General features: G+C 42.9%; 2 protein-coding genes across 2 annotated transcripts; both read left to right on the top strand.

The window, feature by feature from the left end:
- Nucleotides 1-1866: 1866 nt before the first annotated feature.
- Nucleotides 1867-4377, top strand: LOC117345821 (myeloid-associated differentiation marker homolog). The gene has a single exon (XM_033914999.1). It carries the CDS (start codon nt 2205-2207, stop codon nt 3063-3065), a length of 861 nt encoding a protein of 286 aa, XP_033770890.1. The 5' UTR covers nt 1867-2204; the 3' UTR covers nt 3066-4377.
- Nucleotides 4378-18233: 13856 nt separating this feature from the next.
- Nucleotides 18234-20382, top strand: LOC117345834 (myeloid-associated differentiation marker homolog). The gene has a single exon (XM_033915050.1). The coding sequence runs from the start codon at nt 18787-18789 to the stop codon at nt 19669-19671; it is 885 nt and encodes a 294-aa protein (XP_033770941.1). The 5' UTR covers nt 18234-18786; the 3' UTR covers nt 19672-20382.
- The last annotated feature ends 30144 nt before the right edge of the window (nt 20383-50526 follow it).

Below are 50526 nucleotides of genomic sequence, written 5' to 3' on the forward strand. Positions count from 1 at the left end.
TAATATTTATATCAATGATCTGGAGGAAGGAACATCCAGTGAGATCATCAAGTTTGCAGACGATACAAAACTATGCCGGGCGATCAGATCGCATGAGGATAGAGAGAAACTCCAGAGCGACTTGTGTCGGTTAGAAACATGGGCGGAGAAATGGCAGATGAAGTTCAATGTGGAGAAATGCAAGGTAATGCATTTAGGAAATAAGAATAAGGAATACGAGTATACAATGTCAGGTGCAACTCTGGGGAAGAGTGAACAAGAAAAGGACCTGGGTGTACTGATAGATAGGACCCTGAAGCCGTCGGCACAATGCGCGGCAGCGGCAAAGAAGGCAAATAGAATGTTGGGCATGATAAAGAAAGGAATCTCGAGTAGATCGGAGAAAGTTATAATGCCGCTTTATAGGGCAATGGTCAGACCACACTTGGAGTACTGCGTCCAACATTGGTCTCCCTACCTAAAGAAGGATATAAAACTGCTGGAGAGGGTGCAGAGACGAGCAACAAAACTGGTGAAGGGTATGGAAAAACTGGAATACGAGGACAGACTTATAACACTAGGATTATTCTCCCTTGAGAAAAGGAGACTGCGTGGGGATATGATCGAGACCTTCAAAATACTGAAAGGAATCGACAAAATAGAGCAGAGAAGATTATTTACGTTGTCCAATTTGACACGGACTAGAGGACATGTAATGAAGCTAAGGGGGGACAGGTTCAGGACTAATGTCAGGAAGTTCTGCTTCACTCAGAGAGTGGTTGACACCTGGAATGCCCTCCCAGATGAGATTATTGCGGAATCGACCATCCTAGGCTTCAAGAGCAAACTAGATGCATATCTCCTTAAGAGAGGCATGTAAGGATATGGTGGACTATAAATTACGACAGGTGTACACCTGGCAGGGCCTCCGCGTGTGCGGATCGCCGGACTTAATGGACCGAAGGTCTGATCCGGAGATGGCATTTCTTAAGTTCTTATGTTCTTATGTCCTTTGCTGAAGATACCTGCTTAGTTTGTTGCTGGTCCTGTGTATGCAATTTAAGAGTTTCAGGGATTGGGCTTGAGTGGCATTTCTCTGACTAGCAGCTAAGTATCTGATTTTCCTTTGCTCGTGCTTGCGCTAATGCTAGAACTGTGCCTTTTGCAGTATTTTGATCTTGCCCTGCAACTTGAAATTTTTGTATGCTGAGAGTGAAGGACATTGCTGATAGAAGAATGAGTGCTTTGTCAAGATATGATTTGAGAAAGTGGAGATTTTTTTAACCCATGAAGCCCAACTGAGGTTTTTTTCTCCACTTTCATTTTTCTTTTTCATGTCTTGTTTTTGTTCTTCTTTGATGCGTGAATGTGGCATTATGCTTTTCCCATACTCTCTTTGATATATTAGCGTTATGTGCTGAATGCAGGGGGGTTCAATATAATTGTTTAGTTTAGAGTATGAGCCTTGGAGATTAGTGATTTAACATACTCTCTCCTATTATTGTGGACTTGTATACCACCATTTATGACTTTGGCATTTCAAAGCTTACATTAAAAGCGATGGGTCACAAGGAGCAGCACTGGGATTTGTTCTCACAACCTCTGGGAGCAGAGGCAGCAGCTCAACCAGTGAGCTACAGCCCTTGTACATGGCCCACGCACATCCCTTCTTTTGACTGTATCTTATTGCTCTTCCCCACAGGGACTTCTGCCCTTCCCTTTTTACTGCACACTTCAGATTTTTCTCTGGTGGCAAAACAAAGAATGAGGTAGCACTTCCTCACCACGAAGGATTACAGACAGAAGAGAAACTGACCTAACCCGTTCTTACCCAACCCATCTGTCAATGCTAAAACATATGAGGTTTTAGGTTCAGCCCTCAAGCACAGTTTGAATAGCTGCAGAAGGATCAGAAAGCAACAAGGAGATACAGAAAGAGGAGTCTGGAAAGGAGGGAGGACAAAACAGACAGGGATCTGTGAAGAGAGAGAAGGTGAAGGGAGAGACTGCAACACAGAGCCATAAGAGAAGAGAAGAAACGCTTACAGAAACATTGCAACAGTCCCTTCCCTTTTTCACCATACAGTGCTTTTCCACTGTGTTAATCTTGGTGGCAGATACTGAGTCAGTCATCAAGAGACGCTTGTTTCTGGAAATTTGGAATTTGATATTCCTTCTGTATTTGATATTCAATCTACTTATTGGACACAAAACCAGTTACCTAGATGGATTACCGTTCAGTGATCTTCCCACTGGGAATCATCCGCTTTTTTCAGATCTTCCTGTCCTGCACCGCTTTCAGCCTGGTGGCCAGTGTGAATGCATATGATGGCTCCTACGGTGCGTGGTGTATGTTCACCTGGATCTTCTGCTTCATTGTCACCATTTTCATTGTGCTGCTGGAACTAACTGGAGTTTGCCGCAAGATTCCAATATCCTGGGAGGACTTTACTTCTGCATTCTCCATGCTGGCAACACTCATGATCTTCACCACATCCATCATCTATCCTTCTGTCTATCTCAAGGGTGGCTGCAGTGGTCATGTATGTGCATGCATGGGTTCTGCCACAGCTATGTCAATCCTGTGTTTCATTGCCTATGCAGCAGAGGTGGGAATAACCAGGGCCAAACCAGGAGAAATCAGCGGTTTCTTATCTACCATTCCTGGACTCCTGAAGGTTTTTGAGGCTTATGTTGCTTGTTTGATCTTCTCCCTGGTGGATAACGGTAATTTATACAATGCCGATTCTGGTCGCCAATGGTGCATGGCAGTCTACTGCATTTGTTTCATCATCACCATGCTCATCATCTTCCTCACCATTGGTCGGCTTCTGGCCAGTCTGCCTATCCCATTTGAGAAGTTTCTTATTGGTTACAATATGTTGGCTGTCTTGATGTACCTTTCAGCTGCTATTGTTTGGCCAATATTCTCTTTTAGAAATAATGGCACCAGACCCAGTGTCTGTGATTATGTGTCAACTTGCACATGGAACAGCCTTCTTGGGGCAACTTTCCTCACCTACATCAACCTCATTGCATATATCATGGACCTTGTTTATTCTACTAAGATGGTCTTTTTCACATAGCGTGGACAACTCTCAAATATGTTTTGCAGAACTGTTTGGAATGTGTGTTGGAAATGAGGTACATATCATCAACTCCCACTTTAATGCATCAACCTAAATCAGGGATAGGTAGGTCTGGTCTTCAAGTGCACAAACCTGTCAAGGTTTCGAGATATTCACAGTGAATATCAGTGAGATGAATTTGTATGCATATTCAAGGTAGCTGTCCTTAAACCTCAACTGGTTTCTGGTACCTGAGACCAGAGCTGCCTGCCTCTGCCGTAGATGAACTCTTTTGGAGAAGTTAAGAAGCACATTGCCCTTTGTAACTGACATGAGAAGCTACCTTTCCATGATCAGAACACTTGTCCATCATAGCTTTCCCAAACCAGCTTAGCTGCAGCCTTTAGATGACAGCAATTTTCTAAATATGAACTTTTGGATGTACAGAACCATTTAACCCTTAGGACTGTCCAAAACCTAGGCACCATGAGGATGTAGGAACTCAGATTTAGAAAACCTCTCCTTTTCTTTGGATATGTAAGAACACAAAAGCTCACTCCCAGTCCTATCACACAGACACACACCTGCACAAGCACTGCCAGACTTTGGAACTGAAACTCCATTAAGCTGGTACCTGCATGGATTTCTGATCCTGCATCCCTCAAATTTCCTTAACAATTATTTGACTGGGAGTGCCTAAGCAGAGTCAATTTTTTAATGTTTTCTTTTACTTAGCAGTTTACCAGTATTCCACTTCCTTTTGGATTTCCAGCTCAGTTGGAAGCAGTTGGTGCCATGATTTGAGGGCATTTTAATCATTTGGGGGATTTTTAATTTGGAGGTATTATCATTTATATTATATTGGTTATGAGGAGGAAGGAGGTGGATGCAGAGAAGGGTGTTTTCTGTTGTTTGTACTCTGCTTCTATTGTTTTAACTTGTAAGCAGCATATAAAATTTTTACAACATACGATGTGCTTTCATGAACAACCACATGTTTTTCCTATGTAATGTCCTCCAGGGCCAGTTTTAGACATTGTGGGGCCCAGGGCAGAAATTAAGAGGGCCCCAACCCCTTCTCCTTTTTGTCCTCCCCCCCCCCACCAATCCCCTCACCATGCTGCTATTTTTATATCTTCCACCAGACAGGAGGACACAAGTCACTCTTTATCTTTCTGTGGTGTTGCATCGTGTGCAGTATCTGGCTTCTTAAGGGTTCCATTTAATTTTTGTCTACATATGTTATATTTTTATCTATTAACCTTTAGAGTGGAATAACACAGCTATGACACTACTTTATCCTAAATTAAAAATAAAATTCTTTTTTCTACCTGTGTGGTCTTGTCATTTAGGCCCTCTTTTACTAAGCCACAGTAGAAACCTCTATTGTGGCCCGGGGCCCTAAATGCCCCAACGCACATAGGAATTCAACGAGCATTGGAACATTTAGCACTCCAAGCCATGGTAGAAACCTCTACCGCGGCTTAGTAAAAGGGGGTGTTAATTTTCTAATCAAGTTAATTCCAGTCTCTGTTTTCTGCTTTCCTCTGTCTTCTCTTAATTCTGCTTTGCTAGGGTTTATAGTCCATTTACCATTTTTCTCTCTTCTGTCTTCTTCATTTCATCCATTACATCCAGCTCCAGCATTGATCTTTTCCTTTCATTTTTTCTATTTATTTTTCTGTCTCTCTGTCCAGATTTCATTATTACTACCCAGTCTTCAAATCCTTCTTTTTATTACATCTACCTAAAGGTCTTCATCTCTTTCCCTCACCCTGGTCCTCCTATTCCCTTTCCCCTTCCTCATATTTCTCAGACTTTCATTAACTGTGTCCTCTCCTCCTTCTATCTTCTCTCTTTCCTCCTATTCTATCCAGTCTCCTCCCTCTCTCTCTCCCTCGTTCTTTCCCCTTCCATCCACTGTTTCCCTCCCCTCTCTCCACTTCTATCCAGTATTGTCCCTTTCTCCCTTCCATTCAAAATCTCTTCTCTTTTCCACCCTTCTCCACAACAGCCATCAAGGATCTCCTCTGTCTCTCTCCCTTATGGCCCCACAATCCATTGTCTTCTCTATTTCTTGCCCATCTAACATGCCCTTTTGTCTCATCCCCCAGCATTGCCCTGTCTCCCCAGCCATTCAGCATCCCCTGTCTCTCACCCAACACTCCTGTCCCATACTTTTTTCTTTCCTCCATCATACTACATAGTCATATCCCTACTGTTGTCCCATTCTCTCCACCTCTTCCTCTTGGTCACTCATGGAAGCCTCTTCCTGGTCCCTTCCTTCTGGAGTGCCTGTAGGAATTGGGAGCTCACTTTCCTGCCTGTCACCCGTGCTGTGGAGCCCTAACCCTATGTGTGCCGCTACCAACTTCCTACCCTTCCTGCCTGTCACTTATTTGCTCTCCCTCCCTCTGCCCCTGTAGCATGCAAACAAGACTAACCCATGCTGCTGAAGGCCTCCTTCCTCCTCCTCCTCCTCATGATGTAACTTTCCATTTCGTGGAGGGAAGAGGAGGGAAGCTGGCAGCAGCACACACAATAGGGACCCATTGCATGGGTTAGATTTGTTTGTATGCTGCTGCGGTGGTGTCAGGAGAGAGAGAACAGCAATTGAAAGACAGGCAGGGTAGGGTTACCATATATGTCCGGATTTATGCAGACATGTCATCTTTTTAAAGGACTGTATGGGGGGGCAAGGCAATTTTTGAAAACCCAGCAGTTTGTCTGGGTTTAGGAACTTGGAGTTGCATCTGGAGGGCGTCCACACATGTGCACATATTTGTGAAGTCATCACGTCACATCTGTGCATGCTCGGAGGCCCTATAGACGCAGCCCTAAGCTCACTGAATGAGAGTTCATGCAGGGGTGGGGCTGGGCCAGGTCCACATGTCCTCTTTTTTGTGTGAACAAATATGGTAACCCCAAGGCAGAGAAGAGAGAGAGCCTCACCTCACCAGGCAGTCGGGGCCCCTTGTAGCTGTGGGGCCCAGGGCAACTGCCCTGTTTGCCTCCCCCTAACGCCAGCCCTGATGGCCTCTCCCACCTGCATTTTATTCCAGTCATCCTAGGGACAGTCCTAAGCTGGGAGTCATGCATGAGAACATTTTCTGGGATCCAGCACCAGGTGTTGCATTTATGTCCACAGGCTGTGAATGCTACCTGCACAGTGAGCAAAAGACCTAAGCTTGGAACTATAACCAATTCTTCTGCATGGCAATGAACAGCACCGGCAATGATTCGCCAGGCCAGCCTGGTGTTTAAGAATTTTGAAGGCAAGTGTCTCTTTCAAAATGCAATAACAATCAGAAAGATAATGGTGAATAATAACGATGTTTATGTCTTCTGTTTGCCCATATAATTCTCTAGTAAAAATTTATTTATACCACTGCAGTATAAAAACCTTGATAATGTCAAAATTCTGGCTTGGTCTGATTCTTAGGTCTTCTTTAGTTTTTGTCATAATACATTTTTGGATACTTTTATTAAATTGCATTAAGTCTTAACACGTGTTTAGTGTACCAGAAACAGACTATTGCACAGCTAGTTCAAACATTTTGTGGTATTTTGCCTGTTAGTGCATGCTACCTCATGTGTTAGGTATTTTATGTTTATACTTTTTTTCAAAGGGGTGTGCCATGGGAAGAGAATGGACAAGGAAGCATTAACCAGCTAGTGCGTTTGCATTACTGCCCACTAACTGGTTAATATGTGGAGTTAATGCAAAAGCACCTACTGCCTCTTCAATATGAGTCAATAAGTGATGCAGTGCTATCTTTTTCAGGTAATGCACGCTAATGGCAACATTAGCACATGACCTGAACAAAAAAATGATTGAAAATGCCTTAAATACTGCCACAATAGAAATGGGCCTAGCGTGCGGGAAAGTCTCCATTAAAATGTGCTAAACCCAGTTCCTAACACGTCTTACACAGATGCCAAGTTATCTGGTTCCAGGCTGGAGACTTTTTAGTCAATCTTGGTTTTGAACTTATATTTCAAAGTAGTATGGGATTTGTAGTGCCTGATCCTGCCCATTGACGTCAATGCTGCAAGTCCCATAATGCAACAGAATAAGGTGGTTAGAAATGAGTCAGGATCTAGCAAAGCCTGAAGAACAGTCCGGTAATTGGAAACTTCAATTTACTGCTAAAAAATGCAGGGTCATGTACTTGGGCTCCAAAAATCCAAGAGAATGGTATAATATAGAGCAGGACTTGCGGGTGATTATGACTGATGATCTTAAGGTGGCAAAACAGGTAGAAAAGATGATGGTCAAAGCCAGGTGGATGCTTGGGTGCATAAGAAGAGGAATGGCTGGTAGGAAAAAGGAGGTGATAGTATGGTTGTATATGTCTCTGGTGAGCCCCCATTTGGAATACTGTATACAATTCTGGGGACTGCACCTTCAAAAAGATATACCGTATTTTCACGTAGATAACGCGCACCCGTGTAAAACGCGCACACGGGTATAGCGCGCAGGAAACACAAATTTATGTAAAGAAATTTTTATATACCGCACTCACGGGTATACCGCGCATGCCGCCCCGACTCTCCTCTGTCTGCCCCGACTATCCTTTCACCCGCCCCGACTTTCCATTCACTGCCCCGACTCTCCTCTGGCCACCCCAGCTCTACTTTCGGCCACCCCGACTCTCCTCTCCCCCTTGAAGTCCTGTCCCCACACTGAAAGCCTGATGCCCCCCCTCCCGACGTCCGATTCATCATCCGGAAGGACCGCTCGCACCCCCACCGCTCGCACTCCCACCCCGATGGACCGCTCGCACTCCCACCCGAAGAACCGCTCGCACCCCACAGCCTCCCCCCCTCCCCCATGGAGAAGCTGTCTACCTTGTTTCCAGATTCCAGTGAGCCCAGCTGCTTCCTCTGCCGGTGGTCCTGCCCCTTCTCTGAGCCCTGCGCTACACTGTTCCTCTTCCGGCGGTCCCGCCCTTTCTCTGATGTCAGAGAAAGGGTGGGACCGCCGGAAGAGGAAGCAGCGCAGCAGGGCTCAGAGAAGGGGCAGGACCGCCGGCAGAGGAAGCAGCTGGGCTCACTGAAATCCGGAAACAAGGTAGACAGCTTCTCCATGGGGGAGGGGGGGAGGCTGTGGGGGTGCGAGCGGTTCTTCGGGTGGGAGTGCGAGCGGTCCATCGGGGTGGGAGTGCGAGCGGTGGGGGTGCGAGCGGTCCTTCCGGATGATGAATCGGGCGTTGGGCGGGATGGGAACTATGTAAAAAAAATTTTATATACCGCACTCACGCGTATACCACGCAAGGTTATGCACGGTTTGTAAAAACACGTATAACACACGCGTTATATGCGTGAAAATACGGTAAATAGGATGGAGTCTGTCCAGAGGGCTGCTACAAAACTCATTAGTGGTCTTTGTCATAAAGTGTATGGGGACAGACTTAGAGAACTCAATAGGTATACTCTGAAAGAAATGCGGGAGAGAAGGGATATGATAGAGAAGTTTAAATATCTCCGTTGCATTAATGTACAAGAGGCAAGCCTTTTTCAAATGAAGGAAACTTTGGAATTAGAGGATACAGTATGAAGTTAAGAGGTGATAGGCTCAGGAGTAATCTAAGGAAATCCTTTTTTTCAGAAAGGGTAGTAGATGTGTGGAATAGTCTTCCAGTAGAGATGGTAGAGACAAAGACTGTGGGGTCCTTTTATTAAGGTGCGCTAACTGATTTAGCACACGCTAAAGATTAGTGCGTGTTAAATGCTAAGGCGCCCATAGAATATAATGGATGTCTTAGCTAATCTTTAGCGCACAGTAAATCGATTAGTATGCCTTAATAAAAGGACCTCTGTGTTTGAATTCAAGAAAGCATGGGACAGGCACATGGGATCTCTTAAGGAGGGGAGGAAACACTGGATGTTGCAGATGGGCAGACTGGATGGGCCATTTGGCCTTCATCTGCCATCATGTTTCTATGAAATCGAGGTCTGTCACAAAATTTCCAGCCTGGAACTGGGTACCTTGCACCTCTGGTTTTAGTAATGGGGCCCTTATATTCCTTTAGGGGGAAATTTTCAAAATGCATTGGGACAAAATTTGTGAGTACTTTTTTTACATGAACATTATAGCAGTTAGCAATGGGAAGGTATGCAGGTACATTCCTTTTGAAATTTTGCAGGTACAGAAGACATAAACATGGGTATCAGCTTTTTTTGCAGGACCTTTTTTTTTTTCATTGAAAACAACATTTGGAGATTTGAAAATGGTATTTATGGAAGTCAATTTGTTCCTTCATCTTTAACATGGCCCTAGAAACAATCTTGCAGCTAGAAGCATGTATGTAGTAGAATAGTGCATACATTTTTAGCAACTTTCAGAGAAGACATTATTTTTAGAAAGATTACTTATCCCTTACACTCCTGAAAGATTGGTACTGTGACTCCCCCGCCCTTGAACTAAAGAACCGGTATGCTGTCCTGGAAGTAGAGGAGATGAGAGCATCCCAAGGAGAGGAAGGACCAAAGCTTGAGATCCCAAAATTACTGGATCCGTGACCACTAGGAGGTATAAGGTAGTGGTAATTGGTGATTCCCTTCTAAAGGGTACAAAAGCGTCTATCTGCAGACCAGACATGATGTCACGAGAGGTATGCTGTCTACCTGATGCCAAAATCCAAGATGTTACGGAGAGCTTGCCGAGACTCATCAAGCCTGATGACTACTATCAGATGCTGCTTATCCACATTGGCACGAACGCGTCAAAAGTGACTTTGTGGATCTGGGAGAGAAGGTGAAGAAGTCAGGTGCGCAGGTGGTATTCTCATCCATCCTCCCTGTTGAGGGTAAAGGCCAGGGCAGAGAAGATCGCATCCTAGAGATGAATGCGTGGCTATGTGGATGGTGTCGTCAAGAGCATTTTGGCTTCCTGGACCATGGGATGATTTTGCAAGGCCCGCTGAGCAGGGATGGTGTGCATCTATCAAAGAAGGGAAGAAGTATCTTTGCTGGCAGGCTGGCTAATCTACTGAAGAGGGCTTTAAACTAGAAGTGATGGGGCAGGTTGATCAAAGCTCCCGGGTGAGTATAAGCCTTCAGGTAAGTAAATCACTGAATACCTCTACACAGATGGGAAAAGGGGGCAATGTCTGGAAAGCAGTATATACTAAAGCTTGAAGTATGGGAAACAAGATTCTGGATCTAGAAGCTGTGATGGAAGAAGAGGAGTTGGATATAGTGGTGATCACAGAGATGTGGTTCACGGAGAACCATGACTGGGAAGTAGTTATACCTGGCTATAATGTGTTCAGGAAAGATAGGGAAGGAAGAAAAGGAGGGGGAATAGCGTTATATGTTAAAGATCATATTAAAGCCACACAATTGCAGGATCTGCAGGGCAAGGAAGAGGCACTGTGGATCAATTTGGAAAGAGGGAATGGTGAATATATTTACATTGGTGTGATATACAGGCCTCCTTCATAGACGGAAGAAGTAGAGATTTAATAGTAGACATTCAGAATATATCAAAAAAGGGGAAGTCTTGCTAATAGGTGATCTTAACATGCCGGATGTTGATTGGGGTATCCCTATCGCAGGGTCTTCTAGAAGTAGGGAGATCCTGGATTCTCTACAAGAACTGTTCCAGCAGTTGGTAATGGAACCCATGCGGGATAGGGTCTTTGACTTAGTGCTTACAAATGGGGAAAGTGTTTCTGATGTTACAGTGGATGATCATCTGGCATCCAGTGATTACTGCATGGTACAGTTTAATATTAAGATGGGTTTAGAGTAGGCTCATTCAAAAGCAAAGGTTCTAGACTTTAAAAAAACTAACTTTGTTCAGATGGAGGTTTATATCAAAGAATTGTTGTGTGTGTGGGAACGGCTGGAAGGAGTTGAAATGCGGTGGGCAAAACTGAAAGGACGACAAACCTTTTTGTGAGGCAAGTAAGTAAAAGTAAGAAGAAAAGAAGGCCACTTTGGTTCTCAAAAGTAGTATCTGAGAAAGTAAGGAATAAGGTTAGCTTTCAAAAACTACAAAAGATCGCAGAAAGAGGAAGACAGGCAAAAATATCTGGAAAAGTTAAGAGAGGCTGGTCGTGTAGTGAGGAGAGCAAAGATGCAAATGGAAGAAAATATAGCTGACATGGTAAAACGGGGAGACAAGACATTTTTTAGATATATTAGTGAGAGGAAGAAGTGCAAAAGTGGCATTGTGAGAATCAAAAATGAAGGGGAGGAATATGTAGAAGCTGAAAAAAAAAAAAGGCCGAATTGCTTAACAAATATTTCTGTTCTGTGTTCACGGCTGAAGCACTGGGAGCAGGACCACAGAAAACAAACGTGAATAGGGATGGAGGAGTAATAGACCCTGATCGATTTTCAGAGGATTGTGTTCGTGAGGAGCTAACTAAAATAAAGGTAGACAAAGCGATGGGGACGGATGGTGTACATCCGAGGGTGCTAAAGGAATTTAGGGAAGTTCTGGTAGCTCCACTGACTGAAATTTTCAATGAGTCTCTAGAGTCGGGAGTGGTACCGGAGGACTGGAGAAGGGCGGATGTGGTCCCTCTCCACATAAGTGGAAATAAGGAAGAAGTAAGGAATTACAGGCCGGTAAGTCTGACTTCTGTGGTAAGCAAATTAATAGAAACGCTTTTAAAATAGAGAATGGTCAAATTTCTGGAATCCTGTGGATTAAAGGACTAGAGGCAACATAGATTCACTAGAGGTAGGTCTTGTCATACAAATCTGATCAATTTCTTTGACTGGGTGTCCAGAGAATTGGATAGAGGATGTACGCTAGATGTGGTGTATTTAGATTTTAGCAAAGCTTTTGACAGTGTTCCACACAGACGTCCAATGAATAAACTGAGTGCCCTTGGGACGGGTCCCAAAGTGACGGGCTGGTTCAGGAACTGGTTGAGTGGAAAGTGACAGAGGGTAGTGATCAATGGAAATCGTTCTTAGGAAAGGGATGTTACCAGTGGTGTCCCTCAAGGTTCTGTTCTTGGGCCTGTTCTTTTTAACATTTTTATAAATGATATTGCTGAAGGGTTGTTGGGTAAGATTTGCCTCTTTGCGGATGATTCCAAAATCTGCAATAGAGTAGATATGCTGGATGGTGTGAATAACATGGAGAAAGACCTGGCAAAGCTTGAAGAATGGTCTGAAATTTGGCAGCTAAAATTTAATGCTAAGAAATGCAAGGTCATGCATTTGGGTTGCAAAAACCAGAGGGAACAGTACAGTTTAGGGGGTGAAGAACTTGTTTGCACAACGGAAGAGCTTGACTTGGTTGTGATTGTATGTGATGATCTTAAGGTGGCAAACAGGTTGAAAAGGTGACAGCAAAAGCTAGAAGGATGCTAGGTTGCATAGGGAGATGTATGGCCAGTAGGAAAAAGGAGGTATTGATGCCTCTGTATAAGACTCTGGTGAGACCTCATTTAGAATATTGTGTACAATTCTGGAGACAGCACCTTCAAAAAGATATAAAAAGGATGGAGTCAGTCCAGAGGAAGGCTACTAAAATGGTGTGTGGTCTTCATGATAAGGTGTAGGGCAGGGGTGTCCAATACATTGATCGCAATCGACCGGTAGATCGGGACGGCAACGCGAGTCGATCACGAAGCCAATCCTGGGCTCCATGATAGACTCGTGTTGCCATCCCGATCTACCGGGCCGATCAGCCTTCCTCTCACCGACGTCAAAGGCGACGACGCCAGGCATCTAGGCAGCTTTTTCAATTTGACACTTTAGTCTGGTTTTTGTCATTTTGGGCGGAGGTGGTAGCGGCAGCAGCAGTAGCCTGAAAAAGAAATCATCCTGGCCAGGGTCGGTGTCATGCTCCTGAGCTTCTACCTCTTCCAGCAGCCTTCCTATCTGGCCCTCTCCCTTCTACCTGCACCCAGCCACACCCCCTGCTCTGTGGCTCTCTTCGGCAACTCGTCAGCAGCAGCGATCATGACAAGCTTCTGACATCGGGGCCTTCCCTCTGCGAGTCCCGCTTAATTTGTTTCAACTTCTTTTTTCCACAAAGGCAGGACTCGCAGAGGGAAGGCCTCCATGTCGGCAGTTGTCTTGATCATCGCTGCTGACGAGTTGCTGAAGAGGGCCGCAGGGAAGGGGGTGTGGCTGGATGCAGTTGGAAGAGAGAGGGCTAGATGCAGGACTCGGTGGTGAAGTAGGAGAGAGAGAGAGAGAGAAAGAGAGAGGGGAGGGAAACAAAAGGAAATATGTCATACCAGGCTGGGCCGAAGTGGAGGGAGGGTATTTAGATTCTGGCTACAGGGTGCAGTAACAAAGGAAAAGATGGGAAAGCTGAAAATGGAGATAGTGACACAAAGAAGAGAAAGGGTAAGCAGGACCTACTGAATAAGAATAGAGATACAGAGGGGACATGCTGAAAGAAGGGGTGGTGGTGGTTTAACACAGAGGGAGAAATCCTAAAAAGGAGTTACATGGGTTTACAGAGGGAGGCAATGCTGAAAGAGGCTAGATTGGCACACAGAGGGAATAATATTGAAATGGAGGGTTGATGGGGATATAAATGGAGCAATGCTGAAAAGGGGGAGAAGAGTTAGGAACACAGAAAGGGAGCAATGCTGAAGGGAGGTAGTGCTGAAAAAGAGGAGGTGAAATAGAGACACAGAAGTAATGCTGAAAAAGGGAGGGAGATAAAGACATTGAAAGGGCAAATGGTGAACATGGGGTAAAGGCAAGGACAGAGACAAATGAAGATTCTGAAAAAGTGGTGAGATGGGGATGTAGGTGAGATGGACACAAAGAAGGGTGATGCTGGAAAAGAGGTGGAATGGTAATTCTGACAGACACAGAAGGGAAATGCTGGATCAAGGAGAGATGGGGCTCAGGCTGGATGGAATGGGGAGAAATGCCATCTGGCCCGGAACTTCCTCTCCTAAGTCAGAATTGACGTTGGGGAGAGGAATGCTGGTCAGCGCGATGCTTCTGCAGGGAGAGCTTGGGGCGACGGTGGCTTAGGGGTTGTCCCCGATGGCGGTGGAGGCAAACCAAGTAGCTTGGGTGCCTGTTCCTTGATGGCGGTGGCGGCTTGGGGGAGGGCAGGGAAAAAGAAAGAAAGGGAGCATGGAGAGAGAGAGAGAGAAAGAAAGGGAGGCAGGGAGACAGAAAGAAAGAAAGGGGCAGGGAGAAAGAAAGAAAAAGTTGGGGGGAGAGAATGAGGTCTGGAGGAGAGGAAGCTTATAGAAGGCTGAAAGAAGGGAAGAAATATTGGATGCACAGTCAGAAGAAGAAAGTGCAACCTGAGACTCATGAAATCACCAGACATCAAAGGTAGGAAAACTGATTTTATTTTCAATTTAGTGATCAAAATGTGTCTGTTTTGAGAATTTATATCTGCTGTCTATATTTTGCACTATTGCTCCCTTTTACTAAACCGCAATAGTGGTTTTTAGCATAGGGAGCCTATGAGCATCGAGAGCAACGCGGAGCATTCAGCATAGCTCCCTGTGCTAAAAACTGCTATCGCTGTTTAGTAATAAGGGAAGGGGTATATTTGTCTATTTTTGTATGGTTGTTACTGAGGTGACATTGCATAGAGTCATCTGCCTGGACCTCTTTGAAAAAAACCCAGAATATGAATAATAATTAACATTTTCTCTGCCTTTCAGTGTGTTGTATGGTTTTTTTTAAAATTTTATTGTTGGTAGATCATTTTGACTTGGTCTTTTTAAAAGTAGCTCGCAAGCCCAAAAAAGTGTGGGCACCCCTGGCATAGGGGAACAGACTTTAAAGATCTCAATCTGTATACTTTGGAGGAAAGGCGGGAGATATGATAGAGATGTTTAAATACCTACGTAATATAAATGTGCATGAGTCAAGTCTCATTTGAAAGGAAACTCTGTAATGAGAGGGCATGAAGTTAAGAGGTGATAGGCTCCGGAGTAATCTGAGGAAATACTTTTTTACGGAAAGGGTGGTAGATACGTGGAACAGTCTCCCAGAAGAGGTGGTGGGAACAGAGACTGTGTTTGAAATCAAGAGGACATAGGATAGGCACGTGGGATCTCTCAGAGAGAGAAAGAGATAATGGTTACTGTGAATGGGCAGACTAGATGGGCCATTTGGCCTTTATCTGCTGTCATGTTTCTATGTTTCTATCTCTGAAGGATAAAAATTTACTTTCTGTTCCATTTCTACGATTTATTAACACACGGTGGGACACCATTTTTTTAATCACGGCCCCCCAAATCTGGAACTCATTACCAGTACAATTAAGGGAGGAAAAATTCCTTTATAGATTCAAAGGAAAATTAAAAGGATATCTGTTTAAAGACATATTTGAATCCTAAAACTTCATTCGAGGCCTCTCTTGAGAGATAGATATATATATATATATATATATATATATATATATATAAAAATAAGCCCCAACCTTATGTCTTTCTATTTCATGTTCTTTTCTTCTATAATTCATTGTAGTTCTCCCCCTTCCCTTTTGTTTGGGTATGTTTTTGTCAAAGTCTTTGGTCATTAAAAATTTTGTTTGTTGTTTCCTTTTTTTGATGGAAAACAAATTTTTATTGAGGAAAACACCATGAAGAGAAACAATATAACCAGAATATCGCTCATTTACAAATCCAAGAAACCCCTTCCACCCAACCTCCCCCTTCCCACCCACACTAATAAAGTGCAAAAACAGGATAAATAGAAGTCCATCAACAATTCAGGATCCGGCTCCTCGCCACCGGAGTTAAATTGTTCCAAAAGGGTTCCAAGATCGATTGAAACCAGAGTCTAGGGCCTAGGCAAAGAGTCAAAATCAGAAATGGCTCTGCTCTCCCATGAGGGGATAATGAGCATCTGACTTCTCTAGTGATGAAGATTGGGGGGCAGCAGAGTCCAGCCAAGTCCTCAAAATACACTTAAGTGCGGCCAACAAGGACGAACGATAAAAGGCTCCCAAACCCCTCCTCTTAGGAAAAGAAGAGAGGAGGACACCAAACAAAAACACAGGATGCAAGCAAATAGAAACGTTCCAAAGAGAGCTCACATAAGCAGTCATCTGTTCCCAATAAAACAACCAGGGATGGGCAGGACCAAAACATATGGCCCAAAGTTGCCTCTAAAGAGCCACACCTGGGGCAGGAAGTGTCCAGGCGGAGCCTCATAGCATGGGCTCTTTTGGGAGAGACATACAAACAAAGTAATACCTTATGTTGTTCCCTTTTTTTAAAATTGTACATCGCTTAGAAATGTGGATAATGTGATCTTATCAAATTTTTATTCAACTTGAAATTTGAAACTTGAAACTTACTAAACACAAAACCTTCTGTGAGCACTGCTCTGCAACTCTACTGGAGTTGCTTCCTGCACCATGCACTGATAGAGGTAGAGTGGCAGCAATAGAAGCCCAAATGAGGGGGTAGGGGGGAGTAAGGAAGGAAAGAATAGATGTTTGAAGAGGTATCAGAGACTCTGGCTCCATTTCTGTTATTTATTTTTGGGGATTGATTAACTACCTCAATGAACTTTTTTTCCCTTTAAATCATCTTGAAAATGGTCCTTTTTATATTTATGCAGTTTTCTAACAAAGGGATGCACTTTTGATGATTCTTACTCACTCCCCACTTGCCACTGCTCTCCACTCCATCTTCTCTGAGTTCCCTGTTCAGTCATTTGTGCTGTTTTCATCCTTTGCATAGATCAGTCTGATGCTTGTGTGGGCTTCTGATATTTAATTTAGCTCAAGTCGCTTCACTGGCAGCCCCTGGTGAGTTACAGTCAGGATCCATAGGTACAGAATAAGGACCAACATGGAAGCATCTGAGTTCCTTTACATAATTAATAATAATTATAGTAATTCTGAAGAGAAGCCATCAAAACATTACATGCTTTAACCTCCTGAGGAATTAAGCAAATCTTAGAACAAAAGGGGGGGATCTAAATTTTTTTTTTTTTTTGCACCTTGTGACCCTAGTCAAGTCACTTAATCCTCCATTGTCCCAGGTACATTAGATAGATTGTGAGCCCTTCAGGACAGATAGGGAAAATGCTTGAAGTACCTGTATGTAAAACGCTTTGCAATCCCTTTACCTACTGGTCATTTGTCCCTTACACCTCCATTCACAACTAGATAGCCTGGTGACTTTTCCCCATTTTATGTACTCTCCCAGTCATTATGTCCATAGCCTTCAGCTGGAAGCCTGTATCTGGACTCCTTCTGCAACTCTGAAATTAATGGCCCTCCTCCAGAGGGCATGTCGATGGTGTTTATACTGTACCCTCAGACTATCTTCCAAGGGGCCAAACAGTTAATGAAGATACTACTGTAACTTGCAGTGCTGATTAAAGGAGGCATTGAATGAAAAAAGGAGAGGGAAGCTGTGGAAAGGAGTTCTCTTTTTGCAAGACAATGCACCTGTTCACAAGGCTGGCAACATGATGGATGTTTTGACGCTTGGGGTTTCAGTGCATAGACTATCCACCCTACTCAACAGATCTTGCTCCATTTATTTTCTGTTTCCTAACCTTAAAAATAGTTTAAAAGGGTGACAATGTTTGAGTGCTTTGGAGGCGATTGCAGCAGCAGAGCAGTATTTCAGTGCCCAGACATCACAGTATTTATTGGAAGGGTTACAGAAACTTCAGACACGAAGTGCCAAGTGTGTTGAACTTGGGGGTGAATATGTGGAATAACTTGTACGTTTCGTTGCTCCATGCTCCTTCTTGGTTGGGTTGAGAACTTTTCAGCACCTCCTCCTAAATATCTTTGTAGCATGTCATTGCTTCCTGCCTGAAAGAGATCTGTGCCAGGTAGGATGAATGAAAATCCATGCCATTAATGCATCAGACAGCTTAAAATGACTCTGCCCTGCCCCATGTTACTAATCCTTACTGTGCTTTGCCCTTTAGTGCCACGTCCAGAATAGGCAGAACCACTCTAACTTCCTGTTTCATTAATGATTTCCTAAGGATAATGTATTTTTCTATTACTACTGCCCTCAACCTGACGGATGTCTGTGCCAGGAAGGATGGGCCAAAGAAGAATTTATAACTACTATGCTAACATCACCAGCCCCAAACTGCCATCTGTTATTTTCCCCTTCTGCACAATCCCATCACCTGCCCTGCAGTATTTACCCCTGAATTCCACCTCTTGCCCTGCCATACCTGCCTCTGTGACACACAGAAAGAAGGACAGACGGACAGAAAAAGAATGGGAGTGGAGAGAGAGAAAGAATTGAAGGCTGCAGAGAAGAAGCAAAAGAAAAGAGGCCAGAAAAGAATACTGAAGAGGCAAAAGAAATTAAGTTCAGAAAGAGCAGAGGGGCTGAACAGTAAAAAGGGAGGTTTTCCTTTCTAGTTCATGTTGTATTTACTTAGCAGGGAGTGCCTTAGTTACATGACTGTCTAGCGGTTTGCAGATTGAAGGTTTCAGAGTCCACCTTCAGTTCAGAACAGTTCAGGTCTTACCTCTCTAGCTTCATATCTATTTATCAGAGTCTGATCTCAGCTGTGTGGGATGTACCCATCCTAGAAAGCAGAGTGTTTCTGTCTGTTCCAAGCAAAGCCATTCTTTCAAAGGCATTACTCTTCTTGTCATCCTGAAACCTATCCTGCAGTACAGAATCAGAACCTTCTGCAGTAATTATCCTTCAGGTTCAAGACCTTTCACCTTTCAGTCTAGTTCTGGAGCATTACAGGCAAATAGCGTCGCAACAATCTAGATTTCTGGGCTTCTGTGTACCTATACCTTGGCTCGCACCCATTCTGATCCAAGGACACTATGCCTGTGGTTGATATGGATTATCATGCTATCATAACCCCACTGGGAATCATCCGCTTTTTTCAGATCTTCCTGTCCTGTACTGCTTTCAGCCTGGTGGCCAGTGTGAGTGCATATGTTGGCTCCTTCGGTGCGTGGTGTATGTTCACCTGGATCTTCTGCTTCATTGTCACCATTTTCATCGTGCTACTGGAACTAACTGGAGTTTGCCGCAAGATTCCAATATCCTGGGAGGACTTCACTTCTGCATTCTCCATGCTGGCAACACTCATGATTTTCACCACATCCATCATCTACCCTTCTGTCTCTCTCAAGGGTGGCTGCAGTGGTCATGCATGTGCATGCATGGGTTCTGCCACAGCTATGTCAATCCTGTGTTTCATTGCCTATGCAGCAGAGGTGGGAATAACCAGGACCAAACCAGGAGAAATCAGCGGTTTCTTATCCACCATTCCTGGACTCCTGAAAGTTTTTGAGGCTTATGTTGCTTGTTTGATCTTCTCCCTGGTGGATAACGGTAATTTATACAATGCCGATTCTGGTCGCCAATGGTGCATGGCAGTCTACTGCATTTGTTTCATCATCACCACGCTCATCATCTTCCTCACCATTGGTCGGCTTCTAGCTAGTCTGCCTTTCCCATTTGAGAAGTTTCTCATTGGTTACAATGTGTTGGCTGTCTTGATGTATCTTTCGGCTGCTATTGTTTGGCCAATATTCTCTTTTAGGAATAAGGGCACCAGTCAGAGTGACTGTGATTCTTCTCCAGCTTGCACATGGAACAGCCTTCTTGGGGCAACTTTCCTCACTTATATCAACCTCATCGCTTATATAACAGACCTTGTTTATTCCACCTTGATGGTTTTCTTCACTACCTCAGCCTAACCATATTTTAGATATTCAGTGGGATGTCCAAAGATATTCTTTCTAAACAATTGAATGCCCTTAAGTGTGCCTAAACTTTCTGTACTACGAACTTGAGAAACTGACTCTTTTACAGGAGAATAATTATCACACTGGAAAACACCACCTGGTTTGAGTCCTGTATATACAGTGTTATAGATGATGCGGTATATAAACTTAAGGTTTAGATTAGTTTAGATTAGATTATCACAGATCTTTTTCTTTCTAGAGTCAGTCTTGATCTGCCTGGCTACGTCCAAAGCTTTAGGCTTGCTATATCTGGCTTAGAGTTTGGTTTCTACCTCGGCTCTGAGTCTTGGTTTATCTTGAGGTAGGAGTTTGACATTTATGTTCATTTTGCCTATTAATTGAGTTTTACTCTGCCTAGGTCTAGAATGTTCCTTCTCCTGACATTGGAGTTTGATGATTTGTCTTTTCTTGAGGTCAGCTCTCTCTTAGTTTGCTTTGTATTGCAGTACTCCATACGCCCTAATTTCTTTCTCTGCTTATATTTTTTGAATGTGATCCAATGTAATATATTGCCAGTTGATGCTTATCCCTTATTTCTAGTTACTGTACTCAAGGAAGAACATGCTAGCAGATACATTTGACTAAGTACTGTAACATAGTAAATGACAGGAGATGAAGACCAAAATGGGCTAGCCAATCTGCTCAGTATGTAATGCAAAAGTGATTGAGGGTTGCCTGGCTAGGGGGTGGGGTGGATAAACTGCCAGTTGAGACATGAGTTTGAAAGCAAAAACAATATTAAATTTTTTTTTAGATAATTTTAATGGATTATCTGCCTGAGTTTCTTTGTTCATCTTTTAAGGGCACACTGTTAGGAGAACTTTATATGGAAATGAGTGTCAGAATCTTATTTTTCTATTATACGTAAACCCAAACCAGAGTGGGTCTGATAATAAAGAAATTTTTAAGAGCATTTGTACTTAGAAGCTTGCCAAGTACCAGAGATGAGAGCTACTAGACCAGTGTCCCACAAACTTTGTCGAGCCGCAGTACACTAAACGTAGTGGCCGCAGCTTGAGGTATCTGGAAGTGCGCAGATGCTGACGCGATAATGTCACACGCATATGTGACATCAGCATGCGCGAGGGCCCTCCAGATGGGCCCTGAGCCACCAGTGGGAGGTGCCTGCAAGGAAGATGCACGGAGAGAAAGAGAGGCGCTGGCACTGGCAGATTGCCTACAGGATGCGCCTCTCGCTGCGAGAGGCATGTCCTGTAGGCAGTCAGCTGGCACTGGTGTCTCTCCTTCTCCCCAGCGTCTCATGGCACACCAGAAATTTCAGGAGGCATACTAGTGTGCTGCGGCACACAGTTTGCATTCACTGTACTAGACCTAGCTGCGGTGAGTTAGTTTCTCTGCTTGTGTCTGCATTGAATGAGCTCACTCCCTGTTTCTATGTGGACAGTACACGGATTCTCTTCATACTCCTGAACACTGAACTTTGCACTGGCATTTATGCATATACTGAGCACTCAGCACTTTGGCTCCAAATGAGTTTGTTTTGCATATGCCATGATGGGAATGAACCTCACCCTAAAACAGTGGTCTCAAATTCAAACCCTTTGTGGGGCCACATTTTGGATTGTAGGTACTTGGTGGGCTGCAGAAAAAATAGTTAATGTCTTATTAAAGAAATGACAATTTTGCATGAGGTTATAAAACTTTCCTTTAACAGTTAAAAGGAAAGATATATAAACTATAAAGAATTTTACCTTATGCAAAATTGTCATAGTAGTAGTAGATGATGGCAGATAAAGACCCGAATGGTCCATCCAGTCTGCCCAACCTGATTCAATTTAAAAAATTTTTTTTTTTCTTCTTAGCTATTTCTGGGCGAGAATCCAAAGCTTTACCCGGTACTGTGCTTGGGTTCCAACTGCCGAAATCTCTGTTAAGACTTACTCCAGCCCATCTACACCCTCCCTGCCCATCCTCCTCCAAACGGCCATACATAGACGCAGACCGTACAAGTCTGCCCAGTAACTGGCCTAGTTCAATCTTTAATATTATTTTCTGATTCTAAATCTTCTGTGTTCATCCCACGCTTCTTTGAACTCAGTCACAGTTTTACTCTCCACCACCTCTCTCGGGAGCGCATTCCAGGCATCCACCACCCTCTCCGTAAAGTACAATTTCCTAACATTGCCCCTGAATCTACCACCCCTCAACCTCAAATTATGTCCTCTGGTTTTACCATTTTCCTTTCTCTGGAAAAGATTTTGTTCTACGTTAATACCCTTTAAGTATTTGAACGTCTGAATCATATCTCCCCTGTCTCTCCTTTCCTCTAGGGTATACATATTCAGGGCTTCCAGTCTCTCCTCATACGTCTTCTGGCGCAAGCCTCCTATCATTTTCATCGCCCTCCTCTGGACCGCCTCAAGTCTTCTTACGTCTTTCGCCAGATTTCTTTAATAAGACATTAACTATTTTTTCTGCAGCCCTCACATTTAAAGTTTAATATCTTTTCTTTCTCAAAACTGACACATTTCAATCACTATATTGAAAATAAAATCATTTCCCTACCTTTGTTGGCTGGTGACTTTATTTTTCTGTGCTTTTCACTTTCTGCCTTACATTCATCTTTGGCATTAATTTAATATTCAATTTTTCTGCTTTCTTTTCAAAATCTACGTTTCCATGTCTTCCCTTCCCTTCCTATCTCTCTCTTCTTCCATCCTATTTCCATGATCTGACATCTCTTTCCTTCCTTTCTCTCCCTCCCTCCTTCCTTCCTTTCCCCTGGTCTGGCATCTGTCTCCTTCCCTCCCCCCATGCCCTGGCATTTCTCCATCCCCTTCCATGGTCTGGTATCTCCTTTCCTTTCCTCCCTTCCATGACCTTGGCATCTCTTGTTCCTCTCCTCTCCCTTGTCTTCCTTCCCTCTCTTTCCCCAATTGGGTGCAGCAGCAACAGAAGCAGCATTTCCCTTCCTCCTTTTTTGTGCAGCAGAAGCATTTCTCTTCCCCTTTCCCTCCCCTTCCTTTTCCCTGTGCAGCAGCAGCAGCATTTCCCTTCCCCCTTTCCTGTGCAGCAGAGGCATTTCTCTTCCCCCTTTCCTCCCTCTCCCTTTCCCTGTGCAGCAGCAGCAGCAGCAGCAGCATTTACCTAGGGTCCCCCTTTTCTATGCAGCAGAAGCATTTCTTTTTCCCCTCCCCTTCCATTCCCTTCCTTGTTGAGCAGCAGCATGTCTGGCCAGCTCCCTTGCTCAGTTGATCGCTCCATTCAAAGCCGCGGGTTGCGGCTCCTCGTGAGATCTGTACCTGCGTCAGAAACCTCTCTGATGTTGTGACGTCAGATAGGCTTCCGATGCAGGAGTGGATAGCGCGAGGAGCCGCCACCCCCGGCTTTGAACAAAGCAATATTAAGCCACATGGAGTGTAATATAACAACGCTTAAATTAATAAGGCAGGAAGATGCTTATTTTAACCTATTTTATACAGACATAATGAGGTGGCTATATGGCAGCTGGTCCTGATAAATAGTATAAAAAAGTTTCTGTTACTGTACATGTGCTAGAAGGTCTGCGAGAGCTGCCACACTCACATTACCCCTCTCCTCAAGTCACTCACCATCCGCTTTCGAATACAGTTCATACTCCTCTTACTGACTTACAAGTGCATTCACTCTAGTCTCTCAATATCTCTACTCACTTATCTCCCCCTATGCTCTCTCCCCACCTCCTGCGTGAACTCCGTTCAGCAGGTACATCCCTGTTATCTGTACCCTTCTCCTCCACTGCCAACTCCAGACTCCGTCCCTTCTTTCTTGCTCCTCCCCACCCTGAGATGTCCTGTCTGTCTGTTCAAATTAGATTGAAACTCTTCTGAGGAGGGACTGTCAATTGAATGTTAAATGTACAGTCCTGCATATGCATTTCGGTGCTATAGAAATGATAAATGGTAGTAGTAGTAGAAGAAAAGATTTATTCATCAAAAGAAATTGTTTAAAAGTAAATGGTGACCACTCTTTCACAAATATTTTTGTAAATATAGGCTGATGAGGAAATCGGATACTATAATCATTATTGGATAATTCGTCCTTATGTTATCTTTTGTTGGTCTTCAAAGAATCCTTGAGGCACTTCATTACACACTATTCTTTCTTTTGAATTAATTCCATTAATCACTATTGTTTTGTCGTATGTCAGTCAACCAGCTTTTTATCCCGTGACCACCCAGGTTGATCAGTTTGTTTATAAGTCTTTTCTGGGAAGTAGTCTCAACGGCATTTCTATACCTGCCTCTGTGCTTGAAATATGCCCCTTGAAATTGGCTCTGTGTCTGAGTTGTACTCACTCTGCCTGCCACTGTGTCTGTCATATGGCACCATTGTTTGCCTCTGTGCCTCAGATAGCTCTTGTATTCACCTTTCTACCAATGATGGGTTCTTGGTTCTCGAGTGTTACACCATTACTTTCAGTGAACTATGAAACTTTTTTTTTCAGTATGTTTGACGTACAGTACTTATTTATTTTAAAAAGATTATCTACTGTCTCCCCAAACTTCATGGAACATCCAAGACAGTTTGCAAATTAAAAATATCCAAAAGTTTTATTTAAAAAACACATTACCTCCCCCCCAATAAAATAAATTAAATAACCCCAAATACTCTGCCCTCAGCCCAGCCTTATATTCCATAGCATCACCAGCCTGACAAAATCCCACCATACCATTTACTACATACCTAATGAAAAATTCCCATTACCACCTCAACAAAAACAAGTGGGCTTCCAGTTTAAATAAAAGTCGACCATTTTCCTAAACCTCAAAAGGACTGGCTTCTATGTAAGGTTCTCAGCCCAACCAACAAAGTTGGGGCAGTCTCCATCAATGGCTATTTGGAATGAAAAAAGTGGAAAATCACTAGACTAAAGCCCTGATTCTATAAAGGGCACCTAAGTCATGCTTAAAGTTAGGCGTGCTTTAGGCATCAAAACATATATTGCATGCAAAACCTTCTTTTTGTGGACAAACAGCAATGCTATTTGCTAATTAGAGGAAGAGATCCATTAACTGAAGCACAGTACATGAAGGCTGCCAAGCAAGTGGAGCATGCTTCATCCAAGGCAAGACAAATTATGGGTTGCATATGCAGGGGTTTCATCAGCCGTAAGCCTGAAGTCATTATGCCATTGTATAGATCCATGGTGAGGCCCCACCTGGAATACTGTGTGCAATTCTGGAGGCCGTATTATCGCAAGGATGTGCTGAGACTGGAGTCGGTCCAGAGAATGGCCACCCGGATGGTCTCGGGACTCAAGGATCTCCCGTACGAAGAACAGCTAGATAAATTACAGCTATACTCACTCGAGGAGCGCAGAGAGAGGGGAGACATGATCGAGACGTTCAAGTATCTCACGGGCCGTATCGAGGCGGAGGAAGATATCTTCTTTTTCAAGGGTCCCACGGCAACAAGAGGGCATCCATGGAAAATCAGGGGCGGGAAACTGCGCGGTGACACCAGGAAATTCTTTTTCACTGAGAGGGTGGTTGATCGCTGGAATGATCTTCCACTTCAGGTGATTGAGGCCAGCAGCGTGCCTGATTTTAAGGCCAAATGGGATCAACATGTGGGATCTATTCACAGAGGAAAGATAGGGGAGGGTCATTAGGGTGGACAGACTGGATGGGCCGTGGCCCTTATCTGCCGTCTATTTCTATGTTTCTATGTTTCTATGTTACATGAAAAAAAACAGCTTTATGTTTCTTGCTAAAAAGCTACCCTTTTTTTCTCACTAAAGATTGCTCCAATGAGGTCATTCTTGAAACAGGTGGATTCAGTCAATATAGCACATGACAAAAATATATAAATTGCATACATAACTTCATTTGCAAAAGGTTAAAAACAGACAAAAAACCCAGATACAGACCTTAGCATGGCTTCTACTTCATTGCAAATGGAAGTTTGCAGCTGTGATATGATAGCGTAGGGATCTGCTAAGCTATCATATCACAGGGCAGTCAGAGACACTTGCCTGGCAGCTGCTATAGCTCATAGCTCAATAAGTAAAAGCCCTGTGTTCCTCTTCCAGAGGTCATGGGTTTGAATCCCAACCAGCTTCCCCAGCACATATTTTAATGTGGGATTCTACCTTGCAGGTGCACCTTGATGATCTCACAATGAGGTCACCATTGTGCAACTGCAAACCTCCATTTGCAATGAAGTAAAAGCCATGCTAAGGTCTGTATCTGGTTTTTTTTTTGTTTGTAACCTTTTGCAAATGTAGTTATGTATGCAATCCATAGGTGCCAGAATGGGGGGAGGGGGGCACAGGGGCTGTGGCCTCCCCAAAAATTTGATCCCTAATAGTCCAGGGGAGGAGCAGGCTGGAGCGAGCTTTCTGCACTCCTGACTGCTGCTAATCCGGTTGGTGGCAGCTGATTTCTTCTGTCGCTGAGCGGCAACCAGCAGGAGCGTGCTTTGACACTGCCTGCTCATCAGCTTCTTTAACTGGATCCCGCAAATTCTCACAAATCACGAGAATTTACAGGAGCTAGTCAAAGGAGCCGCTGATCTCCGAGCAGGCAGCACCAAAGCATGCTCCTGCTGGTTACCGCTCAGCGGCAGAAGAAATCAGCTGCCACCAATCGTGAGGAGGTAGGAGGATGGGGCAGGGTGCACTGCAGAGCCTGGGAAGGAGGGGGGCTAGATGCAGAGCCTGATAGGGATTGGGAGGGAAGGGAGCTGGGTGCAGAGTCTGACAGGGAAGGGAGGGAAGGAAAGAAGGAAGGGGGCTAGGTGAAGAGCCTGGCAGGGGTTGGGAAGGAGGGAAGGAAGGAAGGAAGGAAGGAGGCTGGGTGAAGAGCCTTACAGGGGAGGGAGGGAAGAGGGCTGGGTGCAATGCCTGACAGGGGAAGGAGGGGGGATGGGTGCAGGGTCTGACAGGGGAGGGGGGGCTGGGTGCAGATCCTGGCAGGGAGAGGTTGTGTGTAGCGGGTAAGGAGTTGGGAAGGCAGGGAGAACAGATGCTCAGGGGGTTAGGAAAGACAGATACTGCATGTACTGGGAGAGGGTTGGGAAGGACAAATGCATGGGCTGGGGGGGCTTAGGAAAAGAGGAAAAGAGAGATGCTGCACAGGTAGAGTAGTGGGAAGAGAGAGAAATAAATGCTGTCAGTGGGGGAGGGAAAGGAACGGAGAATTGTTGGACATAGGTGTGTGGCGTGAGAGGGAAAGAGAGATGATGTATATGGGAAAAGGAAGAAAGAGGGAGAATTGTTGTACATGATAATGGTGGAGAGGAGGGATGTAGAAATGTTACACTGGGAGGGAAGAGAGATGACCCAAAGAAGGGAGAGATGTCAGACCACTGAAATGGGAAGAAGAGAGAGAGAGAGAGATGCCAGACCCAGAATGGAAGGGAAGGAGGGGAGAGAAAGATGCCAGACTACAGAAAGGAGAGGAGAGAGATGTTAGACCTTGGGAAGAGGGAAGGAAGGAGAGAGAGATGCCAGATCATGGGAGAGGAGAGAGATTCCAGGCTATGGGAAAGAGAGGAGGAAGATGCTAGACCATATGAGTGGGAGAAGGGGGAAGACAGAGATGTCTGAACATGGGAGAGGGATGAGATGGTGCATAGGGATGGAGGGGAAGGGGAGACAGAGGGAGGAGATGGCGCACAGCGATAGGTGTGACAGGGAAGAGATAAGAAAAAAATGCTTCTTATGGATAGATGGGAGTAGCGGAGAAGAAAGAAGGAGGAGATGATATACATGGATAGATGGGAAGGGAAGGCATGGAAAAGTAGATTTTGAGAAGAAAGCAGAAAAATGGAAGAAAGTTGAATGTATGGCAGAAAGTGAAGGAGAGAAAAACAGCAAATGGATTAGGTGGCCCTGGATACACAGTTAAGAGCACAGACAGAAGGATGTGCAACTAGAGACTGGGAAAGATGGTTTGAAAACCAAAATCACCAGGCAACAAAGGTAGGGGAAATGATTTTATTTTCAATTCAGTGATTGAATTGTGTCAGTTTTGAGAAATTACATCTGCTGTCATTTTGTACTGTTCAGGAAGAAATGCATTTGTTTCTATTTCTTTGCGGTTGTACTGCATGGAAAGTCTTGAGTCTTAGGGTTTGGTTTGTATATATTAGTACTTTTAGTTTGTGGTTCTGTATTTGCATAGGGGTTATCTGTGTCCTGCATGTGTGACCAAAGTTCTAGTAGGAATGAATGTTGAGAAACATACAATGTGCTTTGCGTAGTTTATATTTGTGGTTAACCATTATGTATTGTTAATAAGATTATATTGTGTGTTTATATGAAAAATGAATGGAAAAATGGTATTACAATTAGTACTATTATGGGGGCGGGATCTGGGGTGGAGCTTGTGGGCCCCCCCAACAAAAAAGCGTTCTACTATCTATGATGCAATCTATATATTTTTGTCATGTGCTTTATTTGCTGAATCCACCTGTTTCAAGAATGGCCTTTAAGTGAGAAAAAAAGGGTAGATTTTTAGCAAGAGGGAGAAAGAAAATCCAACGTAGTCTGCAGTAAACAACAGCAACCAGAAAACAACAAACAGACTGCAGACAATGTACAAGATGCAGGCGCTGTTTATTAGTAAATGCAGTAACATACACAACCTTATAGCCAACCAAGGGACCCGACACGGTCCGTGTTTCGGATGACACGCCTTCCTCAGGGGTCCATGGTGGTTAAGGTATAAAGCAAACTGCGTAAAAGATAACAAACACACGCCAATCACGATCAAATGGGGTCAAGCATTTGATCGTGATTGGCGTGTGTTTGTTATCTTTTACGCAGTTTGCTTTATACCTTAACCACCATGGACCCCTGAGGAAGGCGTGTCATCCGAAACACGGACCGTGTCGTGTCCCTTGGTTGGCTATAAGGTTGTATATGTTACTGCATTTACTAATAAACAAGATTTTTAGCAAGAAACATAAAGCTGTTTTTTTTTCGTGTGCTGTGCTTCAGTTAATGGATCTTTTCCTCTAATTAGCAAATACCATTACTGTTTGTCCAGAAAAATAAAAGGTTTTGTGTGCAATATCTTTGTATTGATGTTCCCTGTTTATGTGGTGGCTTATTAAATGTATTTTGAGCTTAATAAAGCAAAAATAAAAACTCAGAGAGCTTTTAGCGGATTGCATTCAGAACGTCCAAACTGTGCCTAAGTTCCATCCTTAGAACTCAGGTCTAAATGAAGCCTAAACTATGCTCAATGGTAGGCTTCCTTACAATGCCTATACGACCTAGTTTTACAATTGCTATGCAGTTTGCTTGCTTACTCTGTAGCACACTGGTTAAACCTACAGCCTTCTACCCTAATGTTGCTGGTTCATATCCCAGTCACTTTGTCTGATGGAAGAGAAATAAATGAAAGCATTAAACAGATCCAACTCCCAGTATTACAATTATAATGAAAAACAGCATAAAATCACCATTCTAATAACATAATAATAAAATATTATAACATTAAGGACATTGAACGTCTAAATTTCACCTAAAACCTGATTCTCTAAAGGATGCCTAACTTAGGTGCCTTTTCGCATTTTGCAGAATCAGGGCCTAAGTGCATAGCCTTTGATGGACATTGCCCCAGCCTTGCTGGTTGGGCTGAGAACTTTTCAGTGGCCCCTCGTATATATACCACCCAAGGCAAACTATTCTATAGCTTGGGTTCCACTGCAGAAAATTGTCATGCTCTAAACCTTGTTAGTCTCAGCAGATAATAGTAGGTACTTGTAGCAATGCCTCTCGATTGGAATGTAGTTCTCTCCCTGGTATGTACATGTCAACTCTGGACCTCCTTCTCCTGTAGCCGTAGAGGCCAGCATCAAGGCTACAAATTAGCCTTCTCCATTATCTGTAAGCACTGTGACCACTCTAACAAAGGACGAGTACTGGTATGTCTCCCACTGTGCATCATTAGCCAAGACATGAGTAACCCCTCTCAAAGTCAAGAAAGGTTTCGATCAGTATGCTAATTTTAATTTCCAGTACAAGCTTTTGACCATAGAGACAATCTGGGAACTCAAGAACAATGCATCCATCCTAACCCCAGATTAGTTATGGACTTTCAAAGGGTGATCTAGAATAGGGTTAACATGTAAAGCTTACCTAGGCTAGAATATCTGTTTTCTGGCAATTAAGTACCAACTAACTCTGTTGTGTCTGCTTCCTGTTGGATCAGGTATACATTCAACCTTTTTACTGCCACGTCTGGATCCTTATGCACAGGCACATATAAACACAAAAGAAATCTGAAGGCCTGAATTAAACTTCCTAAAATGTGAATAAAAATATTAAAAAAGGAAAGTATATACAGATGAACCCCCATATCTCATGTCATCACTGCAAACATGGGTTTTTGCCATTTTTTTACTCAAACATATCTCAAATGACCTTTTCCAACTTAGGTCAGAACCCTCCAAACCCAACTTGCTTCTTATATCCAGCAAAATGTCATAGTCCACCAAATCAAAAGTGCTCAATAGGTCCTGTAAGATTACTTATCCAAAGAGAAACAAATTCCATCCAAAACTTTCCTACACGAGTACTTAAGTAGTATAGTTTAATCCTGCTTCTATAGGCTGCAAATGATCCGCTCAATTTCTAAATTTCTGGAGCCAAAATCATTAAATATGTTAATACACTCATTAATAATCGCAAAACTCGATTGCTGTAATTTCCTACTAATAGGCATCACACAAAAAGAAAAAAGCGCCTTCAGATAATTCAGAACGCTGCCGTCAAACTGATCCATAATGGTAAAAAATATGACCATGTAACACCCTTTCTAGTTAAATCTCACTGGCTTCCAAATAACCATCAAATCACTTTTAAAATTCTACTTTTATCATTTAAAACCCTCTCTACAAATGAAACACAATTCATTGATAAACTAGTCATCCCTTATAATACTTCACATTCACTTCGGTCTTTAAATCAAAAGCTTCTAACAGTCCCTTCTTTGAAAATTATTGAGACACGACAACACGATATATTCTCAGCGATGGCGCTGCAGCTCTGGAATTCTATGCCACAACATCTAAGAGAGGAAATCAATTTGACCCGTTTTAAAAGTAATTTAAAAAGCTTCTTTTTTAAAGATGCTTTTAATCTTTAAAATACGTTTGGTTCTTATACAAAATTCCTTTTCTAATTGCACCCTTTTCCCCCCCCCCTTTTACCTCTTCTTTCTCTTTTTAGATTCCCCATTCTATTGTTCTTTCCATATATATCTCTCCTCTGAACTTTAAAAATACTTAATTGTAGCTCTATCCCCTCTCCCCTTTTTGTATTAATTTTAATTTAATTCTTATATACCGCTAATAACCGTGAGGTTTCTAAGCGGTTTACAAAAATGATGCATTAAAAGATACAATAAATAAAAATAAATAAGATAGGTATTTGGAATTCCCTAACTGTCCCAAAGGCTCACAATCTAACTAAAGTACCTGAAGAAACAATTTATGAAAAGTAAAGATAAAAATATAAAGACAGAGGTAGAGATAGAGATAGAAATGAATATTCCAACAAGATGGCGGCCAGTTAGGTCATCTTCTGTGCTGTCTCCCTTGTCCTGCTTTTGTTTTTGTTTTATTTTGCCTTTGTTGATTTTTCCTTTAAATTTCTTTTTTGTTGTTTTTTTGTTCTGTCTCTGCTGTTTTCATTTGGGACTTCCAGTCTCGTTGGTGTTTGCTTCTTTTGAGCTCACCTACTGATTTCCAGTTTGACAGTTGCTCCGATCTGGCAGCTGAGGGAGCCGTTGCCTGATGCCTGAATGGTTCTATGGTGGCGGTTAAGAGTTGAAGAATTGGGTCCTGTTTCTTTTCATGGTGGATGGGAGAGTTCTGGCTTTCGGCTCCTTGTGTTCATGTCCAGCCACTAGCGGAGAGGAGTGTGGGAGCACTGCTTCGCCCCCTCCCGAACCAGCATAGGACCAGCTCCGTTGAATTCAACTGCAACAACGGCGTGCTGAGGGCAGATGAAGGCAGGAGCCAGCCCACGCCGCCACAGAGGGCTACATCGGACCAGCATGCAGGTCGGTCGAGCCAGCTCGACCTCCTCCCCATTACCAACAGGGAGAGGAGATTAAATCTTTTCTCCCTGTTAGGTCGTGGGAGAGGCGGAGCGGTGATCGCACTCCTCTCCTGAGCGGGCTGGCGAAAAGATGTCAGCCCGCTACTTGAAAGCAATCTTTTTTTTTTCCTTGCTGGGTCGTGGGAGAGGCGGAGCGGTGCTCACACGCCACTCCTGAGCTGACACTCTTCAATATTAATATGAAGATCTACATGCGGTGGAACTGTGACCAGGTGCTGGAGAGAAGCTCCCAATACTGCTGCTGGTCTCGGTGAGCCGTTAGCACTGCTTCTTTCAAAGTGTTCTCCCCTGCTGGATCGGGGGAGGGGTGTAACTGTGATCAGGTGCCCTGCTGGAGAGGGGCTCCCGATACTGCTGCTGGTCTCGGTGAGCCGTTGGCACCGCTTCTTTTGAAGTGTTCTTCCCTGCTGGATCGAGGGAGGGGTGTAACTGTGATCAGGTGCCCTGCTGGAGAGGGGCTCCCGATACTGCTGCTGGTCTCGGTGAGCCATTGGCACCACTTCTTTTGAAGTGTTCTCCACTGCTGGATCGGGGGAGGGGTGTAATTGTGATCAGGTGCCCTGCTGGAGAGGGGCTCCCGATACTGCTGCTGGTCTCGGTGAGCCATTAGCACCGCTTCTTTCTGTATGTCCAATTGTCTACCCCATTATTTTACATTTTAAATTGTGTGTAAAAACATATGTTTATATTTTATTAATCTTTGATTTTTGTATCTCGCTTAGTAAAATTACATAAGCGATTCATCAAAGTCCAATAAAAACTTGAAAACTTGAAACCAATAAAGATTCTGTCCCAAAACGCACCTAAAAACTTACCTGACTAGAGTCTAACCCCCCTACCAAAAATACCACCCACCCCCTACTCAGTGGTCTTAGGCAAATAGGAGATGCTGAAATATATTTATTTTATTTATTTACTAGCTGTTCACCCAGTGTTGCCCGGATATTTATTTATCCCAATCTTCCGGTATCGATAGACTTGCATTCAGTGATTACGCCTGGTAAAATGGGAAATATTTGATTGTTTATTTCAAGGACATCTTCATTTTTAGCAGCAAGAATGGCCTCTCTTTATGGGGCTGAACTTGGACTTAAACGGCATTAGGAGTGTCAGTATTAATATCAGTGAGCTCGAAAACTATTATACACTAATATCTGTTGTTTTTTTTTATTATTTTTACATGTCACCCCCTTTCCACAAGAGTGTCCCTCTCTATGGGGCTGAACTTGGACTTAAACTGCATCAGGAGTATCAGTATTCATCTCAGTGAGCCCAAAAACTATGACACTATTATCTGTCATTTTTGATAATTTTTACATCACCCCCACAGTATTTTTTCCCAGATAGTAAGTCATATGTATACCAAGGTTGGTTAAAATCTCTCCATGCATTTCAGTTATGCTGGAACATACATACATATACACACACACACACACACACATACATCTGATTTTATATTTTATTTATTTGTTCATTTTTATAGCCCGTCCTCCCAAGAGCCCAGAACGGGTTACAATAAAATAAAAATAAAAGTAAAAAATTAGGTACCTGGAAATTCTGTTTTCTATACTGTCCTCTCACAGGAGCTCAAAATGGTTTACATGAATTTATTCAGGTACTCAAGCATTTTTTTCCATCTCCAGGTGGGCTCACAATCTATCTGATGTACCTGGGGCAATGGGGGAATTAGGTGACTTGCCCAGGGTCACAAGAAGCAGTGTTGGTTTAAACCCACAACCTCAGGATGCTAAGGCTATAGCTTTAACTGCAGCAACACACTCTCCCCCCCCCCCCTCAATAATTCTCATATCTAGTAGGATGCAACTAAACCTTTTCAAGACAAATTATTTCAACCAATTAGGTAACCATTTCTGTGACAATAAAATGTTGGCTAGTTCCCTCAATGACTCCAGTTAAGCACCTAACCATCTAAGATAGGAAGAGGATCCTGGGTATCAGAAATTATTCTTCGTTTACATAGCAGCTTACTTAATTCCAGCAGAGTGAGATAGCAGCACTGATCCAACAATCCCCTTCAGCCCTTCCCAACTCCCCTCCCTTAATCTCTATAACCTTCATCATCTCTTCTCTTTTCTTCTCCTTCCCTTCCACATCTCATAAGGCAGGGGTGCCCAACACGTCGATCGCGATCGACCGGTCGATCGGGAAGACAACGCCAGTCGATCTCGTGTTGCCGTTCCAATCGGCCGGCCGATCAGCCTTCCTCTCCCCAAGGTTCCCCACCGGAATCTCCCCAAGGTTCCCCACGCACACTCATTCTTGCTGCGCCCTTCCTGCCCGACTGCCAGAACCCGTCTTCCGACTGGGGGATGAAGTCACTTCCTTTGGGAGAAGGCGGGAGGGAGGTCTAGGGAAGTCACGACCCTTGAGAGCTGAGCGCCGGCTGCCCCTGGCGGAATTGACAAGCCAGACTGGAGAAAGGCGGTCAGGAGCAGGAGGTGCTCTGCCCAAAAATGCCGGAGTTGCTGCTGCTGCTCTGACGTCTTGAGCCTGAAAATGGGAAGTTGAGTGTCGTGCTAAAAAGAGACTGGAACGGCTCTCATGGAAGACTGGCTTTTTTTCTTTTCTTTTCCTCGGCCCTGGGGATCCAGAGATTTGGGCCTGCAGAAGCCTAACGCTGACCAGCATTCCTCTCCCCGACATCAATTCTTACATCGGAGAGTAATTTCTGGGCCAGCCAATCGCTGCCTGGCTGGCCTGGAACTTCCTCTCCGACATCAGAATTGAAGGGGAGCAGAATGCTGGTCAGTGCAAGGCTTCTGCATGCAGAGCTTGGGGGGCGGTGGCTTGGAGGCCTGTTCCCCGGTGGCGACGGCAAACCCAGTGGCTTGGGGGAGGGCAGGGAGAAAGAAACAAAGGGGGCAAGCAGGGAGACAGAAAGAAAGTGGGCATGGAGAGAGAGAGAAAGAAAGAACAGGAGGCAGGGAGAAAGAAAGAAAAAGTTGGGGGAGAGAATGAGGTATGGAAGAGAGAAAGCATATAGGAGGCTGAAAGAAGGAGTGGGCTGAAATCAGAAGATGTCAGAAGAAGTAATGTAATGTAATTTATTTCTTATATACCGCTACATCCGTTAGGTTCTAAGCGGTTTACAGAAAATATACATTAAGATTAGAAATAGGAAAGGTACTTGAAAAATTCCCTTACTGTCCCGAAGGCTCACAATCTAACTAAAGTACCTGGAGGGTAATAGAGAAGTGAAAAGTAGAGTTAGAGGAAAAATAAAAATAAAATAAACATTTTAACAAGATTTTAGTTTCCAGAAAAAGGGCTTCTTCAGGGAAGAGACTTGGCCGACAGTCCCAGGATGTCTATGTCTCCTCCCCTGCGATGTTCTCCCATCCATGCATTCCCTCCCAGACACACTGCCCGTGCCCCAGCCGCTCCAAGGAGGCTGCCCCAGATGAGGCCCACGATGAATGCAGGATTCTCTCCTCTGCGGGAAAGCCGCCCGGAGCCGACAGTCGATCTTCATAGCGGATTGCAGGGGGGGAAGAGTTCACACTCTTGGTAGGATCGGGTCTGTGTTCTCTCGGTGGTTGTGGCTGGTCTCGTTGCTGCTTAGGTGTAAAAGCAGTTGATCTCCACTGCTGCTGATATTTAAAAGCAGGCAGATTGATCTCTCCAATGGACTGCAGGGGGAGGAGTTCACAATCCTGGCAGTGCAGCCAGAGTGAAGTGAGAAGAAGTCAGAAGAAGAAAGTGCAACCAGAGACTCATGAAATCATCAAACAAAAGTAGGAAAAATGATTTTATTTTCAATTTAGTGATCAAAATGTGTCTGTTTTGAGAATTTATATCTGCTGTCTATATTTTGCACTATGACTCCCTTTTACTAAACCACAATAGCGGTTTTTAGCGCAGGGAGCTTATGAGCGTCGAGAGCAGCGTGGGGCATTCAGCGCAACTCCCTGCGCTAAAAACTGCTATGTGGTTTAGTAAAAAGGGAGGGGGCTATATTTGTCTATTTTTGTATGGTTGTTATTGAGATGACATTGCATAGAGTCATCTGCCTTGACCTCTTTGAAAAAAACCCGGAATATGAATGATAATTAACATTTTCTCTGCCTTTCAGTGTGCTTTGTGGGGGTTTTAAAAATTTTTTATTGTTGGTAGATCATTTTGACTTGGTCATTTTAAAAGTAGCTCGCAAGCCCAAAAAGTGTGGGCACCCCTGTCATAAGGCATATATCTTCCCCTCTCATTGCTGCAACATCTCAATTTTTGAAACAAAAATCTGCTAGACGATCCACATATGATCCCGCTCTGTATCCTTATTAAAGGAAATCACAATATCAGACTATTTCCTTGATTATGAGTCTTTACTGCCTAATTAATCAAGGCAGAGAAAAGCTTTTCTTAGCTTTGCAAATCAGAAACTAGTGTGCACTCTTTTCTCTACCTTTTTCTCTCTCGCCCCTATTGAATTTTTCTATACCACCACTCAACACATCTCACCTGACCTTTTTATCTTTCAACTGCTGCCTAATCTAGCTTACGTTTATCATGAATACATCTCTTCTTTAGCAGGGCTAGCTTATTCAGAACTGGGGGCAACTCATTATTTATTTATTTTTAATAGTTTTTATTGAGGAGCCAATAGTGAACAGGAACAACAGAACCACAAACAGCCCTTACACAGAAGGGAGCGAATATGTAAACAATCGTGAACAACACAATGAGATAAACATCAACAAACTGATCAACTCAATCTTCCTAACCTAGGGCATATCATTGATTTCTTATTTTGGAAAAAAAAAGAACTAAATAAATGAAGCCTAAGGTTGTCCTTGTTGAGTAAGTTTTCCACCAAAACTGAACCTAAACATTAAAAAAATTCAACACATTTAAACTATCTGTATCTCTAAGAAACTTTGATCCAAACAGAAGATCTAGGGATCAGTTTTTAAATGGAGTTATATGGAAGGCTATCAATAGATTTTTAAAAGGATATACAGGTAAAGGGCAAATCCATAACAGAGTCCATATTTTCATGCCACTTATAAGAATAGCCTTTCTGGGTCAGACTAATGGTCCATCTAACCCAGTATCCCATCTTTGTGGGGGCCAATCCAAGTCACTAGTACCTGGCAAAACCCCAAATAGTAGCAGCATTCTATGCTATCGTCCCTTGTCTGACTCAACAGCAGACTATGAACTGTTCCTCCAGAAACTTATCCAAAACCTTTTTTTTAAACCGGCTACATTAACTGCTCTTACCACATCCTCTGGCAATGTGTTCCAGAGCTTAAGTATTCTCGGAGTGAAAAAATATTTCCTCCTATTGGTTTTAAAAGTATTACTCTGTAACTTCATCGAGTGTCCGCTAGTTTTTGTAAATCCTGATGCAGTAAAAACTCAATCCATTTATACCCATTCTACACCACCATATCTCCCCTTAGCCATCTTTTTTCTAAGCTGAAGAGCCCTAACCTCTCTAGTCTTTCTTCATACGAAAGGAGTTCCATTCCATTTTCATCTTGGTCGTTCTTCTTTGAACCTTTTCTAGTGCATCTCTACCTCAGCACCGCCCCACCTCTGTCCCCAGGAACAGCAATATATATGATATCTATATTATGAACCTGTAGTGCATACTTTTCTGCATCTTTACCCCTGAGCAATTTTATAACTTGAATATATAAAATCCTGTTCTACAAGACACTTATAAAATTAGCAATACTATACTTCATTCATAATGTGCTTTGTAAGATAGATAAAAATTTGGTTCCTCTCCAAGCAAATAGTTTGTACTGTGCTCTCTGGAGCCACCTACTGACAATAGGATAAAAATTCCCTTGTATTGACTTGGTTACAATATTATGAGAATCTTATTTGGAGAATCACTTGAAAGTAGGAAGATAGAGGTTAAGTCGTCTCCTTTCATTGTCTCAGATACAGACTTAAGGCTTTATTTATTAATGTGTATTAATGCCATGAAACACTAGTTGACACAAGATCAACCCTTTATTTGGCATTGTTGCTCAGAAGCAACAGATGTTTTCTCTGGCTCTTATGGGAGATCTGCATCGCCAAATGCCTGGTACTTGGCATTGTTGCTCCCGTTCAACATCAAGTTACATAAAGCAGCCATTTCACCATCTGCCAATTAAAGGGTTAATTATTCTCAATGGATCCTATTTACTAAATAACTCATGTTAATCACATTAACACATATTAAATGCAAATGAACATATGCTAAATGCAAATTAATGTGCATTAAAAGTGAATACAGTACAAGAATTTCACAAGAGAATTGTTTTTTGAATAAGAAATTCTGCTGCCTCTCTGTAAACTGCTTATCACTAACACCTTCCTCTTTCAGATGTATTGGGGATTTATGCAGATTTAAATATTTGACTTTTCTAAATCCAAGCACAAAATGAGTTACCATTCAGGTACTATAGCTATTTCACTGCCCAAAAGGACTGTGGATTTGTTTTTGAATTTTTAGATTTAATTAGCTGTTTTTCCAAATCCAGGAAGAGCAGTTACCATATATACTAGAATATAAGTTGATCCGAAAATAAGTCGAGATCCCAATTTCCCCCCCCCCCCCCCAAAAAAGGAGGAAAAATGGTTGACTTGAATATAAGTTGGGCGGCTTAATATTCAAGTGCCCTGCCAGGATCTGCACCCAACGCCCCCCTCTCTCCCCTGTCAGGCTCTGAACCCAGCCCCCTTTCTGCCAGGCACTGCACTCAGCCCTCTTCCCTCCCAGGCTCTCCACCCTATCCTCCCTCCCTGCCCTGTCCATTGTACCTCCTCTGCTGCTGGATTCCCTGGTGGTCCAGAGGTATAGTGGGCAGGAGCAAGCTTTCCGTGCTCCTGCCCCGCTGCTAATCCGGTCAATCGTCGTGAGTTCCGGCTTCAGCCACTGAGCGGTACTGAGCAGGAACGCGCTTTGGCACTGCTGCTCAGTGGCTTCCTGAATGGCTGAAGTCATGGTGTGAAACATCAAGGATAAGTTGTATTTATTGATATTTTCAGGGCCACAGATAAGTTGGATTATGAGATAGATTTGCATGCATAATACTCGTGTGCTAATCTGTCTCTTAAATATTCATTAGGCATATCCTGAAAACTTGAACTGTACATGGCCATGTACAAGGACCAGAAACTGACTAATGAGTATCAGGAAATATTTTCCTACAAAATGTCCTACTAGAGGAGGCAGTGGAGAAAAAATGGAATGGAATTCCTTAAATGGAAAAAATAAGATGGAATTAAGTCATTGGGAAATGTACTACCCTGCTAATAGGCAATGCCAGATTTTTCACTAGAAACTGGACCATGAGGCGACCTGAGTGAGAAATGCTTACCCTCTTTCTTCTGGTCTTTTCTCAGCCTGGTTGTGCAGAAGCACTCCCCTCTTTCCCTTTACTCTGCCAGCCCTGTATCTTACTCCCCTCTTTCTCTTTACTCTGCCAGCCCTGTATCTCACTCCCCTCTTTTCCTTTACTCTGCCAGCCCTGTATCTGCTCCTTTCAGGGTACCTCATTTTAGTTACCTATTTGGCCTTGCAGGCTTTCCCTCCACTGTGTCCCACCCTCACTGATGCCACTTCCTATTTTCTAACTAATGGGACGCTATGATGGGAGCCACGAAGGCAGCGAAAATAGGTTGCTGTGGTCGCCAGGAAGTCATAGGAGGTTTAGAGAAAGGGGCAGCTACTAGTCCACAAGTAATAACAATAATAGTTTTATTTCTTATATACCGCTATACCATAAGTTCAAAGTGGTTTACAACAAGTTACATACAATGAGAGTAAGAGATGTTTACAACAAGAAGTAAGAGAGTATGGAGTATGGTTAAAAAAATATGTATTTTATATATCCACGGGTGGGGAGATAGTTGAAGGTGAAAGATGGAAGAGCCCACCCAAGTTAATGCTGAACCTATTCAAAATACCAGGTCTGGCTACGCCATTGCACTGCATGCTTCCATTTCACAAGCAATAGCAGGACAGCCTCTTCACACAGACACTTCTCGCCAACTGAGTTGAAGAAAGAGAGTTCAAAGAACAAATGTTTAACACATCAGTAAGAACATAAGAATTGCCATACTGGGACAGACCAAAGGTCCATCAAGCTTTGTATCCTGTTTCCAACAGTGGCCAACCAGGATCCCAAGTTCTCGGCAGAAACCCAAATAGTAGCAACATTCCAGAGCTGAGATTGTGATGTCATAATGTCTCATTCCACCAATGCCTCATCAGTGATGTCTCAATGGCTTGATTGCCCTATACTTAAGAACATAACAACACATGAATAGCCATACTGTGACAGACCGAAGGTCCATCAAGCCTCATATTCTTTTTCCAACAGTGGCCAACCCAGCTCCCAAGTACCTAGCTAGATCCCAAGCAGTAAAACAGCGTTGCTGAATTATGGAGTTGGAGGCCTTACTTTTCATTCAGCTGTTATACAACCTACACACACAAATGTCTGACACACCCATGCCCTACCTTTGCATCTCCCACTGTTCACAATGCATTTAGGCACTTGGCTGGATTCAGTAACTGGTACTCAAAATTTGGTGCTGAACAGAACGGTGCCCTGTAAAGAATAGTGAGTAGTGCCACTCAAGTTTGGGAACGAGGAGTTACACCAACTGAAACCAGGTGCAAATTCCAGCACGCAAGTTGGACATGGATCCAGATTATTCTAGAACAATGCGCATTTTAAGGGAATGCCCTTGACTTGCCCTTGTCCCTCTTTGCAGATCTGTGCAGAAAGATTTAGGCACTATTCTATAAATGGGCATGTATGTGGAATTTTTGCATGGATCTGCCATTTCTGCCCCATTTGGGCACCTTGCATCCATTATAATGCTTTTCCATGCCAAAGTAGCACCAACTGTTTGGCACCATATATAGAATTCCTCTGTATGTGACTTGCGTGCTAATTTTATAGAATATCACTGTGCATGCACCTAGCACTTATTTATACATATAAATGCTAGTATTCAATAAGCTTAGCATACAAATGGTGCTTCTATTTAGGTGTTAAGGTTATAGAATTAGGGTGTTAATGCCTCCTGATATTTTAAACAAAAAAAGCACTTATAAATACAGCAAGCTGAACATATAAATGCCTTTTGAAAATTATTTCTTTTTTAGCCAGTGACATACAGTTATAATGAGAATTCTACAACAGGGGTGTGTGTGTGGTTTTTATTAATGGGGAGAGGAGGCAGAAGGTGGTGAATGCACGTTCTGGAAATGCAGGCACTTGGGACTTCTCTTTCTGTCAGGAGTCAGCATAGCTCTCGTTGGAGTATCTGTCTCTGCAATGGATGAGTTTCTATAAATAGAAGCCTAGTCCCCTTAAAGCTGCCCTGTTCCCTACTCACGTAAAGAAAAATGTTCACTGAAGTCTGCTGATTACATTGGCAGGAGCCGCAAAGACTGTATCTACAGAGTGCATGCTGATGGGAGGAGGCTATATTTAGATCTGATGTTTCCTTCCAGATGGCACTGCGGTGCCCTGGAGTTATTCATGTATTGTGAGGAACTGTGGTTAAAGGAAGACTGAGGAAGCTACCTCAAATTTCCTGAGCTCCAATGCTTTCATTATTCCCCTGTTCCCACAGACATCCAATGCCCCAGTACAGAACTAACCTCCAAAATCTGTTGTTCAGTTTATTAACTCTCTCCCTTCCATAGCTAATCTTAAGAAGATTCATCTGGTTAACTTCAACTCCCACAATCAGCTGTGGCTTCGGAGGACATGAGGTGGAGGAACTGGGGCAGACAGCAACACAGGAACTAGTTCTGCTGATATTTTAACATTCTTTCACCTCCTTTCTCTCTTTATTTCAAGTCTGTCTCTTTAAGTGCCAGGACCAGCAGAGCAGTTCAAGCAGAGCTCACCAATGGCTTGCAGAAGGGCAGGAAAAGGAATGGACAATTTCCTCCTTTATCCTCCCTTCAAGCCCAGCACCCAACACCCAATGACTGGCTAGCTAATCATTACCCTCTAGAGATTGACCACCCACACTGCCTCTGCCATGTGTCACATGCCACGCACAAAACAAACAAAATAATTTATCTTTGTACAGTCTGGTGGAGAATATACTGTACTTATGGATGCTGCTTAAGAGGTTGGAATGAATCATGTGTTTTTTTTAGATTCAAACAGTTTTTATTGATGCAAATACCATCAAATACAATAAATACAGCATTAAAAGACATCAATGTGCATCAATTATTAATAAACATAATAAAAGACAAATTCCAATATCAATAAACCCCCACTTATCTATATTAGTTTGAACCTTTACCATCCCTCTCCATACCCACTCCTACCCACCCAATAGTACTCTCTACCCAATGATATTCTCATAAATAAAGAAATCTAACTTAAAATCTCATTACAGCCCTTAGGGTGCAAAACTTGCAAATGAATACAGCATCAAAAGACATCAATAATGGATCAATTATTATTATACATTAAAAAAACCACCCACTTATCTATATGAATTTGAACCTTAACCATCCCTCTCCACACCCACCCCTTCTCATCCAATAGTACTCTCTACCCAATGTTACTCTCTTCATTTAACTTAATAAAAGCCCAATTAAGAAATCCAACTTAAAATCGCATTACGACCCTTAGGATGCAAATCTTGCAAATATGAGTCCCAAATTTGTATAAATAACATCTTTCGTTTTCTTACCATTCCTGCATCTCTAGCTTCCCAAATGGCCAAATGATGTAATTGGTTCCGCCAATGCCAAAACCTCGGAGGATCAGGGATCATCCAATATTGTAATATACATTTTCTAGCCAAGAGACTCATTTTCCTACACAACACCCTATTTCCTTTTTCATGTTATAAACTGTTCATCACATTTTTGTAATGTGCAGATCTGCTGGAATTTTGGGACTGGATTATTATTTGTTGTGTAATGAAAATCAAGCGATAACTTTTAGGGCTCCTTTTACTAAGGTGCGCTAGCATTTTTAGCACATGAAGCAGATTAGTGCATGCTAACCCCGCGATACGCGGTTAGAACTAATACCAGCTCAATGCTATTCCGCATGTTAAAGCCCTAACACAGCTTAGTAAAAGGAGCCCTTAGTCTGGTTTTGACTTTATCAGGAATTTTTTGGCCACTTTCAAGGTCTTTTTTTCCTGATGGATTTATATTGTTTTTTTGACAGGGTGGTGGCCTGATGATTAGGCAGCTCTGTCTGTTCCTCAACTTAGTTATGGGCAAGTAATGTTTTGATCTACCTTATCATTTGAATCTATAATGATTAAAATGTTGGATATGGTTTACAGCTAGCAGATGGCTTTTCTTTTGTTTGTGATTTCAGTTACCTTAATACCAATTTGATAAATGTCACATCAGGAAATGCTTCTAGATGAAATAAATGATTGCTTAATGAAGCAGCTGTTGGTAGAGACACCAACAAAAGGAGAAGCTATTTTACACCTAGTCCTTAGTAGAATGTAGGATTTGATGTGAGAGGTAACAGTGTTAGGTCCACTTGGCAATAGTGATTATAATATGATCAAATGTGAGTTAATAATTGGAGTTGAGAACCTAAGGAAATCTGCTGCATCAGCATTCAACTTTCAAAAGGGTAACTATGATAAAAAAATGTTTTTAAAAACCTAAAAGGAGCAGCTGAAAAGGTTAAAAACAAACATGGACGTTATTGAAAAATACAACAATAGAATTCAATCAAGCAAAGGAATAAATACAATACATAATTTGATAATTTAATAATTAAACATACTACTATCAGTAAACTCTAAAACCAGGAGAAGGCAGGAACATCATTCAGTACTTCTCATAATTAAATACATCAATGATCAATTAAGCACATGAAACAGGCACCATAATCCAAAAGGAGGGCCAGTCTCAAAATAATGGCAAGTGTCCCAATAGTCCCAAAATGGTCCGATGATACAAAAATCAACAAAGAAGTACCAGAAGAGTCCTGAACCAACTGGAAAATATATCCAAATGGTTGTAACCGTTGCTCCTGGTTGATGCAGCTTCTTCTCCTTAATCATGCTTTCCTTCCTCTTGAGAGAGAGCCTATCAAAACACATCTCGTGTTGAGGGAGCCAAGGATGTCTATTCGTGTTGGAAGTTCTCCATTTTATTTCACATATTGGGAATTTGCATGAATAAGGAATTTGGATTTTCACTGATGTATTGATGCACCTGCACTTTGGCACTTAGAAACATAGAAACATAGAAACATAGAAAGATGACGGCAGATAAGGGCTACAGCCCATCAAGTCTGCCCATACCATTGACCCCCTTTTAAGTCTACTGGCCCCCTTAACTCTACTGACCTGCTCTATTAAGTCTATATCCTAGCGACCCTATTCATTGGTATGACTCTCGCAGTGATCCCACATAGGCATCCCATTTATTCTTGAAGTCTGGGATACTGCAGGCCTCGATCACCTGTACTGGAAGCTTGTTCCAATGCTCTATCACTCGTTCCGTGAAGAAGTACTTCCTGACGTCTCCACGAAACTTCCCTCCCCTGAGTTTGAGCGGATGTCCTCTTGTGTTCGAGGGTCCCTTTAGAAGAAAGATATCATCTTCCACCTCGACCCGTCCCGTGATGTACTTAAATGTCTCAATCATGTCTCTCCTCTCCCTACGCTCCTCGAGAGTATAGAGCTGCAGTTTGTTCAGTCTCTCTTCGTACGAGAGACCCTTTAGCCCCGAGACCATCCTGGTGGCCATCCGCTGAACCGACTCAATTCTGAGCACATCTTTACGGTAATGTGGCCTCCAAAATTGCACACAGTATTCCAGATGAGGTCTCACCATGGCTCTGTACAATGGCATCATGACCTCAGGCTTCCTGTTGACGAAACTTCTCTTGATACAACCCATCATCTGCCGTGCCTTAGATGAAGCCTTCTCCACTTGAGTAGCAGTCTTCATGTCTGCACTGATGATCACTCCCAAGTCTCGTTCTGCTGTAGTCTTGGTCAAAGTTTCTCCATTCAAGGTGTAAGTTCTGCATGGATTTCCATTTCCGAGATGCATGACCTTACATTTCTTGGCGTTGAAGCTCAGCTGCTAGACAGAGGACCAACTTTCTAAAGGTCCTGTTCCATAGTATTCTGCAGATTGTAGCCGTTTATGATATTGCATAGTTTGGCATCATCAGCGAATAAGGTTACCTTACCTTGAAGCCCTTGAGTCAAATCCCTAATGAATATGTTGAAGAGGAGTGGACCCAGGACTGAGCCCTGCGGCACTCCGCTGGTCACTGCCGACGTTTTGGAGAGGGTGCCGTTAACCATCACCCTCTGAAGTCTGCCACTTAGCCAATCTTTAACCCATGCAGTTAGTGTTGGGTTAAAGATTGTGTGTGAAGAAACTGGAATTGAGTCACATTTAGACATTTGGATACATTTCCCAGTTGGTTCAGGACTCTTTGGGTACTTTGTTGATTTTTGTATCATCGGACCATTTTTGGACTATTGGGACACTTGCTATTATTTTGAGATTGGCCCTCCTTTTGGATTATGGTGCCTGTTTCATGTGCTTAATTGATCACTGATATATTTAATTATGAGAAGTACTGAATGATGTTCCTGCTTATGTTTAATTATTAAATTATCAAATTATGTATTGTATTTATTCCTTTGCTTGATTGAATTCTCTTGTATTTATATCATATATCTGAGAATTTCATTTTTTGTTTTGATCTATTTATTTTGTTGTCATTGAAAAATGTCATTTTGGAAGTACAGACCAGATGTATTCCATGTATTAAAAAGATGGAAGGAACACCAAACTGCAACTGGCACACTTAAAGGGTGAAGTGAAAGAGGCTACTGGAGTCAAAAGAGCATCTGGAGACTGCACCTTCACAAAGATATAAACAGGATGGTGTTAGTCTAGACTTTAGAAGGGGCTACTAAATGGTCAGTGATCTTTATCATAAAGCATATGGAGACAGATTTAAGGATCTCAATATGTATACTTTGAAAGAAATAAGTTGATCAGGTCAAAGAATTTTTCTTACTGGCAGAAACAATTATATAACATAAACATAACATAAAATCAATTTCTAGACTGCATAACCCAAAAAGTTTTATGCGGTTTACAAAAGATTAAATAATTATTAACATCGGGGTGAGAGATCGGAAGAAGGTAACTTGAATATCAAAATGAAGTAGAATAAGTAATAATTTTGGAGGTGTTAGTTACTCAGAAACTTGGAAAACAAATAAGTTTTTAATTGCCTTCTGAACTGTAAATAGGAGAATGAATTCAATAATACGTTCTCAAAGACCTTGTCCCAAGTTGCTGCTTGATATGAGAGTGCAAGTTCATGATATCTTTTAAATTTGCAACCCCTAGCATTCTGTTTGCCCTTTTCGCCACCGCTGCACATTGCGCGGACGGTTTCATTGACTTGTCTACAAGTACTCCCAAGTCTCTTTCCTGGGGGCTCTCTCTGAGTATAGCACCGGACATCCTGTATTCGTGCATATGATTTTGGTTACTGACATGCATCACCTTGCACTTATCCACGTTGAACCTTATTTGCCATTTCACGGCCCATTCTTCGAGTGTGTTTATGGCTCATTGTAGGCCTTCGCAATCCTGTGACCTCACTACTCTGAATAACTTTGTATCATCTGCAAATTTAATCACCTCACTTGTCGCGCCAATTTCTAGGTCGTTTATAAATATGTTGAAGAGCACAGGCCTGAGCACTGAACCCTGCGACACTCCCCTCGTGACGCTTTTCCAGTCCAAGTATTGCCCATTTATCCCCACTGTCTGTTTCCTATCCACCAACCAGTTTTTAATCCACGTGATTATATCACCCTCGATTCCATGGCTCGCAATTTTTCAAAGTAGACATTCATGCGGGACCTTGTCAAATTCCTTCTGAAAATCTAGATATATGATGTTGACTGGATCACCCTTGTCTATCTGCCTATTTACTCCCTCGAAGAAGTGCAGTAAGTTTGTCAAGCAAGATCTTCCTTTGCTGAAGCTATGCTGGCTGGTCCTCACCAGTTTGTGTCTGTCAAGGTGATCGATGATGTGGTCCTTTATCAGCGCCTCTACCATCTTTCCCGGTACCAAAGTCAGACTCACTGGTCTGTAGTTTTCAGGATCCCCCCTCAAACCTTTCTTGAAGATCAGCGTAACATTCGCCACTTTCCAGTCTTCCGGAATCTTTCCTGATTTGATTGACAGATTGGCTATTAGTTGATTACTCTCGGATGGATGCCATCCGGTCCTGGGGATTTATCATTTTTAAGCCTATCACTCTGTCTGCATACCTCTTCTAGACTGACCGTCAACTCTGTCAGTTTCCTGTCTTTACTTCCTGTGTATATCCTGTTGGCTTCTCGTATATTGGATATATCCTCTTCGGTAAATACAGATGCAAAAAATGTGTTCAGTTTGTCGGTGATGGCTTTGTCCTCCTTTATTCCATGGTCATCTAACGGCCCCACTGCTTCCTTTGCGGGTCGTTTCCCCTTAATATATCGAAAGAACGGTTTAAAATTTTTTGCCTCCTTGTCTATTTTTTCCTTGTAGTCCCTTTTGGCCCCTTATGACACTTGCTTTGATGTTGCTTGTACTTTTCCAGTTTTCGTCCATTTTTGTCCTTTTCCATTCCTTAAACAAAGTCTTCTTGTCTCTGATCACTTCCTTCACTCCTACAGTGAGCCACACCGTTTCCTTGTTCTTTTTCCTCTTGGATCCCTTGTTAATACGTGATATATAGAGATTTTGCGCCTCAGTGATTATGTCCTTAAAAAGGGACCATGCTTGCTCTTACAGTGCTTATCCAAATGCAAGTGGAAAGAATAACTAGAATTATGGCTATATGAAGTTAGGTTTCACATTGAAAGTTACCACCAGGAAAAAGATCTAGGTATCATCATGGGCAATTAATTTAAATCTTTTGCTCAGTGTGTGACAGAAGTCAAAAATCAAATGGAATGTTAGCAATTGTTAGGAAAGGAATAGAAAATTAAAAAAAAAGAATATCATAATGCCTCAGTATTGGTCCATGATGTGACAACACGTTGTTGTATGAAATTCTGGTTGCTGCACTTCAAAATCATATAGCAAATTAGAAGAGGTACAGAGAAGGATGACCAAAATGATTAAAGGGATGGAACTACTCTTATGAGTTCATGCTAAAAAAGTAGTGCTCTTCAGCTTGGAGAACGGATAGCTGATAGAGGTCCATTCCTGAATGGAATGGGTAATGGCAATCATTGATTACTGTTTCATAAAGTACAGACTAGGAGACATACATTTGTTTATTTAGGGCCTGATTCTATATATCACGCCTAAAATAAAAGTGCAGGAAGGTCCCGCGATGACTGCATCTGCCGGCTCTGCTCTGGAAGACGTAAGTGACATCGGAGCGGGTGGACTGGCAGCCGCAGTCATTGCGGGACCTTGCTACAACTCCCTGCATCTGCCGGCCCACCCTCTCCGATGTTACTTACATCTTTTGGAGCAGAGGCAGCAGAAAGGAGAGAGGGAGAAAGGAGCATATAAGGGTGGTGGAGGGAGTGAAAGGGGGTCAGGGTGGTATGGAAGGATGCTGGATGGAGAGAAAGGGGATCAGGGTGGTATGGAAGGGTGGTGGAAGGAGAAAAAGGTGGCAGATGCTGATGGAATTAGTTTGCAGGGAAAGGGGAGAGAGACATAAGGGGGAAGGATACTGGATGTAATGGGTTGGAGGGAAAGAAAGGGGGCAGATGCTGATGGAATTGGTGTGTGGGGAAAGGATACTGGATGGAATTGGGTTGGAGGGAAAGAAAGGGGGAAGATGCTGATGGAAGTGGGAGGAAGGGAGAGGAGAGAGTGAAATGCCAGACCATGGGGGTGTGGGAAAGGGAAGGGAAGAAGAGGAGAGGAGAGGAGAGAGATGCCAAACCATTGGAGGAGGGAAGGGAAGAAGATGGATGCCAGACCAATGGGGGTGAAGGGAGAGATGGAACGGGGAGGCATAAAGTTTCTGGAAGAGAAATAGAAGGAGAGAAGATGCCATATTTAAGGGCAGAGAGAGGGTAGACAGTGGATGAAAGGAAGAGAGTGACAAGAAGATGAGGAAAGCAGAAACCAGAAAAGACAAGGTAGAAAAAAATTCTATTTATTTATTTTTTTGCTTTAGGGGAGATGCACCAATGTTTCTGTGGTGTTGCATTGTATGCAGAGTCCAGCTTCTTGGTGCTTCAGTTTAACCTTTGTCTACGTATTTCTATTTTATCCCTCCTTTTACAAAACTGTAGAGCGTTTTTTAGCGCCGGCCATGGTGGTAACCACTCTGATGCTCAGAATTCTATGAGAGTCTGGGTTGTTACCAACATGGCTAAAAACCACAATACAGTTTGTAAAAGGGGGAGGGGTTAGTTTGTGATTACATATTCCATACCAGGCAAAGGTGTTTTCTGTGTTCTCTGTGTTTGAAAGACATGGTTTTCTGTTAGGATTGACTGTGCAGGATTGATCTGTACTAGTTTGGCTTGTTTAGTTTTAAAATGGGTGTATTGATGTTGTACTGCTCACTACAGTATGTAAGATGCTGCCTTTTCTAGATGCACTCTTGTGTGATGTGTGGATTGTTACTAAAAATCATGTTTTTCATGCAGATGGGGGGGAGGGTGTTAAAAAATGATATGCCCCGGATGTCACAAATGCTAGGTACGCCACTGTTCTCATGTCATGGTGACAGAATTGACCTTGACTCCCAGCATTTACATGGAAACAGCTGAGGTCTAGATAGATGTGTGAACAAGCCTCATACTAAAAATAAAAATAAAAAATCATTCAACTGATGCTGATTAGATCTTCTGTGCAACCTGTAAACGTCACAAAATTAATTATTAGATTTAAGCTTTAACAGAACATAAGGTAAATGCTACCTCAGGAAAGGGTTTCAAATGACTTCTTGCATTCTCTGGGCTTAACAAATCACAACTTGAATAAACTTTTTGAATAGATACACAAAACAGAGCACAGCTAATAATGTACCTGGTTCAAGTTTCCAGTAGAGGCATAAAGTCTTAAAAGCTCACCACTGAAGTTCAATTATGTAAATAAACCGCTTTTGCTATTAAGTGAATCATCGTTCATTACAAATAACAACAAATTGTTGTGGAAAGACGCCATGCTGTTGTGACCTGTAACCATAGCAATGAAAGACGCTTGGAACCCAAAATTTGAAATGCCAGCTAGAGAAACCAGATCAGACAATCTGTCTACAAATAAACATAAACTACAGAAATGATGGATACATGTACTCTTAAATCTAGCTTGGAAGAGGTCACCTTGACCCCCTATTATAATATAGAGAGCTGTTCTGTATTTTAAGTTAAACTTAGCAACTCAGTTGGATTACATCTGGCTCAATCTGTGGGTGTTTTTATGAAGACTGGGATGGTTTGCACTTGCTATTTTGGGCTCCCAGTTTAAGTAGAACCAGCATTAGTACCAGGATATTGTTTGCCTCCCAAATCACTAAACCCAGCCACTGCAATGACCGTTCGTAGTAAGACATCATACACCAAGCTTCCTTCTGTAACCTTACATTTATGAGCTCTAATTCAGAATTCCCAGGCTGTGGATGCTACCTCCGGACTCGAGTATTGTCAACTGGTCCAGGGAATGGAACCCTGACCTCTGGACTCTGTTTGAGATATTTTAACTTCTGATACAGTCCTCAGCAGGGTAC

The sequence above is a fragment of the Geotrypetes seraphini genome, chromosome 11 (assembly GCF_902459505.1).
Source record: "Geotrypetes seraphini chromosome 11, aGeoSer1.1, whole genome shotgun sequence".
Classification (NCBI taxonomy): Eukaryota; Metazoa; Chordata; class Amphibia; order Gymnophiona; family Dermophiidae; genus Geotrypetes; species Geotrypetes seraphini.

Coding starts and splice junctions, on each gene's coding strand:
- LOC117345834 (XM_033915050.1), top strand. CDS start 18,787: ATGCCTGTGGTTGATATGGATTATCATGCTATCATAACCCCACTGGGA.
- LOC117345821 (XM_033914999.1), top strand. CDS start 2,205: ATGGATTACCGTTCAGTGATCTTCCCACTGGGAATCATCCGCTTTTTT.